The sequence below is a fragment of the Dipteris shenzhenensis genome, chromosome 4 (genome assembly GCF_047967505.1).
Source record: "Dipteris shenzhenensis isolate YYH24624 ecotype China chromosome 4, Dip_SZ_1.0, whole genome shotgun sequence".
Lineage (NCBI taxonomy): Eukaryota > Viridiplantae > Streptophyta > Polypodiopsida > Gleicheniales > Dipteridaceae > Dipteris > Dipteris shenzhenensis.
The window spans coordinates 32327078-32399166 of NC_141599.1; the positions used below are offsets into that span (position 1 = coordinate 32327078).

The 72089-nt window shown below is 41.1% G+C and overlaps 1 protein-coding gene across 5 annotated transcripts; it reads left to right on the plus strand.

Annotated features, from left to right (window-relative positions):
- The first annotated feature begins 15929 nt into the window (after positions 1-15929).
- LOC147902735 (uncharacterized) lies at positions 15930-46777 on the plus strand. 5 transcript variants are annotated; one of them, XR_015540902.1, is made up of 9 exons: positions 15930-16080; positions 16378-16516; positions 16677-16789; positions 16982-17468; positions 27429-27536; positions 38885-38947; positions 39103-39170; positions 39355-39504; positions 46624-46745. XR_015540902.1 is itself a non-coding variant. In XM_087373804.1 (9 exons), exons 1-9 carry the CDS (start codon positions 15995-15997, stop codon positions 46657-46659), a joined length of 1233 nt encoding a protein of 410 aa, XP_087229930.1. In that variant the 5' UTR covers positions 15930-15994; the 3' UTR covers positions 46660-46777. The 5 variants fall into 5 exon arrangements, 4 of the variants coding, with proteins under 4 accessions (XP_087229930.1, XP_087229929.1, XP_087229932.1 ...); XM_087373804.1 differs by having other exon boundaries at positions 39120-39170; positions 46624-46777; XM_087373803.1 differs by lacking the exon at positions 46624-46745 and having other exon boundaries at positions 39120-39170; positions 39355-39651.
- Positions 46778-72089: the final 25312 nt, after the last annotated feature.

The window sequence follows — 72089 nt, forward strand, 5'->3', positions numbered from 1 at the left end:
TGTGACAATCTGTGAAAGAGAATCAGACGCCATTACAAAACACTGCAAAATATTCTATCACGGCGAAAAACACAGCATTTGCCTCACACGGGCAGATCTGCAAAACTGACAAAAGTGGTATTTGACCACACAGTCACTTCCTAGTGACGATTTTGCATCAACAGGCAACAAGCATGATTCTGCAAGTCCCAATATCTTTGCACACAGGCATACGATGCAATTTCTGCGGCAACTTTTCACCGACCAGCCGAGCAGCAGTGGTTGCACAGCAAAAATAGGGCCTTTTTCTGAGTGCCTGCGAAGAACTTCCGCCTTCAAAATGGGCCCCGAAATGGCCCCGCAGCATATATTGCCCTCTCGCCACACTGTGAAGGGCGTCTCAATCTGAGACAGTGCACTCTTGCACTTCTGGCTGTGCTACCTGCAGAGATTTGCTCCCAAACTCGAAATAGGAAAGCAACACTGGTCCTCTTACCAGGACACCACAAACTTGGTTTGCTTTCTTGAGCTCCTTACCACGAACAAGGCTTTGATACCATGTGAAGATAGTGGGAGAGAGGGAAGGAGTCTCACTTGTGGCTTTCTCACATGCACAATGGGGGAATACACACACAGGTGGAGGCTGAAAACAATTTTCCTCTTCTTAGTTGTGAAAGCCAAAGGAACTCAAGTACAAAGAAATAGAAGAATCCTATATGTGGGTCTCAAACCAAACTCAACTAACTAAGGTGGCATACTAACTGAGCCACGAACTAGAGTAGATAAGGATAGCTGTCATCTAGCTATTATTCATGGGCGGTGTACCAACCGCATCTGCAGCTAACAGAGGATTACCAAAAAGCGAGCGAAGAAAAGCGAGCGAGGCCAAATAAGCGAGCGTGGACAAACAACAATGCAAGGTGTTATCTATTTAATAACAACCACATCATATTCATCCAGGACAGCCAATTACCACAATTTATGCTCCAAGAAAGCTTAACCACTCGCCTGCATCTTGGCTAGCATGTTTCCAGAAGTACATGTTCAAATCATGTTTCCTTTGCTGTGAAAAAGTACATGTATGGGTGACAGAAGTATTACAAAACCATACAAACTGCTCTGTCACTCCATGAGAATGTTGTCTTCTTCCCTTCAAACAAGGGGCTGGCACACCATAACTTGCACCTCTACCAAGTGCATTGATTAGTACCCCACATCGTCTCCGACTCTCTACCAAGTAGCCAAAGCATGTGACAATGCTATGTGGTTCGGTTCTCCTGATTGCCCAATTGACTTCATGAATATCTATATCTCTACAAACCACGTCTTGTGATGGACTTTTAAAATCAATTTGTCTTCTTTTTCCTATCACTCTCCTTATTGTCACTGTCATGTATTCTGGTCGATGACTATCATTTGCATGGACCGATGTTGAACATTTTGAACCCCTCTTTCTTCTTATGCTCACCAGTTCTATTATTGGCCTATTCATCTCAGGGGATTGTATCCCACCCTCTTCAATCACTATGTGTGATAAATCCACAAGCCTATTTCTGTCCCCTTTACCAGACCCACTACCATCAAGTATTCTTCGCCGGAGAGCATCCAAATTTGGTCCTGTACCCAAGTGTCTTCCATTCATAAAGGCATTGTAGTGGGCACTCTGAAGGACACTAATTGCAAGATCTGCTGCACAAGCATCATACAATGTTATGTGTTTTGCATATCCATGTGTTGCTCTCATGCTAGAATGTTTTGTCTCTGAAAGGTTCACTATAGGAACAAATCCAGAGTGCTCTTCTTGCCGCAAGAACATTCCCCCCCACTGGTTGACTCTAACATCCCACCAAGCAAGCCATGTATGCAATGTTGGTAGCTCACTCTGCTTCACATGAATTGGGGACCAATACAAATTCAATGTTTGTTTGCATTGGTCTGCAGAAGTTGAAGTTGTTGCCTCTCTCCACTTCCGACATAGAACTTTATTCTCCTCCTGAAATTGTGGCTTAATGCATCGTCTGGTGTGCTCAACCATGCTCATCTCCCAATGGAAAACACAAGTTCTTTCTCTACCATCCATCACATTTTCAGGTCCACCATTGTAAACAGTGCGGAAAGCCAGCCAATTTGCTCCTGCTCCATCTGCCATGAATCCACGGAATTCAGGTTTTTTAAAACCATTCTTCTCCATTGTATTGTCCGAAAGCAGGGAGGCAAAAGAAGAAATGGCATAGATGTGTTGGAGATCTTGTCTACGGGAGATTCTTAACACTTCCAAAGAAATCAATTGGAAAATCAAACAAGTCTTTGTTTCCCGGGTATGCAACCTTCCTGGCAGGTTACTTGTAGTGATGACCTAAATCAGAGCTCATCTTTACCCTGATAAGTTAGGCATTTAGACATGTAGTCAAAAGAGAAAGAGCAGGCCATGGTGGAACGTTAGAAAGAGCAAGCAAATGAGAGAAAATGGACAAGGAAAAGGTTTTAGGAAGTGTAGGCACACAACTGGAGAGATGAGAAAGAAACAGAGAACCAGGAAAGCACGCAAGCCAGCAAGAGGGGAACATTAAATCAATCCATTCAATTCAATCAATCCGTTGGAAGGATGGGGACGAGGAGCGTTTCACTGACGCGCTGAGAATATGTGCCGCTGGCATTCTCTGAGAACTCCATCACTCACCGCCTTGGCTCCTCTCAATCTCTTTGCCTGGTGATAGAAGCGAGAGTTACCCTTGGTTATATTGCACCAGAATGGATATCCGACTCAATTGGTTTACAGCTACGGAATGGTGGTGCTAGAAGGACTCGGACCACCCTACGAACTGCCTTAAGCTCATCTTCTACGAACTGCCGTGCGGCGCATGATAGTCAAGAAGAACTCGGACCTAAGAAACCACCTTGGCTCCTCATCTTCTACAAGGTGCCGCGCTCCTCACCGCCTTGGCTCCTCTCAATCATTCAATTCATTTCAAGCTGGCTTTCAGAGCAGTCATCGTCTGCTAGTGTTGTCGGTGTGGTACCAACTGCTTTCAAGCTGGCTTGCACAACAGTCATCATCTGCTCATGTTAACTACATGTCGCTGCACTTTCTCGACTGAACTTACGCATTTCTATGTCCATACCTTTTGAGTTGAGTTGCTATTTGCGTCAACGCAGAACCAAAACTGACACTGACACTGCAAGCTCACCAACCTCCTTTAATTTTTGTTCTACATTAGGGTATTGTGAAGCAATATCTTTTCCGTAGTGTAAGGGGTTGCCTCTATGGTTTGTTTGATCTTTTTGGCATGCTAAAGGCAAAAGCATAAGCCATCGATTTCTCTTTTTCTCTATGTATGGGGAGTTTAATATTATTAAACTTTGCTATGATGCTGGGATACTCCTTAGGATAGTGGAGATTTTAATACGTGGTATATCTTGGGCAAAATTTAGGTAGTGGTTAGTTAGAGATATCATTGGTTAGGAGGGTAAGGTAGGGTAGTAGGACACGATAAGAATAGGGTTTTCTTAAGATTAGGTTTGATTGTACTGGATCTCCCTCCTTTTCTTTAGATTAGGTTTGATTCTTGGCTTGCTTCGACTGCTCCCTCTTGGCTTGCTTCGACTCCCGCTTCTTGCCTTCTACTCTGTTGCAAACGCTGGCTCTTGCCCGGTGCATTCGGGAGCTTTTGCCGAGCTAGAAAGCAAACCCTTGATGACTCCAAGATATACGAAGGCTCGACTGTGCCTTCGTATATCTTGCTGCTTTAGAGGAAGGATGCGACAAGCGTTTCTTTACATGGCGCCATCCAGTTTCAAAATTTGTTTCATTCGTAACATCATCGTTTTCTTCAATCTCACAGCTTGGAATCTCCTCACCAATCTTGTGTACGATTGTATCTGGAAGGCAACTAAGAACCAAGTGAGAGGATTCACGAATAGAAAACAAATAAAAGCAAGATGGTGCACTCACCAGCCGCTTTGCTTCCCTGGACAACCATACTACTCATCATACTACTTATGTCCACATCGCCTTTCTCCTCCTGCTCTATTAACCTTTCCATTGCCCTGTAGCAAAACATTTCGAAGGGAATGCTAATTGGTTCTTGAGTTTTCGACCATTCAATGCCCAACCGGTCTTCTATGCGATTAATGCAACTCGTACTCCGTAGGGCCAACGATGACATTGGCTTGGTATGTGTCAAATGTCGCAATGTCCTGCAGATCTGTGGAAACGAGGGCCTCTTCGAAGGAATCCCATGCCAAGACCTTTCAATGTAGCTCGCCAAGCCTCGTGGGCAGCTTGGAGGCAACTTCGGTCTTGCACCATTCATCAATTTCAAGCGAAGATAACTGGGCTTCACCAAACCATCCCACGGAATGTTTCCTGTAAGACTTTCGTAGCAGACCATAGCGAAACTATATACGTCTGCTTTTTTTGAATATTTTGCACCGATTACACCTTCTTCTTCGTCTTCTGGGCGAATTCCAAAAACCTCTGGAGCCCTCCAATTGAGTGTTCCAGCAGGCAATGTCGTGTAGAAGGAGCTGATGTGCTTGGCCTTGGACATGCCAAAATTTGCTTCACTCGTAAATGATATTCTTTGGGTCTGTCATCGAAATCCGATGCAAGATAACTCCAAGATATATGAAGGCTCGACTGTGCCTCGAAGTAGCCAATGCAAAGTGCCTCTCATCTTCCTTCCTCCTCGCGCTTGCGACTCTCCTCCATTCGGAGCGCCTTTCTTCCCTTTCCTTCTTCTATTTCTTTAGTCTTTTGCTGAAGCTGCATTTCAACAACCACCAATCGCCTTGGCTCCTCACCGCCAATCCTCACCACCAACCGCCTTGGCTCCTCACCGCCAATCCTCAAATCCTCACCTCCTCACCACCAATCCTCACCTCCTCACCGCTAGCTTTCCAACTCCCTCCACAATCACAGCAACCGCAGCCCTTCCCTCTCTTCCCTGGTGCTCACCGCCTTCGCTGTGAAGGTTATCTGGAACAAGCGTGGATTGGAGAACAAGCGTGGAACAAGCGAAGGTTGGAATCCTTATCATGTTAGAGAAAATGCCTTCCATTCCTACCCTCTTATGTTCCCATAGTTCAAATCCAATAGTGCCTTGGGGCAGCAAAAGAGGCAGCGCGTTAACGTCCTCTTTTGCTGCCCCAGGCTATTGGATGTGGTGGCAGTTGGACTGCCTGGGGCAGCAAAAGAGGCAGCGCGTTAGCCGCGAATCGATGGTTTTTTTTTCCTTTGATGCCGAAGTATTCAGTAGACTCTTCCCACGATTTCTGCCGTGATTGTATTATACTTCTGTGTAGGTCGACAATTCCCGGTAGAGGATTTGTTTGCTCCTAATCGTAAATTTTGAACGCGATTTTAGAACCTCAGTTGGAACCTGAGTACATGCCCAGTCTCTTGTATAATATTTATTGTTTGGTTTTGATGCAGGTCCAAGCTGGCCTTCAATGGCTTAACTTGCTGCCTCGCCGTATATCGGAAGTCACTGTGGATTCCCATGCAGCTCACCCAGGCGGGGTAAAGACCACCTTATCCGTATCCAGTAGCTTTGTTTACATTAGTTTGCTTATCTGGTGTCCCCTCAATGATCCTAAGCCTTCGCAAATAGATTTGTCATTAGCGTTTCTTTAAGCCTAGGATTCGTCCCCATTTCTCTAAAACAGGCACCCGGGCTTGATTCCAATTCTTTGCAGGCGAGTTGTTTGAGGAATGTTGATTCAACGAAACGGTAGAACAGATGTTCTGGTCACTACGGAGCTCCCTTCATTAGTCCAAGCATTGAAATTTGCCTCAGCTTTAATACTTAGCGTCCATGCACGCTTACCTCCATTGGAGAAGCGAAGCTTTTCACCGAAGCGGAAATCACGTAAACTCTACTCTATACGGTGTATGGCATCCACTTACCTGCGAGAAAACGTGCTATTGTCCTGGGGTTTGGATCTGACGCATTTTAGTTTGACGCCCTCTAGGATTCTTAAAATCATTTGTCTGTTTGGCTCACTTGGTTTTAACCAAGTTGGAGCCGCAGTTATAAATACGATGTGTATCCGTGATATGTTACTGAAATAGAACCGTAAGTGTTTCAAAAGCTCTTTGTATCTATGATATGCTATCGAAATAGAATACCTAGTGTTTCAAACGGTTTTCTTCGTTACATTATTCTCGTTTTTGCTGAAGTTTATATAGAGTAGTGATGAAGAGAGAGCGGCACACTCTCTTGTCCTATTCCTTTTATGGATTCCTATATGGTCACAAGAGCTATTCTAATTTATTAGTGAGAAAGGTAACTCTCTTGGGATTGCCCCCTTTAATTTTATGGGATTGGGCAATCGGTCACAAGAGCTATTCTAATTTAATTAGTGAGAAAGGCATAGGTCCTAATTGTTTAATAGTGGCTTGTCACACCGCCTCACCGCCTCCTTACCGCCCTCCTTCAAACCTCCTCCGTTCGTAGCTTTCCAACTCCCTCCACAATCACAGCAACCGCAGCCCTTCCCTCTCTTCCCTGGCGCTCATCGCCTTCGCTACGAAGGTTATCTGAAACAAGCGTGGAACAAGCGAAGGTTGGAATCTTTATCGTGTTAGAGAAAATGCCTTCCATTCCTGCCTCTTATGTTCCCATAGTTCAAATGTTGTGGTGGCAGTTGGATTGCCTGGGGCAGCAAAAGAGGCAGCGCGTTAACGGGCTACCTGTTTTGCTGCCCCAGGCAGTCCAACTGCCACCACATCCAATAGTGCCTGGGGCAGCAAAACAGACAGCGCGTTAACGCGCTGCCTCTTTCGCTGCCCCAGGCAGTCCAACTGCCACCACATCCAATAGCCTGGGGCAGCAAAAGAGGCTTTTGCTGCCCCAGGCTATTGGATGTGGTGGCAGTTGGACTGCCTAGGGCAACGAAAGAGGCAGCGCGTCTCTTTTGTTAACGCCCTGCCTCTTTCGCTGCCCCAGGCTATGGGATGTAAGTTTGCATTTTGGCATCGGATTTTATCTCCCCGGGCTCTTCACAACTTTTGCTTGCTCTATTTTGTTTTGTTACTCCATTTTGCTTGCGTTGCTCGATGGTACTTGCTTAGGACTTGATGGTGTTCACAGGTTTTTTGTTGACTTGGTTGTGTAGCAGCCCAAGGTATCATTTCATTTCATAGGACTTGCCGTCAAAAATATGTGCCCATATTCTACAAACCATATATATGAGGCATGTACATGGTTGCTAGAGTTACCCAAAGTCATGCAAGGGAGGGGAACTTGGACTGTCGAGGGTAGCAAAAGAGGCAGCGCGCTCTTTTGTTGTCCCAGACAGTCCAAGACTCTCTCCCATGTGAGGCATTCAACTGATATTCAACTCTTGAACGGATGAAAGAAGTTCACAAAACAAATGAGCGAGTGCAAGTCCAATGCTCAAGCGTAGAGATAAGAGGAAAATTTTTTAAAAACCTTGTAGACCATCGGCATCTAGGTAGCGACCATGGTAAAGAACGTCGAATTCGAAGACAGTCCTATTTACGCTCTAGAATTGCATGATAGACCAAAAGAGACAGCGTGTTAACGCATTGCCTATTTTGGTCCCTCGGGCAGTCCAATAGTCCCCTCCTTGCATAGCATTCAAAAGACCATGTGACCTATCCCGCCAAGAGTCCAATAGCATTCCAAAGACCATAAGACCTGTATACCAAAGCATACTTGTAGACAAAAGATGAAATGGTCGAAGCAACCTCTTGTGAGTATGAAAGAAAGTATTGATACATGGAGGATTGAGTAGAAAAGCCTTCATGAAAAGCCTTCATGAAAGATAGCTTGAGATGCCAAAAAGGATAGCGCGTTAACGTGCTGTCCTTTTTCGCCTCTCAAGGTATCTTTTCATGAGGGTAAGGGGTAGGCATAGAAGTGCATATTTACCACTGCAATTCCATATATCCAAGTGTATAAATACCACTGCAAGTTGATATACTATGTGCATTGGAGATGAACCTTTTTCTTTTAGGACACAAGTGGGTGAATGTTCCCTAAAGTGGAAATCAATTGCATTGGTAGATACATGTATTTATGTCTAGATATGTAAAATGATATTTATTCATAAGTGTGATTTTACACACCTTTGCATTCATATATGTCAGTAATTTGAGATATTTGTGTGAAGCTTTTTCCTTATGAGGTGTACACACTTCATGATCTATTTGGGGCTTTGCCCTCGTGATATGTATTGCATATGTTTTCATAAACAAAACCTTTATCATATATATATGTGAAAAAGCTCTCATGTTCTTTTGAGCGTATGGATAGATTTGAGAAGACCTTTGAACCTGCCGTACGTTATACTCTATCTATTGTTACATGTTTCTTGTTTTTAGTTTTGGTTTTTATTGAAAACGTTTTGAGAACTATGATTGGAAAAATGCCTTGTTTTTTGTCTTTTCAGGATGACAGGAAAAAAAGGCAGAAAAGTTCAAGTGGCACATTCTACAAAGGTGACAAGAGGAACAAAAGTAGATCACAATGTTGAATCATCAGTAGGTGGAACGGAAGAGCAAGAAAGTATCATCAACTCAAAGAGATGAAGGTCCAAGAGTTGAGGAGGATGAGTTGGATGATAGTGAAATTCAGGTGGAAGGAGGAGGTGATGTGATTGGAAAATGTAGGATGGTTGATTCAAATCAATGTCCTCGCATTCCCTTGTGTAGGTTGATACCTTATGCAAGAGTGAGAGACTTCGTGATGATGTATCTTCACTCAAAAGTACATTTCAAGTGGAGGGCTATCTCCCAGAGAAAGGGTCTTTCATTGTATCTGTCTGCGAGAGTGATGGAGAGGAGATAGTTGTGACAGATGATATGAGGAAGAGTTGGTCTCCCACTTGGAGAGAGGTGGATGAGGAGTTTGAGAAAGATGTGATGTCTAACACTGACTTTCATTTTATGTCGCAAAAGATGTTATTTGTTTGGGAGGGCAATCATAGGACCACTGCATGGATGAGTGTTATCAAGGAAATCTTTCCTACAAACAAGAAAAGACATGTACGAGTGGTATATACAATAATTGACCCAAGGAAAATTAGTGAGATTGCTCTCTTGGCAGGGCTACAACGAATGAATTCGTAAGTACATGGACTCTTTGAATCTTCTCCACAGTTGTGTTTTATGCTACTTTGCATTTATTGATTGGGTTGTGTACTTTGCTGTTTGTTTTCTAGCATGAATGAACATTGAACATGCCATTATCAAACCCAGTCTAAGGGACATACTCAATCTCGGGACTTGTGAAGCAATATGTGTTCCATCGATCACAGTCACCTGACATTTCCTTGGCCCGTGGCATCACACCTTTGTTTGCTTGTATAGTTGGAGATTACATTGCAATGGGCAAAGACTTTGCTGACTCTAAAAGAAATGATAAGTATGCTATTTTGCATGAGTTTTTTATTACAGTGGCTAGTCGAGATCAGGAGTACAAGAGGATGGGTAAGAAGGTGAAGTGGGCTTCAGATTTTATATTGCTCGATTTTCCATCTGGCTATCCACTTGATGAGAGAGGATCCACTCCTACTTGGAATGTCTTGGTCGAGGACCATGTGCGGCATGGGCTTGCAGTTGCATCAGCTTCTTTGTCTGATAGTGGTTGGTTGGCATGCATATGTCCTTTGGCAGGTAAGGCACAATACCACAATTGACATTTCACATTTTGTGTTTCCATTCTACTAGTTTTAAATAAAATTAATTGCTTGCAGGACAATGTATTGGTTGGATGGGGCAGTTTGCATATGTCCAGGGCTTGGAGGTTGTCAGACGTGTGATCATTCATGACAAGTTTCCATATGGATTTTGTAGAGAACATGATAAAAGTGTTAAGGTAAGCTACCATTCCATGCATTCTATGTTTGCATTCCATGATAAAAGTGTCTTTGACAAATGTCTCCTCGTTAGTCCTATGCATGCTATGTTTGGAAGGATAAGTCCTATGCATGCTATGTTTGCCATCTTTCATGCTATAATGCTTGCTAGTTAAAGTCAATATACTATACATGTTTTTCTCCATGTGGTTTCCAGATGCAATCTTCAGTTTTAGCTCTAATACGTAGAGCAAAGAAGAATCCAACAGTTTTTTGGGAGGAGAGCTTTCCACTTTTCCAACAGCTTTTGATTGATCCACGTGAAGATGTCTGGACTCATTACATACCTCCCTCTGCAAGGACAATCGTGTCGATGTCTTCTCAGCTAGCACGAGGTGGACTGGAGAGGAGGAGTTTTTTTGTAGGTTGCATTATGTCTCTTCTCTGTGTTCCAAGAGGGCTGGTTCTAGAGATGGGTTGTGGTACAGCCCCTCTTATGCGTGCTTGTCAGGCCATTGGCAGACCTTGTTTTTCATTTGATTCAGACAACGGTATTGTGGCTAGCATTGTTGAGCCACTTGTAGCAGATCATTCTGGAAAACGGATCAGGTCAGAGCATGATGGAGAGGGGGAAGAAGAGAGAGTGGAACCTGTCACAAACCCCTTTGATGAGTAGTATGCTACTGGCCCTGAGTTTTTTTGTTATATATTTTGAATGCTAAAATTGAGGACTTTGAAAGTGTTATTTAGCATCTTTATAATATGGTAGATAGTGAACATTTACGGGTGCCTTTGAATCAAGAAAGTACAAATTTTGATGCTTTGGATAGTGTTTGTAAGGCCTTGATCTAGCAATTGATTTTTTTTGCTTTTTGTTGGTAGCGAATTGTCTTTTGTATAACACATAAGGATGGCAAGTTCTTCTTATTGGAAATTATTTTCATTGTTCCACTTTGACTTACTTTCCTTTGAAATGTATGTTTTGTTGTAGTTTGTTGCCATGCTATGCAGAAAAAATGGCAAGATTCATGACAGCCGACAAGAGATATGATGAGTGGCAATTAGATCAACCACATGCGCGCAACTACTTTCTTGATGATGAATGTTAGGGGGATTAGAACATGGTTTAAAACACCGTTTTGTTCATAGACTGATAATTGTTGTGGTGAACCATGGACACATTTGGAAAGTTTTGGTTTAGTGCATTTTGCGGGTGAAGTGGTATTTCAATAGTCATCTATGTTATGAGTTTGGTAATTAGTTTATGTTCTTCAAGTGAAAGATAGGGTGGATTGTAAGTCTGATTATTGGTATGCTTATTATGACAACATCTTGCTATAGTAAGTTCGGTTTCAAATTTGTTCTCATCGGAGGAATTGTAAAAAAACTCGCTCGCTTCATTGGGCCCGCTCGCTTTTTCTCGCTCGCTCTATTGACTACCTCCAGCTAACAAGTCGGTGACATAAATACACAACGGTCACCCTAGCATATCACGAGTGGAGCTCGATATCTCAACAGGTCATACCTTGCCACCTCAACCCTGGGCCCTATGCACACCATATTGTATTATACTATTGCCACACATACAAGCACACACACATATTTATGCCTTTTACCTTGGTTAAATTTATCCATAACAGTGGTTATCTACAATGTCAGTCACCATGCATATCCAGCTTGAGCATAATGGCAATGTCCCTTCTACCCAATTGTATTAGCTCGCCACCACCTTCTATCAACTGTGTGCAGCCATCCGGGTGGCTGTGTAAAATGATGCTAGTCTTTCCCATAGGCAGTGCAAACTTGATGATAAGTGTGCTTGTATCGTATTGGCACTCATGTAACCGTCTCTACTACGTATAGGAGGTAGCAGGATTACCACCTCAAGGTAAGAGAATCTATCAAATGATGCAGATGAGGACAAAGAGGCAAGTAGAAGTTAATGAGTATATGTATCTAGCTCAATAGGAAGCAGCTATGTCTTGAGCATCTATGGCTAGTCTGGGTGGTATATATAGCCTTTTTGTGTCCAAGTTGACCCAATCGGTTCACTTTTGCAAGTTGTTCTATTTCCACGTGTGGACTTCTACGTAGAATTACATATAATGGTCAGGTAAAGTACTTTACCATCGTTTGAAAAACCTCATGCTTAGGATGTGAATCGACTAGGCATGGGTTGATTTCCACACATGAAAGTGAGCATTTTAAGGGAATTTAGTGCATGTTCCATTCAAAAGTTCTTCATCTATCAGCTTTATAGATAGTATGTGGCTGAACTGACCTAGTCAGTCCACCTGCTAGCATCTAAATTGATTCATTTGAGCATTTAAATATAAAATCATGTATACCTCTTATAAGTAGTCGGATGATTGTATGGTAGAGTTTATAACAATTTATAAGCACAATTGTGCATTGAATTTACAAGTAGTTTGCTTTATTCTAATGGTATATGCATGTCCATGCATCTGAAGTATATGATCCTCATAGTGAGTTTTGGCCACAAAGATACATGTAGGATTTTGCATGTGGGAATATGTCATTCGTACATGATTCATATGTACTTATTATAACACAGATTCATGCTTGCACCCCTTACATTCACAACTGTGCACTTGCATGGAGGTGCATTTAGTTTTAATCATGCTCATGCATCTTTCATGCACACTAATTTTAATACCGCTCAAGCACCTTGCATTCATACTATTAATCAATTTATATGCATATGTGCATCCACATAACTTTGCATCGAAAATTTGCTATAACACCTAAGTTTACAATATACTTGAAGAGTGTATATTGCCTTGAAAAAGTGATGATGGACTTATTGTTAGTTTGATTCCATATTTCTAATGATATAATGTTTAAGTTTGAAGTGAAGACATTTGATCATCCCCAAAAGCATTAAATTGGAGACAATTGACTATCTCAAGGGAAGGTGTGATTATTTCAAGATGTAAAAAATAAAATTAAGATGACAAATCGTCAAATTCAAAACAAATAATCTTCCTTGATGAAGATCTTTTGGTTGCCCCTAAAAACTGTCTTAAACAAAAGACAACTTATCATCTTAAGGAGAGGTGTGATTGTCTCTAGATTAATAATAATTATTGTCCTAAGGAAGAACAGTGGCTTCTAGTGAGAGATGGTGATTGTTTCAAAACACATGTTTGTCATAATTAGAGATAAGTGAAGTAAAATTAAGAGACTTCAATTAGTGAGAATAAGTTTAAAGAAATTATTTCCTTCAAACAAGTTCAAGCCATTTGTTTTAAGTCAATCCAAATGACCATATCAAGTCAAGACAAGCAATTGACTTAAGATTTTTGAAGTGAAATCAAATGAAGAGTTAGAACTAATAGAGATATATCAAGCAAAAAGGAGTGTTTTTCTCAAGTGATGGCACGACTAAAGACATGCAAAGATAGGTTTATAAAGACAAGACAAGTTAACAGGTAAAGTCTCACTAAAGATAGGATTACGAAGACAAGGAGAGTTAATAGGTAAAGTCTCACTAAAGAGAGGCCATATACTGGACGTAAAATTGATCTAATATGTAAAAATTTTAGGATAATTGAAGTCCATTGAGTGACATAATTGCAGTCCAATGAGTGAGGTAATTGAATTAAAAAAAATTTGAAGAAACACGATTATCTTAGATATCAAATTAAGTGAAAATAGGTGAAGACCCACATTGTTATAGAGTGAGGTAAAAGACAAGTAAACAAATGAGATGATATTTTGAGTAAAGACAAACAAGATCTCCAATCATCTCAAATGATAGACTCAAGTGAAAAGAAGTAGTTGTATATCCTTAAGGAAAACAAATATGTAAAGAAAATAAGGGGTCATCTCAATTGAAGACCAAGTTCTTGTTTTAAGTGGGGAAACCTCTCTAATTGTGTTAAGTGGAGACATGTTCATGAAGATCTTTTTTTTTTTTGAGAAAGTGGGAGTTTCAAGATTTATTCCATCATTAGTTTTTTTTTTTGGGGGGGGGGGTGGGTAAACTTTGCAAAATTGTATTAAGAAGTAAAGAGAAATATACAAGTAAAGAGAGAATCTGGCTGCCTCTAATACAGAGGCAAAGGCATCTAATTCCAGATCTTCTAAAGGCCTCATTACTTTTACCAAAACATTATAGATGTCTTTTAGTGTCCTCAATGATAACAAGAACCAACATCCTCCCATGATGAGGTCTATGGAAAACCAAATCATTCCTATGTTTCAACATATGTGAAAGCACAAAGCCACTCACAACCTACCAAAATGCATACAAGGGATCACCCATGTTGCCCTTGTCACCTAAGAGGGCCATTTTCCACTTGAGTTTAACATGAATCTACGCTCTGATCAACCTTCTAATGGTCTCCCTCCATACTTCCCTAGTGAGGAATTAGTCCCAAAACAAATGCATATGAGTCTCCTTGCCAGTGTTGCATAATGGGCATATTGAACCAACTAGTAGGATTCCATTTGGCAATCCTTGCTCTCACTAGAAGTTTGCCAACAATCACTCTCCATAATAGTAAATTCATGTTAAAGGAAGAAGTGGCCTTCCACACTCTTTCGAGTCTAAAATTCCACACTGTCAAGCTGTTTAAGGGAGTATGAAACTTCTCCTACTTACTTGCTATCATAGGCACAACAATAGACATTTCCTCTTTAAACTCTTTTAAGTTGACTTTTTAGAAAGGTTTGCTTGATCTCTAGACGAACCCCCTAAATCCTAAATCTTCTTTAAAAAGCTGGCTGATAGGCCGGCCATCTTTGAGCCTATTCGAACTAGCTCTCCCTCGCATGCAATGAGCCTAAATCTATGCACAATATGCTCAAGGTCCATCCATTTCCTGCCACCTAGGTCCTAAACTTGATTTAACATCTCGAGTCCTTTCCTAAAAATTCTGGTAGCTAGCCGTGGGTGACTCTAAAGAAAAGAAGTTCCACTGATAAGTGCCCAAACCATTCCATGGTTAGTTTTTACTTTTGCACCTATCTAGATATTGTTTTAAAGGTACCCATTTTGCGATCCCTTATTCACTAGCATCCATTTAAGATCTACTTTGGCGGGAGTGCTTAGCCACTACAGACATGCATTGATGCCAAGGTAGGTGGAAGAAACTTGTGTAAGAATATCATATGGAAATTCCAAATTTAAAAGGTGGATTAGTATGTTTAGAGTTTTGAATCCAACTTAGGTTCTTGTGATTCCACTTGAGACAGTGGAATTGTGTGTAAGACATAACATAGATGATAATAAACGTAAAGCTTGCATTTTAGGCAAAAGATCAATCAACAATCAAATTGTGTAAGAGATACTATAGATGATACTAAATGGAAAGCTTGCATTTTAGGTGAAAGATCAATCAATAATTAAATTCCATTATTATGCCTTCCTTCATTTGGGATAAATAGAAATGAATTATGAAGTTAATCATCACAATTGACAAAGATCATGTATCTCTTGTTCATCATATGCTTCTATATTAAGCACATTCATGAAAATATCAAAGCCTTCAAATAAAAGTTAGTAAAAAAAGGTCTAATATGCATCCACAAATGATTCAAAATAAAAAAGCCCTTAGCACTAGTTGATTAAAAAAAGATCACCATTATGCATTTGCTCCTTATTCGCTTGTGCTCCCTATTCCTATTAATTAATTAACTACTCGCGCTTCCCCGTCCACCCCCTTTCGTAATTACGTAACGTTAATCTCCCTAATTTCGTGAATTAATCAACCGCTCCGTGATGCCATTGTCGTGAACTATCTTCTTCCATCCTCCCGCTTCCTCCCCCTCTCTACCTCCTCCCTCAGCCCCCTTCCCTCGCTCCTCCTCCTCTTACTCCCTCCTCCCTTCATCCCGTTCTCTTCTTGCTTGTTGTTGAGAGGCTTCACATCCACCTTCTCTGCCTGCCTGCAATCTACTCCCTGCTCCTTTTATAGGACTAGCAGAACATACCTTAATCAGACATTTTCGCCCGCGTCTCTTACATACCTTAATCGACTTCAAAGATTCGGCCCGTGCACAAATTAATTAATAGGGGTCCAAATTCAATATGGGGGTCCCTAAATGGTTCACAAGCTATTTATGTGAATTGTATTTACTTACGATATGAATGAATGAAGGCAAACACGTTTGACGCGCACCATGAAAACACAAGCAATTTCATGAAGAACCCGCAGGCAATGCAATGGTGGCCATGCAGGCTCTCCGTCGTGACGTTCTTCAATGGCTCGTCTCCCTCAACCTCTCCTTCCCCATTAAAAACATCAAGAGGTTTTTCCTTCTACCCTTTTCCATCATCTAATTTGACACCTTTGACGGACCGATCGACTCGCAGAATTGTCATTCCTTCCTTAGCTCCCGATTAACCCACTCATGTTTCTCACCCGGCCCACTTCGGAATTCTCTTCCATCGCCTCCTCTCGTCTGCTAGGCGGTTACAGTCACGCCTGCTTTTTCTAAGCTTACATTTTCCGTTGTCAATGTCGGCAATCCATCTTTATCAGCCTTTCTCGTTCATCACTGCGCGTGAAAATAGAGTTACTTAACCATTTTAAATTCACTTTTCAGGGATTTCTCAAATGGGTTCTTGGTGGCCGAGATTCTATCCCGCTACTACCCCCAGGACGTCCAAATGCATTCCTTTGACTATGGAACGAAATTGGCAAAGAAGAGGGACAACTGGGATCAGTTGAAAAAGATTTTTGGGGTAGGATGGATCATTTTTAGACTTTTTCATGTACTTCGACGAAGACATCGCAAAATTTAGAGTAGCTCTATCAAATCAGAGAATTAATTCTGACATTTGTTCTCGCCTGTCTGTACGCGGATATGACGTATAAGTTACAGAATCTCCTTAATGAATGCAGAAAGAGGGCTTCCCTTTCTTTCAGGATGAGATTGACAATATAATCAACTGTGGCTCACACGATGGTGCTGGCCCTCTGCTTGAGCGGTTATATGGGTTCCTTACTCATAAAAGGTACTGTGGAAACTAGTGCATGATTTTTTACATATAGTGCATGATTTTTCACCTATATGTACATCGATATTCCTATTCTCTCCTGAATATAAGTTCTTCATTAACAAAAAAAAAAAAACGCTTTATAATATTTCAGCACGTGCGAGAATCTACAGACCATTGATAGCTTGGTTGTCGTTAACTATGCAAAAGGTACAAGCCCGAGGATGTGGACGTTGATGAGCTTTGGCTCGGAGTTCCTGAGATGAACCTAGTTTTTACAAATGGATTGCCAACTTTGAGCAAGGAGGACTGTAACTTTTTGAATATGGAAGACAAGGAATTGAAAGACCCATTCCAAAGTTTTGAGTTTACTGGAACAATTGGGGAAGGTCTTGATGAAGAAGCCACATTAATGGAAGTGGAATTCCAGAAAGAAAAACCAAATTTATGTTTTGATGAAAGGGAAATTCCTAGCCATGAACAGGAAGAGGAACGATATCACCTTAAAGAAGGGGGAGGAGGACAATCAGTCGCAAGGAAAAATCTTGTGAATGCAGTTGAAAGAGCCAGACAGAAAGATAGAAAGTCACATCGTAGAGAAGATACAAAGGCAAGGTCTACTGCTCGTTCGTATGAGAGTTCTGATGGTCATAATGCAAGGGATACATGCCTTGCATTTCGAAGTCCGAATCGGCAGGTAGATTCCTCAACTTGACATAATTTCAGATCTTTCAGAAGTTGCACAATGGTTGCAGACCAAGTCCTCCATTCTGTGTTTGTGTCTCCCTCACCTGCACACACACCACATTTGCATGCACATGTGTGCGCACACCACAAATGAACACACGTGCACACAGAGTGTTACCAGTGCTGAGATCTTGTCCAGCATTTATCAGGGCTACAGCTAGGTAGAGGATAACATCATTGTTTCAGCACACTCCACCCCTATCCCCACTTCCTTTACATGATTCTATTTCATGTTTGTAACTGGCTAGCTCTGTGAGAGATTTACAAGTGACCCACACACTAGCAAGTATTCACACGACCTTTTTACAAATTTCAAAGAAACCAATAGAAGAAAGAGAGGACATTTCTTCCAATGCAAGATGGTGCCCTCAGGCTGAAGCAAAGAGTGTTCGAGTGATGCTCCCCCAAATCAAAGGTCACTATCCAAACAAAGCTGTGAGAGATTCATGTGCACTGATTCGCAAAAGCGGAAGAAACGAACTCAATGCTAGTCCACACACATGAAGAGGTTGAAAATGAACAAGATAGATCTCATAAAAATGCTTCCTCAAAGAGTGTACACATTAGGGGAGAATTGGGGTCTCAAAAGGGCCTCATAAGAAATGGATTAAGTTAAGACCAAGTGAACCCACTATGGTAACCCATGGGCTAAGGGTCCCCTAGCATTTACTCAACTGACATGGTTACCTTTATTTTGACATTGATCAACCTTGGCCTTTGGATGGAGGGGGATGGTGGATGGATCAAAGGCTTAGGATGCTCAAAATGGTTGGAGGCACCTTTGGTGCTGGCAAGAGTTGACAAAAGGGGGGTCTAATAAAGAAGGAGAAGTCTTTCTTTGACAAATCTAAGGTGGAGATGAAGAGATGAAATCAAGGGCTGAGATCTAGGCGCATTTTGGAGGGTGGAGATGAAAGCAATTGATGGAGATGAGATCAAGGGCTGAGATTGAGGCGCATTTTGGAGGGTGGAGATGAGATTGAAGCGCATATTGAACGGCCCGGATTTCAGTGCCTTTTGCATCCATCTCCTCCACTAGATCTTGATGGAATCAAGGGCCTGGATTCTAGCGCCTTTTTCTTGCATCTCCACCCTTGGATCTATCTCTGGCTGACAATGACCCGCCTTCTATTTTGATCTCATCCATTAGATCCTTCCCTTTTTCAAGGGTTTAGATTTAATCCCTTTATCCTTTGATTGTAACTCTTGGATCTAGACCTTGATCTAATGGTTGTAAAGTGTTCTACTCCAAATTTGAATGTATCCCTTGGATTGTAGATAAGATCAATGGCTAGGAGTGAAGATCAAGGTCTAAACCATGGGTGAGATGTCTACCCACCCATAAATGCTCAACATGGCCTTTTGTACACATCAACATACCAGTGCCCCACACAAAGGAGCACTTTCATTGGTACACCTCAAATCTCTCTCTAATCCCTTGAAATTAGGAAACACTAATTGGAGGCCCTTTTGAGACTTCATTTCTTCCCTAATGAATGATGCTCTTCCACATCAAAAGCCACTGTCTACCAAGGCTGTGAGAGATTCACCATGCGCAGATTCATGAAAGCATAAGCGATAAATTCAAGACTAGTCCACACAAATGAAGACTTTGAAAATGAACTTGGTAATCTCATAGGACAACAAGGAGTAGTATCTATTACTGGCACTCCCATTGACTATTCTACTCTTCCAGGCCAGCTTTGTGCACTTTGTAGGCTACAACACACTATTAATGACCTTAGTTATTTCCTTTACAAACCACTAAACTTGGAACATTTGGGTTATTAGATCACACCTATGCGTTAATCACAATTGGTGCCAAAACTTACCTTTCAGCTTCTATAGTTTGATTTGTATAAAGACAATTGAGGTAGTTCTCTTGAAAATGTTACTAGAAACCTTAATAAGCTAGTGCCATACATGAACGACCATTGCAACAACTCTCAACCACTATGCAGCTGATAGATCTCCTAATAGACCTTGTGCAACAGCGTGGAGAGGCCCGGCAAGGAGCCTAATCCAAAAGAAAACATGTTGCAACCACCTACGTATGTAAGTTCCTCTATAGTAAAACATTTGAGGTTGCAAGTTCAAAAAATTTTCATCTTTGTACATATTTGACTTTATCTTTGTACGAAGGTTTCTTTTTAGTGTCTACTAGTCATATGTATATAGAACTGTGGAATGAAAATTCAAACCCAAATTGAATCAAGCTTAGCTGTGCCAAAACAGCCAATTGCAAAGTCCCACTCTTCTTAAGGAGGTAAACGCTTATGGGTGAAGACGGGAGTCGGCCCAATGTGCGATGGAAGTAAGGGTGGGAGTCGCTTTTGGTTGTATGATGCAACCAATAGTTTGGGTATTCAAGACCAGAAAAGTTGAATATATTATATGGACAGCTCCCAAAGTTGGAACCAAAGTCGAATTTTTTTAGTGTTTTAGTAAGCGCTGGGTTTGCCCAAGATACTCCGCGGGTCTTTAGAAACCCAGTATAGTTGCTTATGCTTGGGCACTGATGATGACATAAAGCTTTGGTTTGCTTGCTAAGTATATCTACCTTTTGTTTTTTAGGATTTTTTTTTTGTTAGCACCTTGCACAAAACAATATCCAACACTTTAACCCATTAGAGGTTAGCCAAATGCATGCATTCTAGTTCTTGGACTAATCCTAGTCCCTTGTGGGTATTCCCACATCTCTCTTTTACTAATGCAAAGCGAAGTAAATAAAACTTATTCTAGTTACAAGTTAACTTTCTTTGACCGAAGTCAATCTAATAAAGATTTCTCTTTATTTATTGGGAGAAGCACCAATTGGTGACCACCTCTCAACACATAGCAAGCGCTTGCAAGCAACAGGCGCTAGAAGCGAGCAAACACCATAAAACCGAAGGTTGCAAACACACACTCACCACATCATACATAGCCAACTCAAGCAACTAATGCACAATACACATCATACATAGCTGCACACATCAGACTCTAGGAAAAAAAGCACACAAGACGCAAACACCAGCTAAACACTGAGCGCACATGGCCATTGCAAGCAAACAAAACAGACAATCAGTAAGTGCAGATTGATTGCAAGGGACGAGTGATAGAGGATAGAGAAGAAACAAAGAAAGGAAGAACCCTTGAGAAGTTGACATGTGGCTAGATAAGCTAAGACACCTTTGCTAGGCTGCTACGTCAATAGCCATGTGGCAAGTAAGCCCCGCCACGACCTAGGTTAGATTAACTATCCTAGTTAGACAGACGGGGACGAGCATTTTCTGAGCGAAATCTTCCGAGCGTCCGAGCGAAGGAAAAAAAAAGCTTCCAACTATGCATAAATATGGCAAAAATCGATAAGAAGAAAACATAGTTTCACTTAGAAATATGCAAAGTATTATAGCAATGCCTATTTTATACAAAAATCTTTAGGTAAATCTGTAGGAATGGTGAGAGCATAATGGGATGGCTTTTGAAGAAACCCACATGTAGAGTAGACTTTTCTATGAAAATTCCCTTATGATCCTTCTTACAACTTTTACTTAATAGGGGGTGACATTGAGAACCCTCTCTCAACCTATCTTCATGAAAGAGTTTCTTCAAAGAAAACTCATTGAAGCAAGCCATCCAGGTAGTTTCGCCAGCGAAACCCCTTTGAAGCAAGTCTCCCAAGGTAGTTTCGCTGGCGAAACTACCTTGGACAGCACTTTTAAAAGTGACAACTTTCATATCCAATGTCCAAATATAGTCATTCAGCCACTCAAATTGATCGGAACACCCCATTTGAGCACATCTACGGAGTTATATTTTGGAAAATCTTTCATATATAGTATTAAATATTACATATATTTTATGAGAGTGATATATAAGCCCAAGTTAATACTTATTTATAGTAATTTAAACTTCTTTAGAAACATGTCCATAAATATGCTATAAAAACACTAAAAAGATATTGCCATATGATATAAATGTGTTAATAAGTAATTATATATGCATAGTATTATTACATTGAGAGTGATTATGAGGAATGTTTCTTAAAGGAATCAACACTTTTTTAAGGTAATAACAGGGGTACAAAGGGATGTCTCTAAATAAGAAAATTATGTTGTGTTAAAATGAATAAGTGACTAGTCTGTATATTTTTATGATAAAGGGATCTAGTTCTAGTGAAAATAAAAGTGTAAAAACCATGTTTCCTAAAGAAAAACATTTTTAAAAATCTCTTGAAAAACACGCTCGGATAAACCTGCTCATAGGTTTTTGCTCATAAAATTGACGCATCCTTAGACAGACTAACCGACAATTGGATTTGACAACCCTAGACCAAGCTCAGCCTAGTTACTTTGAAAACCCAAGGATCGCCTTAAGCAGAGACTTTACATAGATTTGAGGAGATTTCTCAGTCCATTATGTATCATTTTGGACATCATTTCATTGTCTAATGAAATCACTAGATCAAATCACTATTTTGGGCATAACACACCATCTAACTTGGTCTAAATTGATCCATATTCAGCGTAGTTTTCATCAGTTCCTTCAATACATCAAAGACAACATTCTTTAAGACAGTCTGAAGACTTTTTGCATTTTTTTGCAAATGTGTTACTCAAAGAACCAATTTGCATTGAAAATTTCATCGATAGTGAAATTTGAATGGCATGTTGAACCATTTCACATCGAGTCTTACAAAGGTGTCTTACAAAGGTATATACATTTCACATCGAGTCAATGCCAATATATTTTCAGCCTCAAATACGTCAATATTGTGCCAAAAATTTACTCAACATCAACATATGAAACATTTATCAACAATTGTGCAAATTCAAGACATTATGACCAAGAAGGTGACAAGTGTAAATGCAAAGTGCTACACATAATTGATCAACATAGAGACTATTAGCTCAGGTAAAGTGAGTATAGATCAAAGTAACAAAAGGGTCAGCCACTAATTCTCATGACTAAAGGCATCAATAAATATTAAAAGAAATTGGAAAAGTATGCATTGATTAAGCCAATAGATAGATGTCTCATCCACGTAGCAAGAACAAAAAGTGAAGCTGCACATTCATAACCCCAAAGGAGCAATTTAGCAAGAAAACAATCAAAGTGGACAACATATAAAGTACAGATGAAGAAGATATTCCAGCACACAAATGCATTTGAAGCAAAGACAATCTGAAAGCAATAAAGTAGAACTTAAAAGAGCAAGAGCATTCTAGAATTCAAAATGACAACAACATTGCAACTTTGAAGAAACAAGATTGATAGCCAATCATGATAGATGAACTTCAAGTAAAGTGAATATTAGTGAAGTTCTGATGAGTAAAAAGTGTGGAGTGGAAGTATGAATGTATACGACTCAGTTGACAAAGCACCATTATAGATCTAACAATTTGTACAATTACCAAGTCAAGACCAACAATTCGTGTTATCCTACAAGGTTGAGTACCACTATTAATAGCATTGATAGGATTTTAATAGGATCTACAACTAGAACGAGTAAGCTTATAGCAAAGAGCATGACCAATAGAGTTTGGTAAACATGCTCAAATGAGACATGGAGAAACTTGAGTGCAAACTTTGTCAAATGATAATATGCCAAAATACATGGCAGATTATGTTGGAGGTTCCACCTGTGATCCCCCAAATGAGTAGGACATTTGGGAATTTTATCATCAGCGGCGGATGGGATCTGAGGGAAGCCATGTGGGCTGAGAAAGAGGAAGCTATAGAGGCTGATTAGTGAGAGAGAGAGAGAGAGAGAGAGAGATGTGTATTACTGTCTTCAAAAGGCCTCGCAGGTCTATGAGACAAAGTACAATCCAAGGCTAACTCATATAAGCCATTGTGGGGTGAAGCAAAGGGCTCACTTAGGCCCTTTGCTGAGTACTATGCTAAACTAAATTCAAAACTCAAAACTCAAAACTCATACTCAATCTCAAAGTCAAAACACACAGCTAGGTGCCATGGCGGCTCTCTTGTGAGCTTCAGAGATATCTTGTATTTGTGCCTATTGGTATGTCTCTCGCTGTGGTGGAGGATGCGGTCTCCGTAATCTTTGTATCTGGTGGGCCACATCGAGAGTGACGCCTTTAGTCAGGTGGTCCCCTCCAAGTAGAGCCGTGATGGGCTGAACCTCCATCGCGTGTGTTCGGTCCGCCTATGCATGTCGAATTTGTGGTCCATGTATCTATGGTTACGTCTCTCCTTATCGTCCTTCTCAGTGACCCATGCTACCCTCATATAGGCTATCTCCTCCTGCTATGCCCAAGGGCAGACTTGAATGTGTAGAAATATGTGATGTGTCGCTGAGCTCGATCCATCTTTGTGTCGCGTGGCATTGTCCCCTCCTACTGTGTGATCCAACGCAATAGGTTCTTTGTGTCATTGGATCTCCATTAGATAGAGGCCAATATAGATCTGGTCATGGAAGTGAATCAATTGGAAGGGAGGACCAAAACCATGCCCCTGTTGAAACAGACAGTGGTACCATCCTTGAATCTCATAGTAAAGGGGGTAGGTACACAAGAAATACTCCTCTGCCTCCACCTCTGCCAACATGCATAATCTGCAGTTCCGCTGCTCTTTAGGCATAACTATGGCTCTCCATGCCTTCATCCTCAGTTGATGGGGCGAGACTTGCATCTGTCCAATGGCAATCCAGAGGGCTTTTGTGAGACTCGCCTTGTGCTTCAAATACTTTGGTCTGATAATCATGCCATCCTTTGATACTCTCAAGAAGTGGTCACGGTAGAAGTGTCCCCTCCCCCCCAAAGTCCGTGATGTATAGAGCTGGAGTAAGTCCAACATTATTATACGGTTGATCTCATCACATCGGACCAAGGGATTAGGAGCATCTAAGCTGTAGTGAAAAAGGGAAGAGATGGTCCATCTGAATACTTTGGCTGGTAGGGACTCTCTATCTCCCAGTGGGGATAGGGAATGGTTCTGCCGGCCCAAAGATAGCTTATTTAGCGAGGGAGGGACGGCTTTGCAACCAAAGAATGCTAGCTTTCTAGTAGCTCTCCTGCCAGCTATTACTGACGGATGCAAGGCTTCTTTTCCTAGAACTAGCGAGGAGGATTTGAGAGGACTACCTAGGATTGGCAATGTGTGCATACCAGGCTGTGCTCACGCCAGTCTCGGCTAGTCGTATAAATGACTCTAATGCCAACCTCGGTAGTCTCCACCTATGTAAGGACCAAACCCTATGAAGATCATGGTGAACTCTACCTACACGATCTAGTGGGGGACTGAGACAAATTACACACCAAAAAAGAGTAGCTACTACATCTCTGAAACTCAGAGAGTTGAGGAGTGCACATGGCATCTCAGCTCGAGACACCTCTAATTTCTAATCCTATATCAAAACTGGCCTTCATTAGATCAGTTTGAGAGAGAGAGAGAGAGACAGAGACAGAGAGAGAGAGAGAGAGAGCCATGTAGGCAGCATGCAGGCTACGGATTATGTGCCTACATAGAAGGGCTGCATGGGTGGTCCTGGGAGAGGGCTGGCATATTGGCAGCCTTGAAGGGCAGCATAAAGGGCCAGTATGTATAGGCGACTGGGATAAGACCAGTCAGGTACAACAGATGGTAGCATTTAGTAGACTGCAGGTGCTGGTCAGGCCTATCTAGTCTAATTGATAGTATAGGAGGTGGTGGGGCACTTGGTGTCTGCCATGTGGCTGTAGGTCAGGCCCACACAGGGCAACTTGTTTTAATATAGGTTGGAAGACATGCAGACTGGGTCAGCAAGCTATAGACTCCAACTGGTATAGAAGGGCTTGAGCCCTACACTTACCTTGCACCATAGAGACCTAGATATTATCACCAGAAGAAATCAAAAGACAGAGAGAAGAAATTGAATGATACTCCAAGAATATTTGAATGAGAAATATAATGCAAAGTCACAAGATAGTTGATGACAACAATAGACAATTGACACACATCAGAAGAGATGATACAGAAAAGCAATCAAAGCCAAAGCATGAAACACTGCCAAATCGATATAGCATATGCCTTAAAAGATTTTGTGAAGACCAATGTAATCTAGATATTGCAACCAAGTATGTAATGTTTTTTTCATTTTGCGAAGACCAATGTAATCCAGATATCACTATTGTCTACTCAGCAAGTGATATGCAACCAATATAGTCAGAATGACATCAAGTCAAACATCAAAGAACAGGAATAGAAGCAACACAACAATGACAAGAAAGTCAACAATACTACTTGAAGATAGTCATGGCATTGTTTGCATGGCATGGGCTTCTTCCTCTAGAGTCTGCTTCGGAATCTGTTTACCAAATACGGCGAAGAGCATCCCAGATTTAATCATTAAGGATGTTGATTCTTGCAAAGGAAACAAATATAACATTTTAGTCAGAATATAACATTTTTCTGTGTACCAAATGTCATGAAGGCTTGGTGGTGATGACCTTTTCCGTACCTATGAGGTTCTCTTTAAAATTTGCTGGTTTGACCAAAAGTGAAGTTACTGGGTATGACACCACCATTGTCTGTAGCTTGCTATGTAGCATTAATGCAGATGTAAATGGAGGATTAACCAACATCAGCACCCATTTACAAGTACTGTCATTGATAGCACCAATCTGGCATTCCTTGTTCCTGTTTTAGGTAGAGCTTCTCATTAGGTCTGTCCTGAGCATCCTCAGCCCATGGCATCTGCATGCATGGAAGTATGAGCTTTCGAAACTTCGCAGCCAGCCCATGAGGCTGCTTCAGGGCTCCATGAGCTCCAACAGGTCCACCTGGCAGTCATACTGGCTGCCACATCATCCAGGTACAGAAATGCAGCAAAGAAAGAACAACAGGGTGCTGCACTGCCATGCCAGCAACTGTGGGTCTGACAGCAGCAGACCCGGTGCAAAATAGGACACAGCAGCAGAACAGGCCCAAGGGGGAGCAAGTGTATTTTTAGGCCCGGATCTGGTTGATTTACCATCGGGTTTGTTACAGACCAGCCTGGGTCTGTAGAAAGGGCAGTTCAGCCCTATTCAGGTCGTCCAGCTCCCAGATCTGGCCAACCATCTACAGTAGGCTCTTCCAGCCCATAAAATGGCCAATCTTTTCATTCTACAGCATCAGTCAGCCTTAGAAATCAGCCTAAAGCTCATCACAGCAGAAAGAGCAGCAAGCCTCCACAGAGAGAGTGAGGGATGCCAGTTGTAAAAGAGTAGGAGAGAAGGTGACTGCCTCTCTTCACCTTCAGCAAGGCTTCTAAACTTCACCAAGAGTTGCAATCGCTTTTGCATAGCAATAGAACAATACACAACGGTGGGGAGTATCTCTATGCATCAATACTCATGTGCATGCAACACATGTGATGCAGTTCTGTCACGCTACCGTGGGTAAGTGAGAGAGTAACTTAGCTCATGTGGCTTTTACAAGGTCAATCACATGTGCGGTACCTACCACAAGACAATTAAAAATTGAGAAGAACTCACCCGAGCTGTCACTCCATGAGCTCTGCCAAATATATATCAGTTCATTATCAGGCCAGCCTCACTGTCACCACCCTGGATTCTGAGTTGAATATTTTAAGCGATTAATATTGACATTGGGGTCGGCATGATCTTTAGGTCTATAGATCAGACAACATATCAGTTCATCGTACAGGCCAGCTTCACATCCTCAACCTGCATTCCAATTGACCTCTAAGTTGAATATTTTCTTTGTGAAAGCGATTGATATTGACATTGGGGTTGGCATGATATTTATGTATCAAATGAGAGAAACACATGGCTTTGCCTTGTTTTATCTTGAATTTGTGTGCATGGATCCTTCATCCCATCAAAACTTGCTACAGTACCTCTCATATTTTTGCTTTATATAAAAAGGGATTTATAGAAAGGGACATTTTGGTATTGAATGCTTACATTTTAATTACATGCAGAGACATTTTAAATCATACACTTTGAAGGATTACAAGAAACAACAAACTGGAAGGTATCTAGTACTTGGGAAACTTGGACCTGAAACCACAGATTTCTTGCTGAGCCAGGTAATTAATGTGTTGTTCGTTCCCAAACATAAGTAGATGCTATGCTTTTTCAATCTTTGTTGCAGATTAGCACCAAATTAGAGGGTAGCAGGAACAAATTATCACTGCTAATGTTTTGAAATTACTTGAGAAGAGTGTACCAACCCTGACCATGGGAAGGGGCATCTTGTTTTATCGGTGTATAGCCAATTGAGCTATTTGATTAAGTAGCCTTCTCAATGGTATTTCCAAGAGGGCTATATCCCTAAGAAAGGTGGAGAACAGACCGGATTTAGATGATGAAAGTAGACCAATTAGAAATCCTTTGCATCTGACTAAGTTGCTTTCTTTCTTAAAATGAATTGTTTGCACATCACTTTCAAAAGACCGAAACAATAGTTGAGAGTGGGTCGACAGCCCCATGTATTATCGACCAATGTTTTGGACTCATCCTACAACAGTGCTGCATATTGTTAGGATCAAATTCTTTGCAGATAACTCACCAAAGCAAAAAGCACTAGAGAACCGCCAAAGCTTGTGGCTGGAGGAGTCCCAGATATGTTGGGCAGAACCACAGAACTAGGAAACCTATAACTTTGCCTCGCGTGGGGTAAAGTAAGAGATCCGAATGCTTTAATTCTTTTTGATCCAGGAGCTACCGATGATTTCATTTCATAAGATTGAGCTTTGAGGCTAGGAATTAAGATGGAAGAATTGGGATTATCTTTGGATGCAGAGCATGTTTTTGAAGGGGATCCAGTCAAAAGTCACACCTTCGATTGGAAAGCTCAGAATTCATGTACAGGACTATGTAGACCACGAAGAGTTTTATGTTTCATCTCTCAAGCATTATGATGCTATTTCGGGTATGCCGTGATTCCATAGAAAGGAGGTAGTTCTTGATTCTAAAGCAAGAACTCTCAGTTTTGTGCATCGGAATAAGCAACACAAGATTTTGGCTAAGGGAAAAGGCGAGACCATTCTAGTTGTTCAAATATTTCCATTCCTGAATCAATAAAGTCTGCAATTTCTGCGTATATGGTGTTTGTTAAAGAGAAAGAGGGTGAACCTCAAGTGGGAATAAGTCCTTTAGAAAAAGGAAAATTTCAGTTTCTAGAATCTTTCAAAGATTGTTTTTCAGATTCTCTACTTGGAGAGCTTCCTCTAGAACGACATGAACAGCATGTTATAGAGCTCCTTCCAAGAAGTGAGCCCCCGAATCGGCCGCTGTACCATGTGAGCGCAGCCCAGATTGAAGAAATTATGGCACAGGTACAATATTTACTCTCCAAAGGACTTATCAAGCCTAGTTCCTCACACTTTTGTTCACCCATGCTCTTAGTTAAAAAGAAGGATGGCTCTAATCGTATGTGTGTGGATTATAGAGCTCTTAATAAAATGACAGTCAAGAACAGGTTTCCAATCCCTCGCATAGATGATATTTTGGACAGACTGAAAGGGGCCACGATTTTTAGCCGTATTGACTTAAAAAGTGGATACCATCAGATAAGGATCCACCCACAAGATGTCCATAAGACAACCTTTCGGACCACATTTGGACTTTATGAGTTTTTGGTGATGCCTTTTGGACTTACCAATGCACCAACCACTTTAAATCGTATGATGGACACAATTTTCAGATCCTACAGGCACTTTCTTTCATGATATTTTGGTCTTTTCTAAGACAAAAGAAGAGCGCAAAGAGCACTTGGCTAGTGTGTTTCAAGAACTAAAAAATCATAAGATTTTTATTAATGCCAAAAAGAGTAAATTCTTTCTTCACGAGATTCATTATCTTGGACTCATGATTTCCAAGGAAGGGATTCGGATGGATCCAGCCAAGATCAAAGCTATACAGGAATGGCCAGAGCTCCCTCGGTACATGAAGTACGTAGTTTTCTTGGGCTTTGTTCCTATTATAGACGCTTCATCTAGCTTTCCTGATATAGCAGCCCCCTTACATGACTTGACCAAGAAAAATGTAGTTTTCAGGTGGGGAGAAAGACAAAGGACAGCTTTTAATGTTCTCCAAGAAAAGCTAACGACTGAGCCTATTCTTGTTGTTCTAGATTTACAGAAACTGTTTGATGTGGACCGCGATTCATGTGGAGAGTGTGTGGGAGCTTCCCTCCATCAAGAAGCCGGGTCATAGCTTATGAAAGTAGGAGGCTGCGTGATGCCGGTATGTTTTTGGATGTTTATGAGAAAGAGACACTAGCAGTTATTCTTGCTTTAAATATTTGGAAGCATTATCTTCTTGGAGCTGACTTTACAGTCAAGACCGACCATCAGAGCCACAAGTATTTCTTAACTCAAACCAAGATCTCCAAAATGCAGATGAAGTGGGCAAATTTTCTGTCCATGTTTCATTTTCAGATTGTTTATTCTCCGGGAGCTCAGAATAGGGTTGCGGATGCTTTATCTAGAAGGTCTAAAGTGAATAATGTCACCATAACATATCACCGGGACTTGGAGGCCATTTTGGAGAGACCATGAGAAATATTCAGCAGGGGTATCCTCCAGCGAGTATACATTGAAAGACAGATTTCTCATGAAAAATGATAATCTTTGTGTGACCCAAGACATGCGAGCCAAAGTTTTGGAAGAATTTCATGCTCCTCCTTATGCAAGGCATCGAGGTATGATGTCTACTATACATGCCATTGAGAGATATTTCTTTTGGCCAGGGATGTGGAAAGACATTCATAAGCTTGTAACTGAATGTCTTACATGCCAAAAGGCAAGTATGATAGGAACAAGACCCTAGGACTTCTCATGCCGGTGCCCATATCGCAGGGACCATCGCCATGGATTTCATCTTTGATCTTCCTAGATCCAAATGATGGGATATGGACCATCATTGACATGTTCAGCAAGCAGGCCCATTTCATTCCAGTAAGAAAAACTATCAAGACAAACCACATGGCCAGATAGTTCTTAGCACAGATCTTCAAGCACCATATGGCCAGATAGTTCTTAGCACGGATCTTCAAGCACCATGGGATGCCTAAGTCGATTGTTAGTGATCGAGACCCCACGATGACTAGTTTATTCAGGAGAGCATTATTTGATAATATGGGGAAAAAACTGGACTTTTCATCGTCTTTTCCTCCTCAGTCAGCTGGACAAGGTGAGAATGCAAATTCCACGGAGTTGGATCTTCTCAAGTGTTATCAGAAGATCGAATGGAAAAAGTATCTTTCTCTCATGGAATTACATACAATAACACTATTCATAGCTCCATAGGAAAAGCCCCATTCGAAGTTATTTATGGAAAAGTGATTCTACCACCTATCCTCAGAATAAAGGACGAGATATTTGCAGCCAACTAGTATGTCCGAGACTTAGATACAGCTTTCTCTCAAGTACAAACAACAATTGAAAGATCTCAACAAAAGCAAAAGAAGGTAGCAGACAAGCACCGGATGTGAATCTCCAAGAAGGAGATTGGGTCCTACTAAAGTTTGAAAAAGCATGACTTAGAAAGATGAAAGGAAAAGAGAAAGTATACCCAAAGTTGTCTCCCAGGTATTATGGACCATTCAGAGTTAGTGAGGCCTTCACTTTTCGACTAGAGCTGCTCGAGACTTGGAAGATTCACAATGCTTTTCATGTGAGTCTTCTAAAGAAGTATCAAGAACTAGAACCCACATAACCAGTTCAAGAAGAGCCACTTGAGGTGGAAGACATGGAGGAGATTCTCCAAGCAGAACAAATTGTATATCATACAGAGAAGAAACGACCGAGAGGCAAGGTTATCTGTAGATACCTTAAAGATTATTCTTTATTAGAATTGACTTCGGTCAAAGAATAGTGAAGTTGGTTAACCGGGAATAAGTTTTATTGTTTTTACTTTTGCCTTGTATTGGTAAAAAGAGAATTGTGGGGACGCCCACAAGGGACTAGAAATAGTCCAAGAACTAGGAATGCATGCTTTTCGCTAACCTCCAATGGATTAAAGTGTTGGAATTTGTTTGTGCAATATGTAGGACCCAAGAGAGTGTAAAAAAAGGCCGAAGATTGGGGAGAAAAGCATGGGTGTGGATGCTCGGTTAGTAGCTCCACTCTTTCAGTTGGCTTGTATCAGGTTTCTCATGGTCTCATAGACCCATCGGTCTTCCGAAGACTTTAACAAATTTCTTTCTCTCTCTCTCTCTCTCTCTCTCTCTCTTCTCACTCTTCCGCACGTGCACCACTCTCATAGTCAGATGGAGTTGGAGAGTGAGAAGGCCTCCCTTCTACGCCCCCCTATGAGAACTTGGCTGAAGCTGTCTAAGTGCAAGGTGGAGATCCCTTGTACCCAATGGTCCAAAAAGCCTTATCTTCGCATGGTGCTCTCCAAAGAAACCCAATCCACCCTATCATATGCTTTCTTGAAATCCAGTAGGACGATATCGATAAGTTGTGCCTCCTCTTGTGTCCAATCCAATATCTCCCAAATCATGAAGATGTTGTTTAGGATGCTCCTTTCCTGAACAAAACTTGTCTGTTGTCATGCATGATGTCAAGGAGGTTTGGATCAAGACTCAAGATCAAGACCTTTGCTAAGATCTTGTAGTTTGTGTCCAATAATGTGATCAAGCGCCATTGGGGGATGTCGGCTCTATCGCCCCCCTTTTGGGATCAGCCCCAAGCTAGCGATTGGGCTGAGCCAAAGTGTGTTGAAAAGCTAAGTGCAGAGAGAGCTAATTTGCTCCCAAAAGCAGCAAAAGAACATGTGGAACAAAAGATACTCCCTTGGGTATTCTTGCATTGGAAGAGCCTTGAGGGCTCCTCATCCGGGAAGGGGACCTCTAACTATGTTGTGATGCCTGCGGTGACCATAGAGGGTGTGTGGGCCTAGACCTCCTCCAGTGCTACCCACACTTCCAAGGTCTCCTTCTCTTCTTGAAATAGTTCAAAGTAAAAGAATTGTCAACTCCGAGATATCCTATGGGCCCAAGTACATTTGGCCCCTTTTGTCTTCTCAACCATTGGTCTTGGGATCCTACCAGCCCGGGGTTTGGAAGGACAGCCGTGTCAGCCTGTCACTCTATTGCACCTACCTTACTTAGAGGAGTCATAGGAATACTCCACACATTGGATCTCCATTGCTTGTAGGTCCAGCTTGGTGCTCTTGTATTTGTCCACTAGCCACCTAGAGGCCGAATCGTCCTCCGTGGGTCGCTCAATGGAGGGCTGAGGCTAGGTCCCTCTTTAGGCCGGATTGTGCTACTCTGAGGCCTCACATTTTGCCAGAGATCTACATGAGGAGGGTGTAACTTCACGGTATGCAGCCTTGCATTCGGACATCATGGAGAAGTCCTCCTTATTGGAGACTTCCAAGGCAAGGATGCTACACATTAGGTATCACGTCTGGATTTTCTAGATGACTCTATTGTTTGCCAGACATCTATCTAGATGAGGTAGGGATATCCCAAGTATTTGCAGGCAAGCGAGAACCCCGGTCACATCTTATGGGCATGCTTTCTTGGACAAGGGTAGGATGCATGACCTGGTCATTTATAATGGTCTAGACCGATGGCCCTCCTCGGGTGGATCCAATTCTATAATAACGAATGACTAAAAGAAAAGTATGCCAACTAATGAAACAAGATAAGGCTCAAATGAAGTTTTCCTCTTTTTCCAAAACACAAGTCTCCTTCAAATACAAGTATGGCCACTTCCCCAAGACCTCTCCACAACCCACCATATTACTCATAGATCTTGAGGACCTCTTGCTCCTAGAAGATTGAGCTACTCTGATCACACACACCCCTCCAAGAGGCCGGTCTTCACTTTCATACACACCACCTCTCCACTCGCCCCACCTCCCCTTGGCTCAGTATCTAGCAACAACTATGGTGATAGGTGTAAGGCTTTACACCGCTATCTCAGATTTGAGACCAAGCATAACCTTCGGAGTGAGGAGACGGTACGTGAGTATCGCTGCATGGTCTGCCAGAAGAAGCAGGCTTTCGTTCGCCAGAACGAGGAGTTAATAAAGATCCTGTTTAGTAATAACTCAAGGGCTTTTGGCTGGACTTTCTCGAATGAGGAGCCCCCTCTCCTCCCACAGACACCACACTCGGGCACTCTTATGCACACACACTATATGATATTTCTCACCAGCCATCACTTGACCTCTCCTTTTTACTCTGCCCTACCTCTTGCACATTGTTCACCTTTGGTTTTGTCAAACAAGCAGCATTGAAGCAAAATGCCCTCACGACATTTTCGAGACGTTTGGAAAGGCTGTGTGACGGCTTACCCTGAGGGCCTCCCTTGACTTCCATGGGTATCTTCTCTCTTTTATTCTCTTCATGAGCTCTCTTCCTATGGTTAGCTTCAAGCATCTCTTCATCTCTGGCCTATCGCTGGGTGTTTGCCCGGTGGGTGTTATTTGAGAGCCTACGGGGGCTATCTCCACTTCCCTAGGTGTCTCTTTCCTTGCTATGGTTATCTTGTCATTGGGGTCATGGGAGTCCTTTGGTTTCGTAGGAGAGGTCTTGCCTTTCTTTCCCACCATCCTTCATTCATCATTGCTTGAGGTGGCTTCGTGAGCATGTGGGTGCGTTTGGGTCATCCTATCAAGCTCATCACCGCAGATTCTGGGTATATCGGGCATGACATTGTCTTCTGCACGGACCACTTCACGAATCGAGGAATGCGGAGAATCCTGTAGCTCGCCTCAGGCCGACAATGTGTTGCTAGGTTTGTTCGAGCAGTTCTTAGTAGTGAAGTGGCCGACCTCCTTACAGATGAAGCATGCATTAGGGAACGAGTTGAAACAAACTCTCTAGGCCAACGGGGGTCCTCTAGAAAGTTGATCTCGACAAAATCCGGGATTAGATGACTTCGATCCCAAAGAATCCACACTCTTCTCCTACCTGTCGAAAGTCGGGACATAGTGGGACTCATTCAATGTAAACACATATAAAATTGGCAATATCAGTGTAAAATACAAACCTTTATACAAAAGGGTAGATTAAGGCTTGGCCAAGACCTAGTCTACCCGTAAAAGTAGGATTCTGAGCTAATTACTCGAATATAGATGACATACTCACACCTAGAGGTGTCATTGAGGAGAACAAGGCATGGAGACAGAGGGTTTATTGTTGTTTTGTGGATTTCCACAAGGCTTTGGATACAATGCCAAGAGCTGCCTCATCACTCGCTTACAAGATCTAGGGTACGATTAGGAAATCATTTGGGTAGTCATTGCACTCTATGAGAGGGGTCTCACGTAGGATTCAGATGGCTATAGGGTGGCTAGAGGATATTAGGAGCAGTGTAGGGGTCAAATAGGATTGTTGGCTTCACCAACCTTGTTTGGCCTCTACACATCAGGACACTAGGGGTGCAAGCTATTCTTGCGCCAACTCCTTCATCAAGATTCTCCTCTATGCAGACGATGTGGTCTTACTCTCCCTCTCAGCTCTACTGAGGGCCTCCAGTGACACTTGGATGCACTCCATACCTGTTGCGAGACACATGATTTGAAGGTCAACGTTTTAAAACCAAGGTGCTGATCTTCAATACGCAGCCATGCATAGAGAGCAGTCCATAGTGGACAAATAACTAGTGGAGGTCATTGCATCCTACATACTTGGGGGCTCTTTTCTCTGGCTTGATTTTCACAACGTGACCAAAAATGTAGGCCCGACTGAGCAAGGATATTCTTGACATGCTAGACTTGAGTGGAAGTGTTTTCACTCTCATGTCCAAGATCTCCAGACCAGGTCTCTTCTCTTTTTTGTCGAGCATGCCTGTTAATCAGAGGTGGACTTGGTCCAAATTAGAGAGTCTCTAGGTTCTCTTATTGTGACAGATATCCATAGTAAGACGTTGGTCCCACATTAGATCATTTTGGCTGAGTAGCTTGATGCAACATTCTAGGTGATCACATACCTCTATCCAGTCAGGGATTATGGCCCATCGGCTTCATGTCGACTTAGGTTACCATGGTTTGCCTTTTTCCCATCCATGAATTTAGCAGTTGTTGAGGTGATTAGAGACGTTGGTTAGCATGGACATGTAGATGGTTTGAGAGTATGGGGCTCCACATGGACACATTACCTCCCTGTAAGTATAGCCTTGAGGCTCCTTCTGCTCAATTACCTACCACAAGGCTAACCAGTTCTCTGAGAGGATCTTGTATAGCTGCACACATTCAGTACCTAGTCAGCCCCTAGTAAGCTTCTTGTGAAGCTCCGCTCCTATAGGGATCACTGCTTCATCGACCTGCTAGGCTACACACACATACATCTCCCCCATTCTTTGAGGATATTAATAGGACAGTTCCGTGTTTTCTAACGTTGGCTATGCATTGATTTGGTGGCGTGGGCCATCACGTCCCAGGGAGACGGCTTAGCCGGGGCCTAGAGCGAGAGATACGATAGACTTACCCATGTGTTGATGCACAGCTCAGGCTCGAGGATCTTCCCTCCATGTTCAATAGACCAAGGGCACAACCGACGGGTGTGACAGTGGCACTTGTCCGGCATAGGGCCACAGCTAGGAGACCACAACGGACCACACATACTGATCATCACCAATGCTCTTCACGGGTTTTATGTTGCCATAGTGATGCCACACCACAACTTTCTTGCTCCCTGTGGCCTCAAACACTTCGCGCTTTGCACTAGGGTTTTTATGTTTATGTTGCACTTGCCTTGGGTTTAGATGCCCACATATAAGTTCCACCCCTTTAGCTCATTATATCTGGGTTTTTAAAGTCTAATAGGGCCTTCATCTTTTGAAGACTTTAAGTAGATTAGGGTTCGTCTATGCTATAGTGTGATGGGATGGATTTGGCCCATCCATCCTGTGAAGTAGTGACCTCCACTTGCCAATCTGTGCGATGGCCTGCTTGACCTCCTCCTTGTGGAACATTACATGTAGAATCTTGACCCCTTTTTTGAAGGGATTCCTTGCCACAGCTGTTCTAGATGCAATGCAATGGGGACTAGATAGACATGGGCATTTTACTGATTGAACCCCCGCTGTGCATGTTCCTGTCTCCTCGGTAAAGTCCATCCAATCTCTCTAAGATCCCATCATGCTGACGCTGCATAAAAGAGAAGTTGGGACCGCTTGGAACCCTAGAGAACTCATCCTCTCACCAAGGGAGCGGCCCCTGATCGTGAATATAGACTGCTCCCATAGGTTTGTCTCTGCTGCAGCATGATGGGCTGGAGCTCAATGTTGCTCCATTGAATGGCATCGGACACCCAACTGCCCATCCATCCTATGGTAGAGTGACCTCTTTCATGCTCAAAGAGAGTCTTTATATACATCAAAATTTCATCCAAAAAGACCACAACTGAGATATGGATCAAATAAATTATTCATCATCTACTAAAAGGTTATCACTGCATTAGTGAGTCCAAATGGTAACACATCTGAAAAGTTGTAGAGCAGTTCAAGAGCTACAATTTTGGTTTGTAGAGTTTGTCACTCTGACTTAGGTAGAAAAAGTTATTGCTTCTGCAAGGATTGGCAGGTGTTGTTGAGATTTCGTGCCAAGATTGGCGTAGGTTACCGGTTGTTGTGGGGAGGTCTTTGGCATAATAATGACCACAACATTTCTCTACAAATACATTGTCAAATTTTTATACTGGATTCTACCCTCATTTTTGGAGCCTTGTCACAACCAAACTTATCCTATGGAGACCCAATTCTAGGATTTGTGCTACCACTTTGGTATCATTCTGACTCAAATCGTGTTCTATTTCTGCTACTGTTTGGGTGGCATGATCCTCACTGAAGGTGTACAATGTGCCAAATTTGGCAAGAGTACTTTTAAGATAAGATTCCAAACCACTAGACATGGCTGCCTCACAAGTACAATTTGAGCTACGAAGGAAGGAAAAATGCATATCAGATAAAAACGCAATTATGATGATGTGAAAACCTATATGCACATGGTATTTGTGTCAATAAAAGTCCCAGTTGGCTTGAGAGGGAGCTCAATGCTCCCACACAGAAATTGTATCTCGACGATGGAGAAGCTCCCAAATGAAACAAATGAGGCTAACGGCTGAACGATTGGTATGGAAGAATGAGTGGACTGAACAGAGGCCTTGGTGTTGACACAGCGAGGGGCTGAACGATGCTGGTGAGTTTAGAAACCTAGGTGCTATGCTCTGAAGGCATATGCATAGTATATGAAGGTTGATGATTTGGTGCAGATCAGCTGGAGATCAGCTGATTTGGTGCAGATCAGCTGGTTGGCATTGGAGAGAATGATCGTGGGCATTGGATGTGTGACGTCCAATGAGATGATTATATGGCAGATGGAGTGGTCGGCTGATGAGGTTGGTATAGGAGCCACTGTTTTGGCCTCCATTGGCTTGCACCTCTTGACGGTGCCACTTGTAATGCAGCCAATGCCATGGCATGATCGGCAGTTCCAATATGGGACACTGAGGTCTAAATCCCAACACCTTCAGCTGATTCGTTTTATATGCTTGCATTGCTGCAAGCTGTCCTTTGTAGTGCATCTGGTGAATATAGCCAGGTCTTCAAGATGCCAACAGAGGAAGAAAGTGCAGTGGGCTGAGAGGCTGAAGGTGGAAGAGGGTGGCAGGTACAATAGCCCAACAAGTGCTCTGATACCAAGGTAAGGTAGAGAGGGTGAGCTCAAGTAGATTAAAAAGTATTAGGATGTCAAGTCACAATCTGATTGCAAATGAGTGGAGATGAGGCTTATAAAGTTGTCTTCCACATCCTCCTTTTTAGCCCTCTCTTGCTAAATGCCCCTAGTGCTAATCCCTGTAAATAAGCTTAATTTTCTTCTTCATTACAGTAGGGTCAACTTTTCAGAGGATGCAACTGATGTTCAGCCAATCAGAAATCTGCATCTGCATATGGCTTTGTTTGTTGGCCTTCCAAAGGAGTGACAACCCTGCTTCTTTTGACCTGGAAGTTCCCTTTGAGATAATCTATGAGCAGAACTTGCTCAGGCCTCAATAATACAGATTTAATTATATTTTCCTGCCTCAAATTTGTAACACGCTCATAGAATTAGATGAGACGTCTTTTCCTTGTTCAGGAGATGTTAGGGAAGCTATCCTTCCCTGTCTTAGACAAGGTCAGTGTAGCTATACATTTATATAGCCAGTATCCTTGATCCTTACTTTTGGGTCAGAAGCATTGCCCTAAATATCCATGCATCATCTTCTTGGAATGTAATATTTCTATTGTTCGTTTCAAATTCCACTTAGCCTTACATGTTTCAAAACAAAGGTAGCTGTGGAAATAACATGCGTATCATTCATTAAGAAAAATATATCTTATTCAACTTTATAACAATGTTATACCTCCATATTGATGGTAATATGTCATTTCATAGAACCTTCAACTCACAATTTCTCTTCTGCTATCAGAGAGAGAAGAGGGAAAAAATGAAAGCTTTTGGACGAATTGCTCGAGATATTAATATTTCTCAGGTTTTTTCCTTATCTGAAAGTCTTCCAGATATTTGGAAGTTACTATTGGGAGGTAAAAGAGTGAAGTAGATCTTGATGCTTTGTAACTAATCAAGGAAATCTTGATGGGACATACAAGAGTGAAGTAAATCTCGATGCTTTGTAATTGAAATAAGGAAATGTTGACCTTCAGACGATCGAGCCTAGAAAGCCAAAGGAGAAGCATCAATCATGCCGTGCAAAAGTACGTGGCTTTGAAATATCCAGGGTGCATTTCATGTGTGTGATGTTACAATAAATAAGGTGTATTGATTACGTTTTTCTTCTTTCATGTTATAAAAAGGTTTCAAGTCATTCTTTGAAGTTTTGAAGAATTGTCATACATTTTTTTTGGAATCATCACTGTAATCTCACATTTTACGTACCAGGCTATGGAATTCGCATCTAAACTTCCGAAACCAAAGATGAAAGTGTCTCAAAAAGAGAATATACAGGACGCTTTGCATCCTACTAGTAATCCAATGACAGAACTTGAAAAGCTAGAAGCTAAACATAAAAAAGACAGGCAACAAGTCGAGGTACACGACTCTCTCTCTCTCTCTCATATGTGCATGCATGGTGAATATGCATGTAAATGCGTGCACGTGTGTGTGTGTGTGTGTGTGTTCTCTGCAACAATCCTTCTTTGATTGCTTGTAGATGCGCTGCATAGATCATGATGTATATCTAGCATACACTAAGATTTTCAGCTAATGTAATTTTGGCTGCCTCTTTTTGAGGTCGCTACTCTTGTAATATAATCAATCAAAAGTTTTCACTAAAAAAAAAAGTGTGTGCGCGCGCACGCGTGAGAGAGAGAGAGAGAGAGGCACATATGCACCATTTCTTCCTTATACATTTTTGGAGGCTTTCATGCACATGCACTTGCATGTTTCATTTTCCTTGTTTCACAAGGGAGGTGACCACCCATTAAGTAGGGTACCAAGTCTCCATCATCCACATCCACATCCAACGCCTATTAAATATAATGAACTCCACAAAAGAAATGAACGCCAAAAGCTAGTTAAGTTAGTGAGCAGATTTAAGATTATTAGTACTTGAGGGTGTTTGCGAGATAGAAAGGTCAAAAGGGGACAAGGAATTATTGTATGAGTAGCGTCCCTAATTGGCGGAATAAGAGGTAAGGTGGTCTAAGAAAAGTAGAATCAAGATGAGGACAAGATGCCTTACTTCTCTCTTTTTATCTCCTCCCCTTCCTCTTGCTTCTTCTAATGCTACATGCTTCTCCTTATCAGTTCGATCCCCTTTCTTAGAACAATAAATTGCAACATCATTATAGAATTAAGTGCTTCGTGATACATGTAATGACAGCCAATTCAAAGCATCATATTTTACATCTTTGTCCATTATGGATACATGGCACTGAGGTAGGCTCCACATGGCAAGCACTAGGTTCAGGGGAGGATTTGAGAGATGGAGCTCTGAATGGAAGGGGGTTGAGACCTCATAGAAAAGGTTACAAGATGGGTGCTCATGAGACGGATCATGGTTGGGTGGTGATGAATTGTAAGACCTCTTTGTCAGTTGCGTTACACCGGCATGTAGCCTCTCCCTGACATAGTGATAATGTATCTATGTTCTGTGGATTTCATGCCATAGCAATGGCACTTCAGTGAGAATTGGAGTAGGCTCCTCCAACGATGCATGTAAATCTGCCAACAACATCTCAACTAGACACATTCCTCTGTGGTTGGGAAAGCTGCCCTGTACTCAACTTCACATGATGAGGTAGCAACCATCAATTGTTTGCTCAACCAAGAAATGCATGATTGTTGGAGGAAGAAAAAATTAACACTGGCTGACTGCCTAGTGTCAGAATGACCAGCCCAATCCAAATCGCTGTAAGCAGGTAAGTGTAAGTCACCCCCTCCTTTTTCTGCCCGGGAAATAGCAAACCAAGATTCCAGTATCTTGCAAGTACCTGAAACACGATTCACAGGTACCTGAAACACGATTCCAGTATCTTTCAATATCATGCAGGTACCTGAAACACGATTCACAGTTTGTCAATGTGAAGTCTTTGGGCTCAACTGGGATAGACATACTGAATGTCTGGCTGTGTATTACACCAGTAAATTGGGCATCCCACAACTTGGCGTTAAATGGTGGCATGAAACAGCTCACTAGCATCATGCATAGATAACTTAAGCCCTGGCTCCATAGGAGTTGAAATGGGCTTCCAATTTTGAAATTTGAACTGTTCAATTAGTTTCTCAATGCACTTGGAATAAACTAACGCTCTTGTCATCTTGTACAAGTTCAATTCCCAAGTAATAGTGTGCCAGCCTTTAATTAGTCATCTCAAATGTATTCTATAGTTCATCCTTAAGTCAGCAATTTTTGCAGCATTATACCCCTGAGCAGCATGTCATCAACATAAAGAATAATAATGACCAAATCACCCCCTTCTTCCTTGACATAAAGGGTGCTTTCATTTGGACTGTTCAGCATACCATAGTTGCTAGTTGAATAGAAACAGGGGAAACAAAGATGGCAAAAACCGAGGGAAACAGAGTTTTTGGTCCCAACCGAAACGGTAGAACAAGAAACAGAAAATATGGTACAGTTTATTTGTGCAAATAAATTTTTTATACATAAGACAATTATCAGTATAGTGCTTCAATTGACAAATTATGCTATTTAGCATTAAGAAGTCATGACTCATGTAGCATGCTTCAACATCTATGATTTATCATTCATGGATGATGATTCAACAGTCAATCAATAACAATCTGAAATGGATTACAATTTACAACTGCACAAATTAAAAGCATCCATAGTATCTACTATTACCCTGATTCATGAACCATGTGATATATCAAAAAAATAAAAGGACCCATAGTAGCATCCATGATCATGAATCATGTAAAAAAAAAGGTAGCCAGCTGCCAAAATATACTCAGTACTATATTGCCAAAACAGTCTAGGATGCATTTGAAGTGTCCCTAGGGCCTAATCTAGTAGTATTAGGCCAGCACGTTTTCAAAACGGCTCTGAAAAAAGCAGGCTTTTGAAACAGAGTTTCACCGTGTTGAAATGCATGCCGATTCGGGTCACTAAAATGACGTTTCGTGCAACTATGCTACATACCCTCGCTGGTTAAAAAGAGCATCAATCTTTGCACACCAGGCCCTAGGAACCTGCTTCAAGCCATACAAGGTTTTCTTCAACCTGCAAACTTTGCTTCCTTGCCAGGTGCAACAAAAACAATGGGTTAAGACACACAAACCTCTTCCAAGTGGCCCCCTGCAAAGATGTAGCTTTAGTGTCCAACTTATGGATATGCCATCCATAAAATATAGCCATGGCACTAATGGTGGTTATACATGAAGTAGGAGCAAAAGTCTTGTCATAGTCTATAGACGGGATTTGTACCTATCAATAGATCCATCAGATCTATGTTTCAACTTATATACCCACTTTGTACCTATTTCTTTCTTGCCAACCGGCAAGTCCACCAGATCCCAAGTGTGATTTTTCTAAAGGGAGTCAATTTCCATTGCATAGCTTACATCCAATGCACATTGTCACGTGCATAATCAAAACAATTAGATTCATCCATTTCCAACAAAATACTGGCCCAAGATGAATCAAAACAGTTGGCATCCTCAATGTCTCTAGTATCACGACGTGTGCAGGCAAGAATTGGTGTAGAGAGCTTGCTCTTCTAGAGACTGTAGAGCAACCAATGAGATACTATCATATCTTCTTGAATGGGTGACCTTTCTTGTGGCATAGCATCCTCGGACCTCAATGTCTTGCTGAATGATAGGACCAGCCTTATGCTAAACTGAGGCATCGACCACTTGTGAATCTAATTGTAATTTGTTATTTTTAACAGGCATGTAAGATCCATTATAAAAAGAAACGGTAACAGCCCTTCAAAAACATATGATAAACCTTGCTTTTTGTCAAAGATAGCAAGGGGAAATTGAAAAAATAACATCTCTACTATTAAACACCTTCTTGAGAGCTGAACTGTAGAGTCTGTAACCCTTGCTTTCAATGGTGTAGCCCACAAATATGCATATGCTATGCCTCCAAATTATGAAAGTGACTGACAGTCGATCTTCTTTCATACCAATCTTGATCTGGTGTCATAACCTTAAGTGCTTTAGTGTGACACCTATTCAAAACATGATTATAGCACACTATATCCTCCATCCAAAACTTGTGAGATAGTCCTTTGGCCTTAATCATGCACCTTGCCATTTTTATCAATGACTTGTTCTTCCGCTCACCCACTCCATTATGTTGAGGAGTATAGCGGACCGTGCATTGATGTACATACCTTTCTCACCCAAGAACTTTGCTAACTCCTTGGACATGTACTCCCCCCTCTATCCGAACGTAGGGTATGTATCGTGCAACTAGATTGATTCTCCACCAAAGCAATGAAATGCTTAAACAAGTGTCCAAGTAAGATGTTGAGAAGTCATGTGTAGAGGTAACAAAGTAGAAATGATCTCCAAGAGAGTGAGTCCTCATAGGATTGCAAACGTCGCTACGAACTAGCTGCAATTTCTTTACGGATCAAACTGCATAATCCTTATGAAATGAGAGCCTTTTTATTTTTTTGCAAGAATACACAAATCACATGGAAGAGCTTCCAAATGAGGCAAAGCATCTACCATCTGAGAATTTTGCAAAAGCATAAGACAATGAAAGTTCACATGCCCAAACCTGGTGTGTCATGACTTTGTATCTTGCATGGTAGAGGTAGATGTAGAAGCTAAATATGCAGTTTGTGCTATTTTATCATATGCATCAAGCCAAAAAAGACTGTGAGAGAGTGTGCCTAATAACACTAATGCATAATCACCCTCGTCATCACGAACCGTACACTTGTCATCCTCAAAGATGATATGGAATCCTTGTCTAGTGAATGAGGACGCAGACAACAAATTCTTCTTTATCCCAGGGACATGCAAAGCATAATGGGTACAGAGATCTAAGCCATCAATGGCTATAAGCAAAGTCTCACAAATGGCACAAAACCTTCTTGCCAATAGGAGCACATGAGAGTGAAATAAGTCCTTTCTCGCCGTGATATGTCTCGGTGCACCGCTATCAAAATACCATGTATCTGTAATTTCATTGTGCATCAATGCCAATAAACATGTGAAGAAGGCTGAATCATGATGCACAAGATTTTTGGAGGCATCATCCTTTCCTACATTTGTGTCAAAGAACTTGCAACAGCCATACTAGACTCTTCATTTCTTTTGTAATACTCTTCGGGCACTCATTGATGTGGTGACCCGACTTTTTGCAATAATGGCATTTGCCCCTTTTCTTGGGCTTATGTGCATTCTCCTTATTGTTTCTAGAAGTATGACCAACGATATGTTTGGGTTGATATTTTCCTGTGCCCTTATCTTTCACAGCGAAAGCTTGCTCTCCACCATGTTCATTTCACTAATATATTCTTTCTAGTCTACTTCAAAATTTCCACCTACTCCTAAATATGAGAGACGTATGAAAAGAAAGATATGACTCTGGTAGGGAGTTCAAAGTAGTAGAGACAAGATGCGAATTTGGTATGACTTCATCAATATTCAGAAGTTGCTTATGCGAAGTCTTGAATCTTTGTGACATGGTCTGCCATTGAAAGATGCATATGCATCAAATCAAGATATCTTCTAAAAAATGATACTCACCTCGTTATGAGGCCGATACATTGCCTCTAATGCATCCCAAGCATGCTCTGCAGTCTTGCAGGATCTACTGTGAGGTATAATTGACCTCTTCACTAAAAGTGAAATCAAAGTCAAAGCTTGTGCAACATGTGTATCCCATCTTCTCAAGTTCTCTACTTTGTTACCAACATGTGCCTGTTTGTGTGGTTGAGCTTATTGTACGTCCTGCGCCTCCCTCTTGTTGCAGAGGAGTGCTTGGGCTATGGAATTGTTGCCAGTGACAAGGTCCCACCTTTGGAAACTAAGAGACTTTTAACCATAAAGCTCCACAGAGAATAAGTGCCATCCATATCCTTCTGGCAAGTGCACAGAAAGAATCATTTGGATTCTGAGCCATCTCAACCAAATGAACAAATGTGACAGCTCTGAGATAAGTTCATGTACTGTGAGCACAATGCTCAACTAGCTTAATCTTCATTTTCAAAGCGAATGCTTGGCTTGAGGATGCACCTAAAAACAGTCCCAAACTATCAAAACTAGATGACAAGGATTGAATGTTTGATCAGTCTTCAAAATCTCTGATACAAAACAGCAAAACTCGACAAATGTGACCAAATGACAGCACCCAGACAATGGCCTTCGCAGCCTGAGAAAAAAATCTCTGTAGGGGCCTAGAAACACTTCAAAAGAAGTCTGCAAATGAGTGTTTTGAATCTGCATTGACACTAGTTATTTTCATAGTACCAAAACAGCAAAAAATGCTGTAGTAGTAGACTGTTGAAAAAAATACAACAGCCACCAAAATAGCCAAAACAAGGCGATTTGTAGAACAACTCTAAAATTATATCCAGGAGGGTCAACGAACAAGCAGATAGTAAAGCAACTCCACAAATCATGTCGAGAATGGAGCCAGGTGCTTCAATATGATTTGGCCACTTGGTCTCCTTGGATCCACCCTTAATCTTTGTGCCACTAATTTGCTCAATGGTTGTATGTGGTGGAGAGCCACTCCTTGCTTTCTTGGCACTTATAGGATCCCTACATGCAACTTCCTCCTTGGGTACATTTGAGATTGTACTAGGGGACAAAGGCAAGGATAGGGGCTCAGTGACTAGAGTCAGGCTTCACCATCGGTAAAGAGGGAAACATCTGATGAGGCATAGCTGCTGGAGCCAGCTTTTCACCCAAAATATAGCCGCCCTGTTCCAAATAGCACCAGGAAAGACACACTACAGAAATGAAGCCAAAAATAGGTTGACCAACCTAAAAAGTGCTATGTAAATTGATGATTTTAGCAACAAATCAGTCACACTTGCTGGATTTGAAGTGTCCTTGCCCTAAACAGCTTCCTCAAGTAGCATGTCTCCATAAATGGGATGGAGATTGAGGCTTTTCACGAAGCCAACTATATACGTGGTCCATTGCTTTTTTGCACGAACTTTGTGCAAACATCTCACTTTGGAATTCCTTGGAGAAAATTTTACCTTACAAGACAATATCAGTCTTTGTTAGCATTCTAGGCCTTTGGTCATCCACTTAAAACATAAGTCTATTAAAGGAAATCACCGCACTCTATTTACACTAGCATGACATCCTTCTAAATCTTTTGTAGACTCTTTGCACTCTAATCCTTCAAGGTTTCTATGTTGACACTTCGTGCTGCAAGATAAGTTCCCTTTCTCTTTCACTCTAAATTCCGTGGTAGCTTTGGTTCTTCTACTCTCGCACATTCATTGGTTAAGTGATTATGGGATGTCATAAAGTATGTGAAGGTAATGTAAGAAAACTCAATTTCAAATATATCTTGTTGTACATATCGAAGCCTATTGAAAACTTTATGCTTTTAGTAAATCTCAAATACACACACAATCATGTTTCCAGTTAATATTTGCTTTGAAAGCATCATCTTTATAATACAAAATTTACCATTATGACATTTTAATATTAAATTGCATAGAGGTCTAACTGATGTAGCATTCATTGGCTTTTGATGAGCAGGCCATTCGTCGAGACCTAGAAATTTTTATAAGATAGAACTTAAATAGAGTAAGAGATCAATTGAAAACTTCAAAAAAAGAAGTAAATAGAGTAAGAGATCAATTGAAAACTTTATATACAAAACATCATTATTGGATACAAATTAAGTGCGATTGCAAGCCATGATTATCACCCTTGATGAGACATTAAGGTTTTTTGTCCATATCAAACACTACTATGTGGACTAGGATCTAGTCAATAACATGATATCGTATGTTTGTAATGAGTTTTCTCCTTATTTTATCCAAGAAACTTTAATCAAGGCTTTAATTATATGCATCTTACATAGGTTTTGTGGATGATATTTCATAATTACCTACAAAGTTTTGATAAATAGCTTCAAAGGAAACATTGTGGTACCAACCACATGGCTTGACTATGATGTTGAGTTGTTTCATTATAGCTCAAAATGCAATTTTTTATTTTGATGAGTATAAACTTTGTGGTTGACATGAAGATGCTTGCTCTTTGCTCCACTTTATTTGAAAGGGTGGAGACAATCCTTCTTTTCTTCTCCTCATGTCAAGCGTCATCGTGTAGCACTTTTAACATTGTATGAACTAGTTTGGGTTTACTCATGAAAACTTTCAAGCATGTCCTCTAGCATTCTGCTTAGGGTCTTTTGTACTTGTTTGTATATGAAAATGGAACAAAGCATGGGACCGTGTTTCCCATAGCTTAATTTGCATTATCTTGACAACATGGAGAGTGTGAAATTCCTTTTTGTAAAAGATGGTATCTAAAGTACAAGATAAGTGGGACTATGTGGATGGGTCCACACCTGGATCATCTAGCAACCTTGGTCATCCTTGGACAATCGAACATGGTCAAGGCATCTAAGGTAGCATAGGGTATTTTTAGCTCTTTATGATTCCAATACCACTTGCAAAATTTTGACACACTCAAAACGTTCAAGATGTCAGGCTTGGGTAATTGAGCATGGTTAAGACGTCTAAGATAAGATGGGGTATGTTCTCATCTCTTTATGATTCCAATAACACTTGCAAAATTGTGACATTTAGAAATTGGATTAATCATAGTTTCTGCTGAGCAATGAATTTAGTCATGCTTATGTACTCAGAATCAAAAATATCAACAATTAACTTGTAGTCGTAAGAGAGACTATGAAGTGTGTAGAGATATTTAAAGTCATCCTCAACGGAATGGGCGAAGGATATGAGAACCTAGTTTAGAATATTGCTATACAAAAGCAAGTTCCTTCATTGGAAGAAATATTATAAGTGTTATTTGATGAGAAACTCTAAGATTTAGGCCATTCAAGTAAGGAAAGGTGAATCCAATGAGTAAGCATCTATAATCTCAAATAGAGGTAGATGATTTTTCCCATCCACTTCTGTAAACTCTTTCATAGTAGCGACATTATATAGCTACAAATCCTCATTGTTTATGGAAAAATCTCTCAACATCTTTACTAAGTTGTCTAATGGTTTTCAAACTCGTGCTTTCAAATTTCTCACATCAGCATCAACTCCTAAATTTGTGGTACACTCAAGTTCCAATACATATTCTATCATTTTTATAATGATTGGATAGAAATCTTTGTTCCTTTGCACCTTCCATGGACACTTTACTAGGAAGGTTTCATGATTTTCTTGGGAGTTGTGTGTCTTTACAAACCTTCATATTTCCTCCATGTAGTCCCATGCTTGATAAAAGAGCTTCAACTCTTGCAATACATGTCTGCAGGTTTCATGGTCCATGCATATGTGACGTGCAAGTAAAGTAACTTATTGATGGGACGCATCTTTGCATACAAAACACAAAAATCTACTCCCTTTAACGGGAAGTTTAAAATTGCATCCCACTCTCATTAATTTTGGCTCTGTTGTTAGCAGCTTCTCGATCAAAATTCATTAGTCCATTTGTCTACTCTTATTGTATTCATTTTTGAGCGTCATCATCTAACATATCTTTATTTGAATTATTAATCACATATTTAATTTTCCATCATTTTTTATTTTTTGATTTGCTTCCTTTGTCCTTTCCCTCTATGTTGTCTTGTAATCATATCCCATGCAAAAAATCCTTGGTTACGTTGCATTTGCACTAATCTCCACTCTAACAATTCACTTTAATGTTTTAAAAATCTCTTGACTTGTTGCCAAAAGTGTTAGATATGCTTAATGCCCCACCCTCTTGGTAACCACCAGTGGTCCAAGGTGCTCAAGCTGTAAGGCCCCCATATGAGGAGAAGCCATGTGTGAGCCCGGGACACTAGATGGATCTTGACTTGCATGTCAGATGAGGTCTATCAATGAGACCGTTGATGGTAGAAATGTGATTGTGTGGGAGTCCCTTATTCTTGCTGGGGCCTGGAACGACGGTATAGGAAATATTCTTTGAATATTCCATGGACGACTAGTCGGTTTCACTGACTAGGTTAACTGGTTGGCTTCACCGACTAGGTTGACTGGTAGGTTCCACCGACTACGTTGATCTGACTACTGTCCTCATAGCTATAAAGAGGCGAGCTTCCCAGTCCATTGTACCAGATCAAATCTTCCAGCTAGTAGCTCTTCACCTAGTATGTGTCTAGATCGCCATCTAAGCTCCACTGTGGGAGCGCACGGTTGGACGGAGCCATCATCTGTACTATATCAGTATTGAAGAAAAATTTTGTTCATCTTCAGTTTGCTGTGTACTCTCTATTCTTTGTTCAGTTTCTATTCCGTTGCGCTGTGCAATTTAACATGGTGTCAGAGTCGAGGCGGCTCTAAGGATCGAAGAATAGAAGAGAGGCAAGGGCTTCAACAGCATATACGGAGTGATGGCAACAGGAAGCAGCTCGAGTTCAGTAGCTGCTGCTGCACCAACAATCTAGGCGTTGAGGATTCGCCCACTAGCCTTCACTGAAGGCAAGCTAGATGGTACGAACTACACTATGTGAAAGTTTAAAATTATTGCTATTCTGGATTCATATGAGCTTTTGGAGACAGTACTGGGGGACCTAGAACCACAAGGAACCCCCGACCCAGCAAATCCGGGGAGTACGATACCTCCTAATGTCGACCTTCTATGAGCTTGAAAACGCAGGAACGCAGATGCTCTGTGTGCCCCGTTTACAAGTACTACTGATAGTGTTTTGACCTTGATTCAGCATACATCTAAGGCAATTGTGGCCTGGAACATATTGAAGAGTCAGTATGAGACGCGGAATCAGACAAGGATCCAGAACCTGGAGAATCAGCTCACAGCTGAGAAGTTTAATGAAGGAGAGACAGCGGAGGCGTTCGTAACACGAATAAAAAATATGCGTGACTAGATGGTTGGTGCTGGGATACAAAAGACTAGCGAAGAGCGGTGTCTCCGGATATGTCCACCAAGGTTTGATGGACTGGTAACAGCGCTTAACACTCAGGTGAGACCCCAACCATTGTCATTTGAGGAGTTTTGTGCTTTCCTTATAGAGGAGGAATTGAGGCTTAAAGCTCGAGATGGAGGCGGCAATGGGGATGCTGCATTCTCTGCCACTGCGAAAGTGAAAGGTGGTTCCTCTACAAAAGGTGAGTCCTCTACTAGTGGTGACAAAAAGAAGGGTGGCAAGAAGAAGTTTCAGGGAGAATGCTTCTACTGCAAGAAGAAGGGCCATGTGATTATTGATTGCCGAGTCAAGAAAGCATATGAAAAGAATGGTACCCTGAAGAAGACAGATAAGGGGAAAGAGACAGCTAACACAGCGGAAGCAGAGTTGGATCTATTTCTGGTCATTGAGGAAGAGTGTTCCTCAGTTCAAGAAGCATCAACCATTGATTCATGGGTGTTGGATAGTGGTGTCTCTGGTCACATGACGTGCAAGAAGGGTCTATATTGTTCCATGCAGCCTCTACAAGAACCCATCACTGTGACGGTTGGAAATAATACAAAATGCCCTCTTGAAGGTATAGGTACGGTTTCATTTGTTTATGTAAATGGAGATGTTATGAAACTATCTAATGTGCTCTATGTTTCACAAATCAAGAGAAATTTGCTATCAGTTGCGTTCATAACTGACCTTGACCATGAGGTGAGGTTCAACAAGATATGAGTAAAAATTCAAGATAGTGCTAGCAATCTTGTTGGCACAGGAGTAAGGAGGAATAACCTGTATGATCTAAGTGCTCTTACAGCCACCACTAGAGTGGGCATAAGCAGACTTTGGCACGAAAGATTTGGCCACATCGGATTTGCAGTGCTGAAGGAGATATAGAAGCAAGGTATGGTTGCTTACTTACCTGCAGGAGCAGAAATCAAAGAACTGTGTGAAGCTTGCATGATGGGCAAGCAACAAAGAAAGCATTCCCACAAGAAAGCAAGAATAGAGCAAACACTCCTCTAGAGTTGGTGCATGTTGACTTGTGCGGTAAGATGCCTACACATGCCTTGGGGGGATCTTTCTATTTTTTATTGTTTGTCGACGACTATAGAGGAAGATGTGGGTGTACTTTCTTCACGAAAAGGCTCAAGCTTTTGGTAAATTGAAAGAATGGCTACAGCTTGTTGAAAATGAAACAGGGAGAAAAGTGAAGAAAATTAGATCGGATGGCTGTGGTGAGTTTGTTTCTACAGAGTTTGGAGATTTTCGCAAGAGCAAAGGGATTAAGCGACAAACGACAACACCACATACACCTCAGCAAAATTCGATTGTTGAACGTCAAATGCGGACCACCGTGGAGATAGGGAGGTGTATGTTGAAAGGTGCTGGACTTCCAAATCACTTTTGGGCTGAGGCTGTCAATACTGCGGTTTACATCCTTAATCGTAGTTATATAAAGTCACTTAAAGGTAAAACACCACATGAGGCTTACAACAGTAAGAAGCCATCTATCTCCCACTTCAGAACGTTTGGGTGTGAATGCTATGCGTATGTACCAGACAAAGAGAGAAACAAGCTACAACCAAAAAGCACCAAATGTATCTTCTTAGGCTATTGTGATGAGAAGAAAGCCTATGAGTTGTATGACCGAGAGACAAAGAAGATCATAGCGAGCCGCAATATGGTGTTCAGGGAGCAGTCACATGTAGTGGAGGTAGAGAAGAGCTCTTCCACTTTATCATCAAGCGAAGAGGTAATTCACTATGGACTTGTCCCAGGAGCTATAAACAAGGAGGAAATATCAGATGATGAAGGTGTAAGTCACAAATCTATTGTTATACCACCGGAAAAGCCATTGCCGCGATGGGTAAGGAAAATCTATGACCATGATAACTAGATACCTATGTCTGTTGAGCAACATGCAGATGGACCAAGGCGGTCTCAAAGAATCGAGGAGTAAAGGAGGACTTCTGCTCACATAGTCAATATGGCCTTGATGGTTGAGATTATTGCAGAAGTAAAGGAGCCTGCAAATCGGAGAAAGCACTTGCAAACCGAGATTGAAAAAACGCTATGCAAGTAGACTATGGGCCTGCATTAATTTAAGTCATTGTACATTAACATGACCAATGCATTTATGCCATATATCAATATCTGCAACTACACCGATCCCATGTGCAAACATTGCTGCACTCAATTTAGGCATGTCCGCATCCAACGTAAACATCCTGCCCTTCTTCTTTCCTTTTGCTATCAAGCGACCTTTATTTTTCATATCCTCAACAAAGCATCCATGAGGATTAAATTTTACTTGCGAGCCCTGCTCAACCATTTGACCAACAGAAACCATGTTCTTGGTAATATTCGGGACATGAATACATCATACAGGTATTTCGTTTTCCCATCATGCATAGACAAAGGAATTTTACCAATCTACATAATAGGATGTGTAGTATCATCACCAGTCTCCACAAATCCTGGTCTTTCTATTTTCCTTGCATCCTGCATCCATTCTGCATGACCTGTCATGTGGTTTGACGCACCTGAGTCAACATACCACACATCATTGCTTTCTTCAGCACTCACAGGATTGATCATGTGCTGCACCATAAACGAATGCTCATTTCTGTCATCACCCTGTCTACTAGAGGATGCATAATTGCCTTGCTGCAATTTTTCAGTCATGATGTCATTCTTCTTTTTATAGTAGTCTTTAACCATATGACCAATTTTACCACAGTAGTAGCATTCAACATTTCTGTTTACATTTTGGTCTCTCTGCCATCCACCACGACCTCTTTGGCTCCCCCTGCCTCTAAAGTTACCATGTCCTTCTCCATAGGACTGGTTTTCTTGAATTTGCTGCATATTCTGATTTCTGCCATGGCCTCCAGATTGGCCTCTTCTACCTTTGCCTCTACCTCTTCCAGCATTTGAGTAGAAGACAATTTCTTCTGAAGTTCGTCCTAAAGAAGATGCACAACCATTTCTCTGCTCTTCAGAAATTAGAAGAGCAATCAACTGCTTAAAATCAGGAAAATTCTCACGGACGGCAATGGATGTCCGGAACTATGCATAATAATTTCCTAGACCTTTCAAGGTCATAGAAACTAAATCATCTTCCACTGGCGACCCAATGGAAGCAAGTGCATCTGCAATCTTCTTCACCTTCATGTGGTAGTCATTGATGCTCATATTTTCTCTCTGCACATTATGCAACTCCTACTTGAGCTGCATTTTCCTGGCTTGCGTATTTGTGCTATACATTTTTGTCAAAGTATCCCACGCCTCCTTCGGCGTGCTTGCATATCCTGAATATGCACAATCATAGAATCTGAAATACTGATAGATAGCCAGTACATAACTTTACTGACTCTCTTATGCTAGCCTTTAAATGCCTGCAACTCTTGTTGATTGGGAACATTAGGAATAACTGGTTCTTATTCAGTGCTAGTCATGAACTCCCAATAGCCTTTTCCCTTAAGGAAATTCGTCATTCTAAACTTCCATGCTTGGAAGTTGTTCTTGTCAAGCTTTTCAGTGACTATCTGCGAAAGAGCATCAGACGCCATTACAGAACATTGCAAAAATATTCTGTCACTGTAAAAAGAACAACTTCTGTCTCACAAGGGCAAATTTGCAAAACTGACGAAAGTGGTATTTGACTACACAGTCACTTCTTAGTGACGATTTTGCATCAACAGGCAATAAGAATGATTCCATCACTCCCAATATCTTTGCGCCTAGGCATACGATGTAATTTCTGCGATAACTTTTCACCGACCTGCGAAACAGTGGTTGCACAGTAAAAAACAAGGCACTTTTTTGAGTGCCTGCGAAAAACTTTCGCCACCAAAGCGGGCCCTGAAATGGCCTTTAACCAAAGCGAGCCCCAAAATGGCCTCTAATCATATGTTGTCCTCTCGCCACACCGCGAAGGGCATCCCAATCTGAGACAATCCTCTTGCAGTTTTCGGTTGTGATACCTGCACAGATTCGCTCCTAAACTCAAAAAAGGAAAGCAACACTAATCCTCTTACCAAGACACCGTGAACTTGGTTTGCTTTCTTGAGCTTCTTACCACGAACCGAGCTCTGATACCATGTGAAAAGAGTGGGAGAGAAGTAAGGAGTCTCACTTGCAGCTTTCTCACATACACAATGGGAGAATACACACAAAGGTGGAGGCTAAGAATAGTTTTTCTCTTCTTAGTTGTGAAAGCCAAAAGAACTCTCTCTAAGTACAAAAGGAATAGGTGAACCCTATATGTGGGTCTCAAACCAAACTCAGCTAACCTAGGTGGCATACTAACTGAGCCACTAACTAAAGTACATAAAGATAGCTGTCATCCAGCTATTATTCATGGGCGGTGTACCAACCGCATGTGCAGCTAACAAGTCAGTGACATAAATGCACAACGGTCACCCTGGCATATCACGAGTGGAGCTCGATATCTCAACATTGATGTACTACTATTTGGGGATTGAAGTCTAGCAAGAGCTGGCAAGATCTTCATCTCTCAGCAGGAATATGCAAGGGAGATCTCAAAGGCATTTGGTATGTTCGAGTGCAAGGAGATAGCTACACCTATGGAGGTAAATGCGAGGTTGTCTATGGAGGATGCCTCACCACAAGTAGACATCGGGAGGTATAGGAAGTTGGTCGGCAGCGTCATCTATTTGTGCAACGCCAGACTGGACATCAGTTTTGCTGTTGGCGTTTTGAGCAGGTTCTCTAATAGCCTCGGGAAAACCATTGGAATGCAGGGATGCGGGTGCTCAAGTATGTGAAAGGCACTCTTGATTATGGCATCACCTATGGTACTGGCACTTCCTTGGCTGGTCATTGTGACTCAGATTGGGCTGGAGATGTTGATTTCAGGAAATCAGTTTCTGGATATTGTTTCTCTTTAGGTTCAGGTATCTTCTCTTGGATCAGTTAAAAACAACCAACAGTGGCATTGTCTTCTACCAAGGAGGCTGAGTACAAGGCAGCATGTTTTGCTTCTTGTGAAGTAGTGTAGTTGAGGAGGATCTTATGGCACATGGGAGTGCAAGAGGATGAGGCAACTATGCTGAGGTGCGACAATCAAAGTTGCATGGCCATTGCTAAAAATCTAGTGTTTCATGCGTGCATAAAACATATAGAGATTCAGTATCACTATGTGCATAATTTGATCGAGGACAGGATAATGGATGGTGTATTGTCCAACAGAGCAAAATGGAGCAGATATCTTCACCAAGGCGCTCGGGAAGGATCAGCATCAGGGTCATCTTCAGAGACTCGGCATTGGGCAGAGAAGGTAGTTCACCTACGGGTGGACATTGAAGGGGGGGTGTTAGATATGCTCAATGCCCCACCCTCCTAGTAACCACCAGTGATCCAAGGTGCCCATCGAATGGGCACAATCTTTAAGGGGCATTCACATATAAAATTAGATTAACACTACAAATAAGTGTAATCATCAATGGTGGAAGCAACAAATTGGGCCATGCATTAAATGGTACGGATGTCACCAAGAAAGGGAATTTTGTGATGATGAAAATAAGGGGATAATAAGATATTAGGTTAATGCAAAGATATGGAAGGGAACCCTAATTTCTTCACTACTTAAGCTTTCTACAATTTTGGGCCCTCTTTTTCTCATTCAAACACTATTTAGAGACACAAGCACTCTCACCTTTATTGTGCCAAAGCTAACTGACTCATAAATCTTGTAGTAGCCCACCCCCTACAAAGCCCAAACGGGTACAAATAAGGGTTATTTGAATGCATGTGATATACAGGTTTTCAAGTAGTGAGCCCTCCCCTTGACCTCTACCTCCACTTGCAATTCATCATATTGTTGATAAATGCTCTTAAAATGTGGGATGCCTTGTTGGAAAAAAAAAAGTCTGGAGCTTTGTTTTGCGAGATAGGTACTTTATCTAAGTCTATCTCCACCTCTACTTTGAGGATAGACACAAGCCTTAACCTCAACATTTTTCCTCTCAATTTAGTATAGATGACTCATGCTTTCTTCTGCCTTGTGCCTGCATCTCTTACTGAGATGCTTCATTTTATTTTGCTCCTCCTCATGTTACCCTTTGCTCTTTCTTCTCCCTTTCTTTTCTTTTCTTTTTTTGGACAAATGGAGATTTGCTTTGCGAGATAGGTACTTAAATAAGTCTATCTCCACCTCTACTTTGAGGATAGACACGAGCCTTAACGTCAACATTTTTCCTCTCAATTTAGTACATATGACTCTTGTTTCCTTCTGCCTTGTGCTTCCATCTATTACTCTGATGCTTCATTTTCTTTTGCTCTTATTTAATCAAATTGACTTATTACTTTGCTTCTTTTGCTTGGTGAATGATTTGATCACAATCTTGATCATCTTTGCCCCCTCCTCATGTTCCACTTTGCGCTTTCTTTTCTTTTCTTTTTTGAACAAAAAAAATATTTTATATTCCACCTTAAACGACATGAGGTAACCACTCGTTCATTTTTTATTACACTTGGTTCAAGAAATACTTAAGATAACCACCTAAAGTTTTGATTACTACTGGTTCAACTGGTATAGATGAAAAGCCAAAGTGGACTAAGAACAAGATAAAGCAAATGGAAATCATACATCAAATGTAGATTGAAGGTTTAGTTTAGCTTTGAAATCCTTGATCACTGCCTTGCCATCTTGGTAGATAGCCCATTTACCTTTTTTTCTAGCCTCCTTTAGCTTAGAAAGCTCTAAGGATTTGCTCTTTAGCTAGGTTTTTGTGAGTTCCTCTGCAATCCTATAGTAGGTCTTGGCAGTGATTCATGTGTCATGGGGACATTGAAGAGATGCCGATGGAGCCTCCACTCCAAGCTACTCCTTGTGAGAGCAATGCAAGGTACGAGTCATCCACAAGTATTACTCAAGCGACCTCCAGATCGTTGCAATGTGTTTCCACATGAGAAAGAGGGAAGGGGGAGAGGGGATAAGAGAGGGGAGAAGAGAGCAGAGAAGGGAGGGAGAAGGAAAAGGGAAGAGGAGAGTGAAGGGGGATGGAGTGGCAAACACAAGGGCACTACAATGGAAACAAGAGAACACCCAAAACACTCTCTTGGAAGAGAAGAGGGAGCTTGTATTCAAACTTGTGCAAACAACAATGAAACCATTTGGCCTTAAATACAAGTCACCTTTTGAAGGGAGGGCCAACCCTAATCTCTTTATACCACTCTCTCTTCTCATTCTTTTACCATCCTCTTGGGCCCATCTAGCTTCAAGACACAATCCTAGCTCTATGGACTTACCATTGTCCATCAAATCACGTCACTTAACCAACGGTGGCATATTGTTAATCAATCGATTAACATGCTGCCCTTCCTGAGCTTAATCCAGTCCTCTGGATCGTGAATGTGCACTGGGCTGAATCTTCTTTTGATCCATTGCAGTAGAGGGATGTAGTGGCTCCTTGTTATGGAATGCTTGCTGGAAGTATGGATGAGTGATTCTTCTAGAACTAGCACCTCAGGGTTTATGTGAGCCGAGTTGAGTACTTGTGACCATTCAATGAAGGAATAAGAAAAATAATAGTCTAAGGGGTAAGTTATTAGGAAGAACATGTTAGCAGGGATTAATGTAAGATCCTAGTGGTGTTAGTGTTAGCAGAGTAAGTAAAGTGCATTCTCATGCTCCTCTTAGATCCCATATTTGATTTGAGTGGTACTTCTAATGGATTCTCATCAGACTATGTCTTTGTAATGCCATGTTTGAACGTCTAGAATTATGCATGACATCTTGTCTCTCTACATTGAAGTGCCTTCAAAATCCATTTTATGGATCATATTTCATTGAGGGCCTTGCTTGGAAGTATCTGAGCTCAATAAGGTTATGGCACCATCTGGGGCTTTATTTTTTCCAAGTCATCAAATCGAATACACCATACAAACCCCTAAAATGAGGACTATGGCTAAAGAGGATTATAGAAGGGGGATTCTAGGAAAGGATTCTAAGCTAGAACCGAAAGAAAAGAAAAATAAAGAAAAGAGGATGAGTAGAAGTTAGATAGTTAATGGTGACGTTAGTAAAGGAATGTGAGACAAGCTTTGAGGGTCACAAGAAACTCATCCAAACCCAGAGAACCACTTGTCATTCCATGTGTGAACTCAAATTCGAGACCCTGATGACTTAGGCATAAGTCAATGCCATGTTCTGTTTTGGCCTTGCTGAAGGGATGTGTTGTTGATGCTGATTGGTGTATCGACTTTCCGTAGTGTTTGTAGCTTATCTTCATGACCAAGGAGCCATTGTGCTAATGTACTTGTGATTTGTTGAGTGTGCCGTGCTGAGAACCTGAAGAGGACCGACTGCCTATTTTTACCTAGGACTTACTCATGTGACATATTGTCCAATTGTGATCCAAACCTAGCAAGAACATTTTGTAGACCACCAGAGGCATATGAATTGTATAGCTATTCGAGACCTCATGTAAGTCTGATAATCAGTAATGTTGCTTAAAGTTCTTCGAGATCCTTGATTACAGAAGTAGGTTCTTGTGGAGCTACTCCACTTTTAGAAGTAGGTTCTTGTGGATCTACTGTTGGCATGTTTCTAGTTGTCAGTGTTGCACCATTGAACATTGTGATCTCCCACATGTATCACTTCTATGATACTCATCATAATAAAGTGATATATATTCTATGTATCAAGTGTGAGTAGGATTGCAATGTCTCAGAGATATTTTGCGAGATATTTTGCTTTTGTTGAGCCCAAGTTTTAGCTGAGAAAGTTGTCAGGGATGAAGATAATTTGTTGTTCACATTGGAAGGTTCTTGTGGGACTTCTGTTATGATGGGCATTATTTGTGTGGCCGATTCCACCATGTAAAAATATGAAATAAGTCATATTTCTTTTACTATGACATATGTGATCTTCAAAAGATGTTTTTCTGCATAGAATTTTATGATTCTGACATTGCCAATGCATCCAGAGCAGGCCAAAATTCCCAAATCGACCACGTTTTTGTGCAATCTCCCATTCCAGGCATTTTTACTCTTTTCTGAGCCTCCGGGCGTCGATTTTTGGTGTTTCCAGGGTCGATTTAGGGATTTTGGCCCGCTCTGGACGCGTTGGCGATGTTAGCATCACCAAATTCTACAGAGAAAATCAAGGATCTTATATCTGCATTTAATGTGAAGCCTACGTACTAGACTGACATTTTTACAGTAAGTATTCGTATTTTATGGTATTTCCCATATTTTGAGTTCAACAAAAATAGGTAAATAGTGAATATCTTAGAGGGCCCCAAAATGAGTTCCCTTCTTTCCTAATGTTAATGTGGATTCAACATTCGTCTTGGTAGTTTCTTGTGTTGCTGTCTCCGTTTTTGAGATAGGTTCTTGTGTAACTACTCTAGAGGAGGTAGATGAATTCCTTTGCATATGATCCTCTTGCATTGGTGCTTTTCCCTTATCCTTGAAAGGAGTTTCTCGCTGTTCTTAGCATCTTTGCAGAGTAGGTTCTTGTGTGACTACTACTGGTGCATTTGCACTTGTTGATGCTTTTGTATTGATAGATTTGGGGCTCCGCTCTCGCTTTTGCGATGGTGCTGGTGTACATTTAGGCTTAGGGCAAGCATGAATGGGCTGTTGATTGCTCTAGCGATTCTTACTTCCTTAGTAGTTAAATTAGTTGATGGAGGCATGGCTCATCCCATAGTACTCAAGAACATTAAAATCAAAACCTATGGTCTCACATGTTGGGTGTGCCTTGTTGTAATGGATTTTCAAAACAACCTTGGGTATGTGGCTATTCTAGGGAGACCTTTCTTGCATATGGCAGGATTGATCCATGATTGGCACTCCAACAACATTTATCTAAGGAAAGATTAGCAAGTCATGAGGGTTGATCTCTCAACATGGAAGGCTCACACTATGTCCGAAAATCTATTTGCAGCTGAATCAGATACCACTGATACGTCTGTGGTATTGCACAATCTTGACTTAAAGAGGTCGTAACCTATTGGTGAGACTATTGTGAATACACATGTGGAATAGCGGCCTCACCACAAGCAATGAAGGATATTCTCAAAATATTCTACGGACACATGATGTCATTAGTCACTTGGTGTGCTCCTTTACCAGAACTATATGACTCACGTGATTGGATGCATACACTGGCGGCAATAGATCCACCAACTACTGAGTGCATTCAGATGATGTGCCTTGATGATGAACAACTTAACTCCAATACAGACACTTTGTAACTAGTATCCTGCTACATCTAATAGAAAATATGCACCAGGCATTAACAAGCTTCTATTTCCACCCCTATAAGCAAACTCGTATCTTGTAGTATGAAAAACTTTAAGGAAAACATTGCACTTAATGCATCAATTAAGCCAGTGACCACTCATCAGGCACAATCGCGAACAATCATCAAGGAAAGTCTAGTCAAGCAAGTTGAAGCAAAAAACCAAATATCTATTCGGATCTATGCCGTGGTCTATCCGCCAACCATGAGTAGCAAAAGAACCTATGAAAAAATCAAAATAGGGATTATGCCACTCTACCATGATCACTTCCATGCTACAAATAAGGGAATACATAGTTGTTTTAGGGTACTTTTAGGGTTCATTCCCAACCACTAAAAAGAGAGCCAATGCTATCTATTTGTATTTATAAAATCTTTATGAACATTATCATGTTCAATATAAGGATAAGAGCCAGCTCAATGGGTAGTCTTAAACAAATATAAATACTATTCGAATTTTAACCTTATGCAAAAGCTTTTTTTTTAACATAAAGTAAAACTTGATTATACATATAGATGGGAACTAGGTCACCATTGTAAGTATGTATTTAGTAATTAAGTTGAAAATATTCCCTTGGAAAAGGGTCATAGCTCAATCAACATAGTACCCATATTGTATATCCAAAATTTACAAGATCTCATTCATACCATTATAATGTTTTCACCACTTGTCATAAGTACTAACCTCAATTGGCATTATGTATTTGGGTCAGAATAGGTTTTAGTATAGGATATAATGGAGCAATATATTTATGTAATATCTATTGATCATAGTTTCTAATATAGGATAAAATGGAGCATAGAGTAACGTTGTCATTCAAAAATGATAATATACCTTCTTTGACCATATACTAGTATCATGCATTCGTAAAAAAAGTTAGTCATAAAATGCAATATAATGTGCCCATAATGCATGTACATTAAATCTTCACACGTTAGAATATGGGAAAGGGAATAATTTAATTATGAAATTAGGGATCAATGTAGGAAATGGTCTTCTATGCACACATGTATGCTAAGGGTCCATCTAATACAATATTGGAAATTGATGCGAGTATGAGTGTATGCATACATCGGTGATGTATATGAGTGTATGCATCCATCCATGATGTATATTGTTGTACTAATCCATGGTGCATTACGGCTCGAGTTGTTTGTAGTGCAATTAATCACAATAATGTTGTATTTTTTAAAAGAAAAATGCCATAAAAATTTCATGCTGCAAAACACACACAAAAGAATGGCATTTGTAGCATTGATCCAAGCATTTCCTGCAAACAATCTCCATCCCTCCCTTTCCTGCTTACTCCTTCTAGCCACCTCTACCCTCTTGTTTCCCTTCAAGACTGCCTCTTGCCTCCTTGCCTCCTTGCTTCCTCACCTCCTCACCTCCTTGTTTCTTTGCCTTCTCACCTCCTTGCATCATGCTTGTTGCTGGCCCTTCCCTCAATGCTCAGCTCCTCTACTCCTCACATTGTCCTTCCCCTCATTTTGGTGTCTCCAATGAATAGCTTGGGGGTCTTGTTTTTGGATGGGGGAAGCATAAGAATGGCAATACATTAATGCGCTGTCATTTTTGTGCTTTTGCCACCCAAAAACAAGACCTACAAAGCCCTTGCTTAAGCTTGAATGAGCCTCTTGATTTTGGGGGTGTAACGGTCAAAAATGGTAGTGCGTTAAGCCATTTTCGGCCATTATACCCCCAAAATCAAGAGGCTCATTCAAGCTTAAGCAAGGGCTTTGCAAGCATTGCAAGTCCAGTAAATGAAATCAATCAGATTAGGAATTGGCAAACTCGATTTGGGAATGGTCAGAAATACTGTGTTTGAATAATGCCCACGTGCATGCACACATGCACACATGCATTTACGTGCATGTGTGCACATGCATGGAGAGAGAGAGAGAGAGAGAGAGAGAGAGAGAGAGAGAGAGAGAGAGAGAGAGAGAGATTTGTATGCAATGCTAAGGAATAATCAAGATCCAACTTGAAAATTTCATTGAAATATTGATATTTAGAAATAGAACTTGGAATTTAGTTCTTGAAATTGAAAACATTCTAAGATCACACCTTGAGACCCTATGGAGCAGATCTCTAACTCATTGTAGACATGTAATGCTACTTGTTTCAATAGGGATTTAAAATTTGATTAGTAGTCTACATATTACTAGAGGTTAGGGTGGTCATGATCTCAGCAGGTTAAAGTATAAGTGGTTTTAAGTGCATTTATAATAGCTAGAGTAAAAAAGGCTTACATACAAGTAGCTTAATGGTGGGATGGTTAGCCTATGGGCCCATGACCAAGGGGTCCCAAGTTCAAGTCCTAGAGTTAGCAATTAATGGAATGGACAAGAGGATGGTACACCCATAACTTTTGAAATTGATGAATGGACTACTGTGTATCAAAAGGTGAATATACCTTCCCCACTTTCTAATTAATGGTACTTACAAAATGCCCATCATTTTTAAAGTTTGTTGGGCACCACCTTGCCACATGTTAGAATGTCCTTGAACTCCCCCAAGGGTGTGCTAAATGTACCACCACTCCACTCCTTCCAATCCACCATTCACTCTTCTTAGCCCATGTTTTTCCTCCATACAAACTACTCTTTTAGCCCTAGCCCATGGTTTTGGTCCCCTAAAATGCATTGTATAAATCTTAGCACATGGTTTCGATCAGAAAGCAAGGCATAGTAAGTTGAAGATGCCACCTCAATATGGCATTGGCCAAAGTACTCCCATTGGTACCTCAAATCCATCCCTCATCCCTAAAGATACAAAAACACCAACTGGGGCCTATTTGAGACCCCAATCTCCCCTAATACTAGTACTGAGCCAATGCCCTTTTTGGGATTTCTTGTAATTGACCTTTAGCCTTATCTATACATTCATGCCCCCTTGAGGGAATTTTGGTACTAACATCGTACATATGCCTATACTAACTCCCAATTTAAATAAACATCCAATCACATCCAAATCATATCTTTATAAGTGCCTATGGTTATGTCTGGCGAACTTTTTCTACAAAGACCTCAATGTTGGTCTTGTAGGTTCAAAAGCACAATTTTATGGCTACACAGCCTAATTAAGCATCTAGCTTATATAGGTCTCTTTCACACACATTGATCACCGTAGCCATTCCGTGGGGTGGACGGAGTCGTCTGAGTTGTAGTAAAGTGGAGTCTCACTCTATTCTTAATGAAGCTCACTTTAGGTTCTCTCTCTTGAGTGTCTCTTCCCTTTTTCCATTGTTTTCTCTTCCAAAGTGCTCAAAAGTATTGTTCATTCAGCCACTCATTGTGCATACATGGTTTATCTATTTCCCAAGCCACAAAGGAGGCTCTTCCTTCTCTCTTAGGCGACCTATATGGGACTTGGATCGTTGATGACATCTAAGCATGGAGGTAGTATTCTCCCAAGTCGACACCAGTAGGAGTAGGTGTTTTTTATGACAATTTGACCCCCTGTCAGTATTTTGCTCATAACTTTTCGCTCGGTGGTCCGATTTGGACGAAACTTATATCAGCGCAAAGCTCTCTTCAAGGAGCATCATCCTATATATCGTTTATTTTATTAGATGCCAAACCAAAAATCTATGACTTTGTGTGTGACTGTTTTTTTAAGACAATTTTTACCCCCATCCAGTAAATTGCTCATATCTTTCCGACCGCTTCTCTATTTCTTACGAAACTTATATCAGAGCGAAGCCCATTTCAAGGCACATCTCATATGTGATTGAATATTTTATATCATGTCTCTACTAAAAGTTATGGGTCTCTATGTCTTATGATAGTTTGGAGAGTGTTTTGAGATGTGTAAAGGTGTCTATGAAGGAGGTGGAATGTTTCCTCGGAACCTACCCATCCGACCCAATCAGCCCCTTCAAACTCCTCGATATATGAGTTCATGTCATGTTGAGCCACAAGATCTTCTTTCAACAACGTATCGCTCTTCTATTTGGTGTAGACTGACTTGCTGAGATTATGACCTCCGCTGATCCTTTCCTTCTCCCTATGCTTGAGTAGAACATCACTTGGGATGTTACCATCTTCATTCTCATCTAAGGGAGGATAGTATGGTGTGGTCTCTTGGTATAAAATCTTCCTTTTAATGTCCCCTTCCCAGTGATGGATATCTCTATCACTCAGTTCGAAAGCATTAGGAAGTGAAAAGGTGCGTGAAGTTTATTACCCCCAACTTCATGTCACAATACATTTCTTGAACCATGTCTACGACTAGCAACCTCAATCTGGAGGCATCTGCTAAGTTAGATAACTCCAATTATGGTACATGGAAATACCGAATGGAGACCATTTTAGTACTTTAGGACAAATGGGAGTATGTCGATGGGTCTACACCTAGGCCATTGGACGATCCAGCCACCAGTACCTCTACTCCACCTATTGTTTGTAGACTCTACATCTACACAAACAGTTTTCACACCTGTAGTAGATCCTGCCATTGCCCGAGCTCAGGCAAAATGGGATAAGAAAGACAAGTATGCATATCATTTGATCAAGCAGAATGTGCAAGATGTCATGCTAGGACAGCTCAACACAGTCAAGACATCAAAAGAAGCATGGGATATGTTTGCAACTCTCTACGAGTCTAAGAACACATCCAGGATTCTCACATAGAGAAACCAGATCAACCAGAGTTTTCGCAATAGCAGCAAAACCAGTCATGCTTATGTACTCTGGATAAAAGACTACAACAATCAACTTGCAGTAGCAGGAGAGACTATGAACCCCACAGAAATGGTTCAAGTAATCTTGAATGGTTCTAGGAGAGGGATACGAGAATCTAGTCCAGAGTATTGCCATCCAATGGAAAATTCCAACACTGGAAGAACTTCAGTCAGTCCTAATTGGTGAAGAACTCAGGACGCAATAAATTCAAGCACGCAAAGGTCATTCTAATGATCAAGCATTCATAGCTTCATACAAAAGTAGAGGCATAGGTAGATCATACCAGAGCAGTGGTCATCATCATCAAAAACAAAATCAAAATTAGCATCAACATCAGCAACATCAGAATCAGCAAAGAGGAAATCATTCCAACCGAGGAACATTACAAGGATGAGGGAATGCATCCACCAATGTGTCAAACATCCAGTGCAACTATTGTCACAAGTTTGGACACTATGAAAGAGATTGCCGCAAAAAGAAGTACGACCAAGGCGATCAATCCAGCAGTAATCGAGGGAATTTTCAAGGCAGAAAAAATCATCGTGGTGCAAAGAAACATGGGAATATGTTTCCTGCAAACGAGGAAATGTAGTAGAATGATATAGTGTACCTAGACACTGACTACAATCCTAAAGAGGACTTCAGCTATCAAGTCAACCAAGCGGAACAGGATCCTTGGTATATCGATAGTGGTGCATCATCTCACATGATAAATCATCAGGAATGGTTTACAGAGATGAAACCATTAGAAGGTCAGAAAAATGTCATCTACATAGTAGATAATACACTGAATCCATTTCAAGGGATAGGTGTTATCCCTATGAACAATTTGACTAGTATGAAAGGATTGGTGAATGATGTGCTTTATGTTTTGAAGCTCAGCAAAAACCTTTTGTCAGTAGGATAAATGACGGAACACAACTACAAAGTCATCTTCGACAGAGATGAATGCACTATCAGAGATAAATCCAAAAGATGTCAACTAGTAGCAAAAGGTGTCAAGGAAGGATGCTTGTACAGAATGCTAGCTACATTACATGCCATGTCAGCTCAACCGCAATAGATGTCACAATCTACAAAAGCCATGGTAGAAAACTAGATAAGCAGAAAGATCAAAGTCATGAGATCAGACAGAGGAGGTGAACACATGTCTTCAGCATTTAGGAACTTTTGTAGAAGTCACAGCATTCGAAGACAATTCACATGTGTAGATACTCCTCAACAGAATGCAAGAGCTAAAAGAAAGAATGGGACTTTAGCAGACAATGCTAGAGCAATGCTTAGTGAGAAGCATCTTTCGAATCAGTATTGGGCAGAAGCAATAGCCACTGCGAACTATTTGCTTAATCGGCTTCCTACCGAACTGATACAAGGTATGACTCCTTATAAAGCATTCATTGGACACAAGCCACACATTGGGCATCTCCGCATATTTGGTGGTTGCATAGCATATGCCCACATACATGATGATCATTGCACGAAATTGGACGCGAAGTAACACAAATGCATCATGGTTGGCTACAGTGAAGAAAGCAAAGCATACAAATTGCATGATCCCATCAACCGCAAGGTCATTATCTCCAGAGATGTAATCTTTAATGAGAAATCAGAATGGAAAACGTCACCTACATAGGAGATAGAAGCATGGACTTCACAGCCATCTACAGAACAAGTTGATGAAGAAGAGCAAGAATTGCCCAACAACACCCCAATCAGAGCCACAGCAGCTCAGATGGTCTACTAGGGAAAGCAAACCACCAGCCAGATTGACATATGCTCAGAAAGGCAAAGCAATTCAGGTGGAAACGACCAACTATGCTCTTATGACTACCATCATGGCTATAGAAGAGCTAGTGTACTTTGAAGATGCAGTAGACAAGCCAAAATGGCAAACTGCTTATGAATGAAGAAATGGATGCTTTGTATAAGAATAATACTTGGGAATTATGCGACCTTCCAATAGGAAAGAAGGCCATAGCAAACAAATGGGTATACAGAGTGAAGTACAAAATCTAGATGGCAATATTCAAAGATACAAAGCCAGACTAGTTGCAAAAGGATTTGCACAGCAATATGGTCAGGATTATGATGAGACTTATGCTCCAGTATTAGCAAAGATGGATTCCATATGATTCTTGATATCACTAGCGACACTCAGTAGATGGAATGCGTATTAGCTCGATGTCAAGCGTGCATTTCTCAATGGTTACCTAGACGAGGAAGTCTACATGCAACAACTAGCAGTTATGTTGAACTAGGAAAGGAGAATAAGGTTTGCCATCTCAAAAAGAGTCTCTACAGCTTAAAGCAAGCACCCAGAAGTTAGTATAGCAGAATCGACAAGTATTTTGCTGATCTGGGATACATGAAATCCAATGAAGATCATACTCTCTACTACAAGGTTCAAGGGGAAGACATTACTATTACACTTTTGTACGTAGATGATCTGCTTGTGATAGGAAGCAAGGATAGCTTCATTAGAAAACTGAAACAAGACTTATTTGCAGAGTTTAACATGAAAGATCTTGGACTTATGCACTATTGTCTTGCAATTGAGTTCTGGAGAGATTCAGATAGCACATTCATGAGTCATCTCAAGTATGTTGACAGTCTCCTGAAGAAGTTTCATATGGTAGATTGCAAGATTGCAACCACTCCCATGGAACATAGTTTGAAACTTACTAAAGATTTAGAAAAGCCTATAGTCTATGACAGGTACTACAGGAAGCTCATTAGATCTCTTATACATTTGACTATCACATGGCCAGATATTTGTTATATGCAATAAGCTCACTAGCACAGTTTATGGAAAATCCAAAACAATCTCATTGGAATGCAGCCAAAAGAGTCTTGAGATACATCAAAGGTACAAGATAGTTTGGAATAGACCACAGAGGAAGTCATCCACGGTTGCATGAATACTGTGACAATGAATATGCCAGAGATCATGAGACCAGGAGATCGACTCTGAAATATACATTTTTCCTTGGTCAAGGTGCTATATCATGGTTGTCAAACAAACAACCAACTATTTCTTTGTCTTTGACTGAAGAAAAATATAGAGCACTCACTATAAGTGCATGTGAGGCTATATGGCTCAGAAGACTATTGTCAGAAACAGACTACTTTGATGAGTCAAAGCCAACTACAATATACTATGATAATCTTAATTGGCTCAAGCATTGGCCAAGAATCCAGTATATCACTCCAAGAAAAAGCACATTGATGTCAGATAGCACTTCATTAGAGAAAGAGTGTTACTCGGTGACATCACACTGCAACATTGTGATAGCAAAGAGAATATTGCATACATCTTTACCAAACCACTCGGTAAAGAGCTTTTTGAGAAACTCATGCTGTGGTGGATCCTTCTCCAAGTGGGATGCTGGTTTACGTGGGCTTCTCAGCTTTGCTAAGAGCCGGGCCAAGAAAGAAAGAGACAAATCTCGTAGTAATAACTCGATGCTCCTAGGGATTCATGAGTGCCTTATGCAGCCAATACTTGTGGATCCCAAAGACTCTTACCTTGCTACCTTGATGGTTGAATGCAATTTGGCTATCAAGGAACTCGACCTGACTAAGGTAGAAAGAGCTAGAATAAATAGTCATTAGGTTTGGCTGAATGTAGGGGACTGCCCCTCTAAATTGTTCTTCCAAGATTGAAAAGGAAACAAGTCAGGGAATCGATTAATCAAGTCCAAGATGAGAATGGGTGTGTAGTGACTGGGTTTTGGCAAATAGCTGAAGTGTTTAAGAAAGAGTTGGCTGCAATTGTTGGCTCTCACCTATCGACTGACAATAAATGGAAGGAAAATGTAGATCAGATTTTGGCTCCTGTCAGTGTTAGGGTTTTGGATGAGCAGAGATCAAAGCTAGCAAGTCAGTTTTAGGTACAAGAATTCGAGGATGTTCTTGGTGTCGTGAAGAGAGAGAAGTCTCCTGGCCCTGATGGTCTCTCGGTAGAGTTTTTTAGGCATTTTTGGGAGCTGCTGAAAGTAGATTTTGTTGAGATGGCTAATGCTTCATGGGATCGAGGCACCCTCTCTGAGGACATGAATGCTGGGTTGATGAAGCTATTCCCCAAGTGCCCAGATAGGTTAAGAGTTGCTGATTGGCATCCTATCTTTATGCTCAATGTCTCATACAAGCTGATTGCCAAGGTCTTAGCTCTCAAAATTCAAATGGTGTGTATGCAATTGGTAGACAGAGAATAGAATGGTTTTATCAAAGGTTGAGACATCTTAGAAAACATCCTAAATGTCTCATCAATGCTTGATTATGCCTTGGCATCAGGTCAGAAATGCTAGCCTTGGGTGTGGACCTCGACAAGGTGTATGATCGAATCTCGTCGGACTTTATTCAGGTGGTTCTAGAGCACTTGTGGTTTGGGGTTGATCTGGTTAGAAAAGTATGTACCCTTTTTGGCAATGCCTCAGCCATCTTATGTTTAAATGGTGGTGTCATGGGCAGATTTGAACCTCATAGGCTGCCCATTGGCTCCCTTTTCTTTTGCCATCTATACAGTGCTGCTCATTCACTCCATCAAGTAGGTTGTTGACCTAGGGGGGTTTCCCTTTTCTGAGCAAAAACCCCCGAGCGACAAGCGGACAAAAGGTGGGAGGGTCCAAATATATACTAGGCTCAAGTCATTTTTGGGGAGCAAAAAAATCCAAATTATTTCAAGGAATATGTAAGTAAATATGAAATATTAATAAATAGATATATATATAAATATACCTTTATATACTATACATATATAATGTCTAAGTGGTGACTTATTTACGACTTTCAAAAATCCTTTCTTTTCCTTTCACCATTGGTTGGATCGTGAAATTTTGAGTAAATATCCTCTTTACAGTTCCTCAGGATGACCTAACAAAAATATATAATACCTTTTTAATAGACCCTCTAAGTGTATTTTGCCAGAGGAATATGGTTTGAAGAGCTTGCCCCAACCCTATTCTGCCAGCGGAATACCCTTGGAGAGCCTATGTAGAAGGGGTCATAACTTTTGCTCCTTAGCTCAAATTGAGGAGCTGTAAAAGTAAAAAATGTTCAAAATCTCATGATCTATGCAATGGTAGGCTAAATTTACACTTTTATAGTTATAAAAGAGAAAAATGAAAAATTTCAAGATGTATATGAGAGTTACACCGTCTCCCTAATTCATATTATGGTAAGAAGGAGTTTAATAGAGACCACATTTCCTTAAAAGTACTCAGGTTTGGAGAATTGGGAATATTTTGAAAATCCCTCCCTTGCCTTCCCATATTTGATAATGTATTAGAGATTAATTTATGATCAATTATAATGGCTTCAAGTATGAGGTTTCCAATATCTTTTTCCTACTCATCCAAGGAATATGGTATACATTGTTATATGAGAGCTTCAAATATGGGATTGCTAAAGATTAGGGAAACTCTTTTAAATCCATTGAATTACCATAATCCTCAAAAGAGAGGATGGTAGGGAGGTATTTATAGGAGTTTCTAAAGTGTTCACTATTTGTTCATATATAGATGATGTTCTCTAAAATGAGGGTTATAATGAAAAATAAGTAAGTATATGGTTCCCTAAATGAGAAATTAAGAAAGAATTGTATATTCCTTTGAGAAATATACAAGCATGGTTGGTGTCAAAAATTATCACTCGGACTTTTCTGCTCATAGGTTTTTGCTCGGAAACTGTGCACATCCTGATCTGGGGAGGTTGAAGGGTGTCAGTCTGCCATCTGGGAAACAGTTCTGTTTACAGATGTTTGCAAATAACCTGCTGGCCATTGTGGAGGAGTCTAAACAGAGTGTTGACTGGTTATTTCAGGTCCTCCAATGCTTCAGGATTGGGGTCTGTAGTCTTAACAATTCTCATGCCTTGAGGGTGTCACTAGATGCCAGACTAGAGTAGCCCACTTTGCTGTCAGTTAAATGGATCTCTAGAGCCAAATTATCAGATATCTAGGGGCCCCATTGGGCATTGGTTTTTCCCTCCATCAATGGTTCGATTGGGTTAAAGAAAGGATCAAGCAATTGTGGAGTGGTTGGGCTAGAATGCCAGATCCCTAGTGGTGAAACATGTGCTGGCAACCTCAACGGTGTATGTGGCATTAGTGTGGAGATTTAGTCCTTCTCACTAGCTAGAAATTGAAAGGATGCTGAGAGCTTTTTTGTGGGTGGAGGAGGCAAGGGTTAGAAGGCTACATTATATTTCGTGGAATGCCCTTAAATCCCCTAAGAGTTTTGGTGGCCTGGCACTTCCTGATATCTCCCTAAGGAATTTGTCATTCCTATTCAAATGGTTGCCTAAGTTCCTAAAAAGCACAACCCCATGGTCTGAGATTCTCTGAGATTTTGTGGAGAAAGCAGGGGGTATTAGAACGGGCTCCTAGCAGAATCTATCTTGGTTTGATAAGATATTGTCTGGGTTTCCATAAAAAATTAAAGGCTTAGAGTTATTGGCGGCCGGATATAGTGGGGGCCTGGAAGTCGTGCATGCCTATCTTAAACTAAAAGGGAAGAGATGGCATGAGAGGGGACTCCAGCCTGTATGAGAACATCTGGTGGGGTTTGGCTACTATAGTGGAAGGGAAGCCTCTGGCCATAGTTGATATTTGGAGTGTCAGGGCCCTGCATAAGAAGGGAGTGAGGTCCTGGCTCGCGACCTTTGGGACTCAAGGCAAGCTTTTTGGAAGCCACTAAATACCATGGTGCAAGAGTTTCATCTTTCTGCAAGAGAAGCCCGGTTCCTTTCGACCTCAGTCTTGGCCGTCAAATTCATGTCCCTCCTGTCTCTGGAGGGAAAACCACTACAGAGTTGGTAGGACAGTTCTACCAAAGATCTCAGCCAAGGTATGTTATAGAGAGCTTTTGCTTAGGTAGATGGATTCCCATGACTTCAACTCAGTCTGGAAGCTGTGCAGATCTCATGCCTAGTGGAGAGCGTGGTTGGAGGAGGTTTGGAAATCTTTGCTTTTGGGAAAGTTTAAATTTTTACTGTAGAAGCTATTCCATGGATGGTTGCCAGTCAGAAGGAGGTTGGCAAAATGGTTGTGGCAACTGAGCCCACACTGGCCTCTTTGTGCCCGTCAACTCTAGCTAGCTATTGGCATTTGTTACAAGCTGCCCTACTCATGGCTATCTGGTCGCGGTGAGAAAT

Bases quoted from the DNA above. Each gene is read 5' to 3' on its own strand.
- LOC147902735 (XM_087373803.1), top strand. From the start codon at position 15,995: ATGGTGGCCATGCAGGCTCTCCGTCGTGACGTTCTTCAATGGCTCGTC. The intron at 38,948-39,119 runs GTTTTTTCCTTA...GTTGACCTTCAG, and splicing joins GAGATATTAATATTTCTCAG to ACGATCGAGCCTAGAAAGCC. The intron at 39,171-39,354 runs GTACGTGGCTTT...TTTACGTACCAG, and splicing joins ATCAATCATGCCGTGCAAAA to GCTATGGAATTCGCATCTAA.